This window comes from Atractosteus spatula, chromosome 19 (assembly GCF_055471065.1).
Source record: "Atractosteus spatula isolate fAtrSpa1 chromosome 19, fAtrSpa1.hap1, whole genome shotgun sequence".
Classification (NCBI taxonomy): Eukaryota; Metazoa; Chordata; class Actinopteri; order Semionotiformes; family Lepisosteidae; genus Atractosteus; species Atractosteus spatula.
The window spans coordinates 1294472-1364586 of NC_142724.1; the positions used below are offsets into that span (position 1 = coordinate 1294472).

The 70115-nt window shown below is 47.4% G+C and overlaps 3 protein-coding genes and 2 long non-coding RNA genes across 8 annotated transcripts; 2 read left to right on the forward strand and 3 right to left on the reverse strand.

The window, feature by feature from the left end:
- Positions 1 to 2553: 2553 nt before the first annotated feature.
- On the reverse strand, positions 2554 to 15026 carry ergic3 (ERGIC and golgi 3). Of its 2 annotated transcripts, XM_088937240.1 has the most exons (14): positions 14885 to 15026; positions 14610 to 14680; positions 13737 to 13824; positions 13312 to 13431; positions 12679 to 12772; positions 11836 to 12001; positions 11331 to 11388; positions 9476 to 9490; positions 8827 to 8858; positions 8621 to 8717; positions 5951 to 6015; positions 4889 to 5025; positions 4406 to 4461; positions 2554 to 4014 (listed from the first exon to the last, which is right to left on the reverse strand). In XM_088937240.1, the coding sequence occupies exons 1-14, from the start codon at positions 14973 to 14975 to the stop codon at positions 3935 to 3937; spliced, it is 1170 nt and encodes a 389-aa protein (XP_088793366.1). In that variant the 5' UTR covers positions 14976 to 15026; the 3' UTR covers positions 2554 to 3934. The 2 variants fall into 2 exon arrangements, with proteins under 2 accessions (XP_088793366.1, XP_088793368.1); XM_088937242.1 differs by lacking the exon at positions 9476 to 9490.
- Positions 6919 to 8252, forward strand: romo1 (reactive oxygen species modulator 1). The gene is made up of 3 exons (XM_088937243.1): positions 6919 to 7076; positions 7684 to 7814; positions 8038 to 8252. Exons 2-3 carry the CDS (start codon positions 7684 to 7686, stop codon positions 8144 to 8146), a joined length of 240 nt encoding a protein of 79 aa, XP_088793369.1. The 5' UTR covers positions 6919 to 7076; the 3' UTR covers positions 8147 to 8252.
- Positions 15027 to 16208: 1182 nt separating the features above from the next.
- On the reverse strand, positions 16209 to 23548 carry cyc1 (cytochrome c1). The gene is made up of 7 exons (XM_088937191.1): positions 23407 to 23548; positions 21951 to 22141; positions 20841 to 20967; positions 18622 to 18779; positions 18152 to 18312; positions 17592 to 17692; positions 16209 to 16763 (listed from the first exon to the last, which is right to left on the reverse strand). The coding sequence occupies exons 1-7, from the start codon at positions 23485 to 23487 to the stop codon at positions 16656 to 16658; spliced, it is 927 nt and encodes a 308-aa protein (XP_088793317.1). The 5' UTR covers positions 23488 to 23548; the 3' UTR covers positions 16209 to 16655.
- A 7515-nt stretch (positions 23549 to 31063) lies between these two features.
- LOC148817798 (uncharacterized) lies at positions 31064 to 45352 on the reverse strand. Of its 3 annotated transcripts, none has more exons than XR_016094492.1 (7): positions 45234 to 45352; positions 39185 to 39545; positions 37952 to 38068; positions 37130 to 37758; positions 36157 to 36363; positions 33754 to 35409; positions 31064 to 31928 (listed from the first exon to the last, which is right to left on the reverse strand). It is a non-coding gene; the product is annotated as an uncharacterized LOC148817798 (long non-coding RNA). The 3 variants fall into 3 exon arrangements; XR_016094491.1 differs by having other exon boundaries at positions 33754 to 33885; positions 34197 to 35409; positions 37130 to 38068; XR_016094490.1 differs by having other exon boundaries at positions 37130 to 38068.
- A 14186-nt stretch (positions 45353 to 59538) lies between these two features.
- Positions 59539 to 62398, forward strand: LOC148817799 (uncharacterized). The gene is made up of 2 exons (XR_016094484.1): positions 59539 to 59573; positions 61177 to 62398. It is a non-coding gene; the product is annotated as an uncharacterized LOC148817799 (long non-coding RNA).
- The last annotated feature ends 7717 nt before the right edge of the window (positions 62399 to 70115 follow it).

Here is a 70115-nt window from a genome sequence, read left to right on the forward strand (position 1 = left end):
TGCGGTGAAGCAGAAGACGTGGAGATGCTAGCGCTCCACAGCACTGGCCTGGGGACACCAAGGGGACGCTCATGGGACTGACCGCCGCGTGGATTCCACCCGGGGAGCCTCACAGGGCGCGAGGCCATGTGACTCTTTCACGAGGGATTTCTGATTGTGCTGTACGGGCAAGAGGAACAGGGGGGCGTCTGTCTGGTGTGACTCCGAGCCCCGTGACCCCCGCGTGGGCGTGACGACTGTGGCCGCCCCACACTGCAGACCGCCCTCGTCTCACACGCGATACACAGCCTCTCACAGCTCAATAAGCCATTTGTCCTACTCTGGTGTCCAGTCGAAGAACTGAATGCCATCTTTTTATGACGCAGCATTCCTTCGTTCCCTCCCCAGGGCTCGGGCGCAGTTGCAGAGGAATGTGCTCGCTGCTGTGCAGTGCCCTTCCTCTCTTCAGGAGAGCCCCCTCTGCCACGCTGCCCCGCCCACCTGGGGCTCCATCAGCTGCGCTTGCTGACGTTTCCCTTTGGCACGGGGGGGGCACTTGGCTGGCGGGAGGCGAGCTGAGACAAGGCCCAATCGCTCCGAGCCCCTCGGTCAAGAGCAACACTCAGCACAGCCATGAACAGAGGGGGAAAAAGACCCCTGGGGTCACTGCCCAGTTTAACCAAATGAAGACAATAAGGCAGCCCACCAAAAGGTGTGATGCTTCAGACCGACACTAGAATCTCTGGAGGCTCCATCCGAAGAGCTTGTACAGCTTAGCAGGACATTCTTTTAAACACACCAGATATTGCTTTTAAACGTTCTTCAGTTACAGTATGTATTCTACAGTATGCAGAATGGATCGAGTGGGTCGATGTCATTTACTGGACTCACTGTCTTGAACAGTCTCCTTTGACACTCAGCCTGGTCAATGAGGCTCACTGCAGCCCACCAGCACAGCGCTTGGGCTCTGTCTGCTCCGTAGCGCAGTCGCCTTTCCCTCCTCTGGAGCTGGGGGCGCACATACCCCTGTCTTCACACACACTGCCTGACATCTTCTTCTCCCCGAGCAGAGATCCCACCGGTCCTGCCTCCTGCGGGAGAAAACGGCAAAAAGAAAAGCAGTCATGTGAGAACACGACCACCCACTCCCAGTCGTTGAAATGAAGTCTCGTGGCCAGGACCCTGTTTCCTGCTCAGCCCGTGCACTTCCACGCTTCAGCTCAGGGAGAGAATCCTCTACTCTGACCACTAAAAATACTTTTCCCATTTCCTTAGTGTTCAAATTCCTGCACAGCTACTGTACCGCAGTATTTTTAACAAACACGTCACTCTGCTGTCTCACTGTGCTGGTATTTTAACGAGTGCCAGTTCAACAAAGAACCAAAATTGTGCCAGAATTTCTCGTTTTTTCCCCAGGATAATTGTGAGCACCTCTGAACCTCGTCTCTTTGTTTCCAGCTTGCTCTCTAGCACTGATTCAGCGGATTACACCACGTCCCGTCAGAGGAGAATTCATGATTTGGCAGATTAAGGAGATGGCCTTCATTTTGCCCAGAATTAAAAACATCCGAGAATTATTTTGGGGTGTGTGTGTGTGTGGAGTGGTTGCATCATGTCTGAAACAGGATGCAGGAGTCAGGGGTGGTTTTTCCAGCCAGAGTACAAGAAAGCAGGAAGAGAAACTGCAGCTATGTGCTCCTATTGCCTCCCAGAGGACAGAACAGCTTCTTTCCATTTTATTCAAAACACTACTTCTTACCAAAACCATGACTCTTTGTGGTCTTCTTCACTCATCCTGCAAAATGTAGAAGCACAGAGGGAAACATGCAGTAATGTCACACATGTCATAAATTAACGTTTTAAAATGTTTAATTACAAAAAAAAATATGGCACGAAAGAAACTGTTTCAAGAAAGGCTTTGTCAGTTATACCATCTCCCCCTAGTGGCAAACCCAGGGAACCTAAAATGTGTATGTTTATGATCAAATGTTTTTCTTTAAATTGACAGAGCCCGTTTTTTTACGCCAAAAAAACCCCCAACAACATTGTCCTTTCAGGCCTTTTATGAAACCTCTCATCTTTTGAAAGAGAAAATTGGACCGCTCCTGCAATCCAGTGTACAATTTTAACTGATGGGTTAGTTAGCAGTCCTGCATTTAATGTCACTCACAGCTGTTTTGCACAACATTTAAGCTCTGTGAATGAGCCTCTAAAACCAGCATGCCCCTGCTCTGATTGAGTTTATCATCGCTGCAGCTCAAGGTAACTCAGCAAGACAAAAGATGAAGGGTAATCTTGTATTTCTTTTTGAAGTCACACGATCCTGTGGGTCTTGAGTGTTGAGACTCGGAGGAAAGCGTGCTCTCGGACCCTGGGCTCTCCTCAGTTTCTGACCTGTCCTGATCCGGGCCTCTTCACCCCCACAGCGGCCCAGCCTGGCTGCAGTGTGGTTCGAACAGTGAAATACATGTTTTTAAAACAGCTCCTTGATTAATAATATGAATTGTAAAACACATCTCTAGTGAGTAGGTACTCTGTATTTCTTTGAGGACTGGAAATAAAAAAAAACACATCTTTAGATTTTTTTTTTATTTTTTGAGAAATCACATTGTTAATGGTTGAAAAAATAAATACATCTCTTGCGCGCCCTCCAGCACCCAGCCGACACAGGACCAGGCTCAGGGCTGGTGAGACAGGATCGCGGGACACAGCGTCACAGCGCCTCTCTGCTGTTTGGAGAGGGGTGTCTCCCCCCCCCCCATGCAGTGCCAGCCCTGAGCCACCTTTCCTACACCTCACTCACGGCTGAAAGCTCCTTCACTCCAGTACAGAGCTCCAGGTGCTCTTAATGTGCTTCTCCATCGTTTTCATTACCCTGGACTTTTTCGAGATGTCTCCATATCATTCTTCACTGGGCTGCTGCTTGTTAATCAATTTACTGACCCAGTTCTGTCTCCTCCCAGCTGCCCATGCCTTGAGAAACACAGCCCTACCCACCTCCAGCAGGCTCTGAGCGCCTTCACTGAAGTTCACGGCTCTACAGCCTGGGGAAAGATTACCGAGGTGTGAGACACAGGAAAACGGAAACTGGAGGAAATGACCGGAAAGCAAATAAATACAGGAGACAGCTCTGTGGAAAAATGGCACAATTGACAAATCCACCTTGTGATATTACCGCAGTAAAGTCCAGACCTGAGGTGGTGAGGTTTAAACTCTGAACACAGAGGATTCTGGGAATAAAAACCTGTAAAAGGATAGTGTTCACGGTGCACGCCCCTGGGGGGGGGGGGGGAATCATGGAGAGACGCTCCATCTCTGCACAAAAAACCCGCTGGGAATTCGAGACAATCGCCTCAGTTCCCAAACACCCGGCCAGCACACAGAGGGAAAGGCTCACATCCATCTAGGATCAGCTGGCTAACCCAGCAGCATCCCTGCTCCTTCCCACACACAGGACAGCAGCGGCTTTCTTTACATTCAAAACAGAATGAAAGCATGAAAAAAAAAAGACAGGCTTGCTCCACCCGGAGGTACTCAGCTCATTCCCCGTTACCCGAAAACCATACAGAAACAATGGCACAAACAGTCAAGTTACGAGCAAATTAAACAAAAGAAACACGTGTCGCACAGCATATTTCTCATGTCCAGGTCAGTCCGAAGAACCAACACGATCCGCCATTCTTCCTATCTTTTATCAGTTTGGACAGCTCAGACACAGACGTCAGTCTCGCCTCAAGGTTCATACAAGGGGCCGCAGGAGAGGGGTCTGCGCTGGACCTGCGGCCCTGGCTCCTGCTCTGCAGAGGGGGGCGCCAGCGAGGGAGGGCGAGAGGGGACAGTGGTAGTGGTAGGGATGAATGTGTAGTCCGTCCCCCGCGCTCAGGTGGGGTCAGGGTTGCGGGTGCGAGTGCTGTACCCCCTTTCACTCACGGCCCGCTGAACCCCGGGGGGGAAGCTAGGAGGCCTTCCCCAGCTCGACCTTCTTCTGGATGGCCCGTGCCGAGTGGTATATCAACGAGTCGATCAGCCCAGCCACTGCAACACAGACGGCACGCCCGTCAGGGCTAGCACAGCAACGGCACACCCCCACACCCCCCCCCCTCGCTGAAATCCCAAAGAAACAGAACATTACAACTCCAAATCCAGGACTTGCACACGATGTGGAGTGAGACGCATCAGCTGTGCTGTCGAGATCTAAACAGCCTGCCTTGTGGATCGCTTATCTTTCTTTGTGGTAAGAAAGCTCTCACCTTCCAGGAGCCCAGAGGAAATGATAGCGAGGAGGAGTTAAAACGTTTGCTACGTTATGTCAAATCAGGTCATCACATTTCAGTGAAAAGATATCGGCATCCATCCAATTGTTTCCGAGGCCACTGTGCTCGGAGGATAACCTGTTCTGGAGAGAAGAGGCTGATGGGACTCCTACCTGTGAAGACTCCCCCGATGATGGCACAGACCCCCGTCAGGAAGTGAGTGAAGGACCTGTGAGAGCAGAGGGAGGAGGGTGCTTCATTACACACTGTCCCCTGCCCACGCTGCATTCTCAAAAGCTATGTCCGTGTCAACACGCATACTGGCATAGTCGCACCCGGCAGCGTACAGAGCAGAAACAAGAGTAGAACGAGGGGGTACTTGGACTGTGGCTTTTTTTAAGGGAAGGCGGATCAAAGCTTCCTGTTACAAGACAGTACGGACAGTCGGGCAGAAACAGACTCGGAATCTGACCTCAGCTCTAGCAGACGCATCCTTGTGGCACCGTGCATTCGGACCTACATCCCACCGAGTCTGCACAGTGGCACAGCCTATTGGTTAGAAACTCAAAGTGCTCTAGACCAACAACCCCAGCAGCAACAGGGCTCTGCCCGCAGGTGACTGAAACAAGGCGGGGGGGGGGGGCTGTGTGGCATACCTCTGCTTCTCCGTGAACTTCACCATCATGGGCGAGAGCTCGTACAGCACGAACACGCCCGGGAGGCCCTGGTCACCGATCAGCCCGTTGGCCACCTTCTCGTGCCGCGTCACCGAGAACTGGTTCGTCTTCACCACCTGCGCGGACACACGGGCACACTCAGGGGGCGGTTCCCAGCATGCAGGGAAGGGGGCGCGGCCAGAGACCCCCTTTCCCTGGCGCCGGTGCATCAGAGGATAGGGGGAGCACCTGACTGCAAACATCCATCCACTTCCTGACTGCACTGTCCAATTCAGGGTCGCAGGGGAGCCGAAGCCTATCCCAGCATGCACCAGGCGCTAGGCAGGTCCATCACAGGGCACGCGCACAAACTCACACCAGGGCCAACTTGCCCAAAAGCCCAATAACCTACCAGTGTGTCTTTGCACTATGGAAAGAGACCGGGGTGCCCGGAGTGAACAAGGGGAGAACATGCAAACTCCATGCAAAGCGTACTCCAGGTCTGGAAATGAGCCCAGGGCCTCAGTGCTGAGAGGCAGCAATGCTAACCGCTGTGCTACTGTGCCGCCCCAGCAAAAACATGGTATCGTTTCTTTCAGTTAAAGTACGACCCGAATACAGTTTTCAGTGCGGGAAGGTGAACAATAGCTGCAACCAGTTTACGTTTGTCAGCCTCGAAAGGGGAAGAGGCCCCTCCGGGCGCAGGGGAAGCAGAAGGCAGTCAGCTCTTATCTGTCACCACGGTTGTCATTTTGATCTTCCTATGAATCAAGCCATTTGCTCAATGGGAAACTCATTTAATCACATCACTGAACTAATAACCAAACGTGCATTTGGCATTCAACAGCTTATTTAATAACCTGCAATTAAATAAAAGTCAAACTCTTCACTGGTTTGATATTCGTATTGAAATCATATATTGGCACACAGTGTACACATGGCTTGAGCAGCTGTCTACAGCCAAGCACCGTGGTGTGGACTTCAGAGTGCTCTCAGCAGTGTGCGTCTCCCCTGGGGAACACGATTCACAGTAGAGTCCTCCCACAGTGCTCTTCAACTCACCTCACCATCTCCTTTCACATAGATAGTGGGGACGATCTTCACGAAGTACTGGTACATCATAGACGCTGAAATGACATGAAGAGCATTGTTTTTCTGCAGTCAGGCCTGGGTTTTAATAATACAGCAGGACAGTTGTTCTCAGTCCTGGCCCTTGTTAATCCCGGCCCTTTCTTGTTTTTGCTGCAGTTAAATTCACAATCCCGAGCAAATCTAATCTAATTTTCTATTTGAGGCCTGTTTCTAGAGAGTTTCAGGACAGCCTGCAGAAAGGGTTGCTGGCTTGCAAACTGAAACCTAATCCACTGGTGAGAAGCAGAAGGAAAACCACTTACTCACAGTGGCCAGGTTGAACAGTTCCTAACATGTCTATTCATCAATTAATCACCCTTTAAGAGCTGCCCCGTGAGAAATAAGGGAGCAAATTCTTAATCAGCAAGTTGAGGAGAGACCACATGAAGTGTTGAAGGTGTTGTAAATAATACAGGTAAACCTGAGTATTTAGAAACCAAGGCCTGCGTACAGAAAGAAGTCTAAGCAAGCAGATGAGTTACAGGCACCAGTAAGCACTGGTGATTAACTGCAGGTAGAAGAAATCCAGCTGAAATAGGGACACTTAAGGACCACTACCTTATGCCGGATATTTTGAGTGGCGAATGTATAAAAACACAAATTATATTTTGTAAGCTGGTCCCCTAAAGAATCAAATACCCTTGACAGTATGATAGTAGGAGGCTTTAGCAGTATTCCTGAAGATCCCATAGCGCTATATAAGTGTAAGCAATTATTATTATTATTATTATTATTATCCTTCAGGTTTTCCGAGTTTAGTCACTGACTGAAAACACCAGGTTATGAGTCACTGATTGATTCCGTTCAGAATAAAGCTGTGAAACCTCCAGCCAGCCCGGAACACCACGCTAGGGGGCGCCATCACCCTTGGCGATAGGCTTTCACATCACGTGTCATCACATCATCAGGCCTCTAACTTCCTGTCGCGTCTAAGAAACATGGATTCCTGCTGATAGGCTGGTCGGAGCGAGAGAAGAAATAAGTAAAAAAAAAAAAAAGACCTGCTTTTAACACGAGCAGGGAACGCAGAGAGTTATTTGGAATTTAAGAACAAACGGTAAGGCGCTTCTATATCGGTGGAAACTATATCTAGTACTGTGATGGTATCTACGTGTGAATGTGTACGTGTGTTCAAGGCCAGGGCGAGGTGACATTGCTGGCACCGCGCTGTACAACCCGTTTGTAAAGAAATGGCCAAACCCAGCTCTGACAATAACCCGCTGTGCGTCTTCGGAAGACAACTGGCCGCCGTTTGCGCGACAGATCTCGCTTCGCTGCCGCTTAAATCTCTTTTTCGCATTACCCCAAGCTTCGTGCCCGTGTGTCTCATGGAGAGCAAGCTGGGGTCTGCGAAAAGACAAATTCCTAATGCAAGAAACCGTATATGGCCAATAAAGTGATCTTAAATGACCAAACTGCGTTTAAGTAGTAAGTGTTGGTGCGTAACGTCTAGCTGCTCCTCTGTAGTCATCTGTTACAGCCGGTATAAATCCTTCTATAAGCCAGTCTCCTAACCTCATCACCGCGTGTGACTCCTGCCTGTGTGTGACGTCTCCAGAGGAGACAGCGCCGCCGTGTTCGCGTGTGAACTCGGACACGCCACTCAGAGCTGCTGGGAGGTGCGCATCGTGATCCCAACTGTCCCATTACTGATCCCCGCCCAGATGCCGGTAGCTGTTGGACCGTACGGGCAGTCGCAGCCCAACTGCTTCGACAGGGTGAAGATGGGCTTCATGATGGGCTTCGCTGTAGGAATGGCCGCCGGCGCAATGTTCGGCACCTTCTCCTGCCTCAGGTAGGGCATCCTGGCCGAGCTCTCGGCCCCACTGCTCCAGTGGGCAGTACGAGAGCCGCGCCATGTTTTTTACAGCAGGGAGGACACCTGAAACTCAAACTCTCTCTGGCGTGAGCTCAGTGCTCCCACTGGACTCGCACCCTCTAGTAGAGACTTTTTGGCGTTGGGGTGGGGGTTAAAAAGAAAGCTGTCGACATTGACACTGTTTTCTCCCTTTCTGCAGGATAGGGATGAGAGGGAGAGAGCTCATGGGAGGAGTGGGCAAGACCATGTTACAGAGTGGAGGGACTTTCGGCACTTTCATGGCTATTGGAATGGGCATCCGCTGCTGAACCCTCCCCTCCCCGGGTACACCACTGTCTGATTTAGGAATCCCGTGTTCTCTTCTCTGTAAATAATTTTGAATAAAAAAAGGCAAATAAAAGTTCCACTAATAAACGGTGTCTGTGTGCTTTATGGAAAATGCTGCGTCACTGAAGGTCTGAAAACTAATTCTGACTTGTGTTTCTGTCACAGGGATTCATCTGAACCTTGACTGATCTTGCAACAGTGAGGAACTTGTAGTGTGTGTGTGTGTAGACACAGAATTGTCTACCTTGATGTGAAAATGAACAAAACCTAAAATAAGACCCTAACGGGGCACATTCATTTCCCCCCCCAAAAAAAAATCTGAAATGTTTTTTTTGGGTTTCATTTTCAGTGTGCAATTAACCTTTTCTTCTACAGTGCAGCCCCTCACCTAAAACATATGAATGTGAAATAAAGTTGCTGGATCTGGCGATTTAAATATCGTGACCAGAGCTAACCTTGCTGAGCTTCAACATCGGTCCCATCCAGGGGGTTCACGATGCCAGGGTAGTCCTTTCCAAAGGAGAGGTGCTTGATGTGGTGAGTCATGTTTATCTGCAGGAAAGGAGGACAGATGCAAGTTTAAATGTTTTAATTCTTCGACAGTTACAGATGAGGGGGAAAAAAAACAGTACTGGAGGGGGGGGGGGGGGGGGTTACTTACATTGTCAAGTCCGAAGCTCTGTAGGTCATGAACTGTAAAGGCAAAAGTAAGTGTTAAAGGAAAAAAAACAGACTATCTTACAGATATCTAAAAGAGGCATGCACAGTACCTCAGAATAAAAGATCTAAAGTACTAAAGATCTGGTCTTGTAAGAAGGGGGATATGTTTGTGTACGTGAAGAATGGCTTTGCGTTTCCTGGCTTTCACTACGTGCTCTGAAACAGAAGCTGCAGGCAGTGTAGTCAATACAACAGGAGTTCTGTGGACTTTAAATGAGATGCAGTCGATTTAAGTCTGTTAAGAATACTGAAGAAATCTGGCATAGAGGTGGCACTTTGACACACAAAGGTTATTTGCAAAGGAAAAATTGAAAGCAACAATTAAAAGAAAAAGCTCTGAAGAATGCCTTATTCCCAGTTAAGTAACAGGGTAAGTGCTGACCAGTGCATTGATCCGCTGGTCTGTATTCATGAGGTTTAAAAATTAGAGACTTAAATGGAGAACACCCTGGCAGTAAAGGGCGGATTATTAATCTAACTGGTATGTTTTACTTTTTTTACTTCACAGAAAAAAACTGCTTCATTGGTTTGGTCTGACCTTGTGCAGGTGCAGTGTTAAGAGAAGAAAAACAAAACAAGGATCAACTTACTTTCCACAGCGTGCACTGTAGAAAGAAGAAGAAAAAAAAAGTCACTACATGATGTGATCACCTAAGGGGCAGACAGGGGACTCCAGCTCCGCAGCAGTGGGAGCCACCCCAGGGTTTACAGTCAGCTGCAGTACAGCAGACCCTGAGGCAGAAAGAGCCCAGTAAATCCAGGAGTGGCTGCCTGTATCTGCAGGGGTGATGCTGGGGTCCCGGGCCCTATCCCTGCATCTAATGAGCAAACTATTACCCAGGTCTGCCACAGTGCTTGATTTCAGGACAGCCAAGCAGAAGCTGGAAGAGGCACGGCCCTCCCTCGCGGCTGTGACGCGCACTAGAGACCATACTGGGAAACGTGACGAGAACAGAGCTGAGCCGGCAAGCCTGCTGCTTGCGTCAAGGCAGGTGAACTCGTGTCAACATGAATTAGCCCTTACTGGGCCACCTGTCCTAGGCCTTGTCTACCATGTTACTTAATCTTGACAAGAGTTAGGAGAGACTCAAAGTGCGTTTTTGGGGGCGTATTTGCAGCACACCTGTAATGGAAAATACAATCACATAGTCTGTTCATGTCCTAAATGGATTTGCGTTTGCTGAAGGGGGTGGTAGCAGTAGCTTTTAGGTCCAGACAGCAAGGCAACTGCTGGCGGAGTTGAGCCACTTGCAGTAAAGAACAGGTTGCTGCAAACAGCAGATCTCAGCAGGGGTTAATCAGCCACTGATCAACAATAGCACTGGTACTTCTGAAGTCATTACAGCATTGCTGCTACTGTAAGCTGGTAAACATGTGTGAAGTTCAACAATATTAACTATTGGGTGCTTGTAACTTACAAACCTGACTGTCTACAAACTGCCCAAAGAACATGAGGATACAGAATGCCAATTCTGAACCAGCAGTTGTGTTATTTCTGTGCTAGAAATGAACACAGTTGGCCTCACGGATTGTTAATGACTCCCAAGTACCAATTGAGGAAAAACGTTTTATCAGATTATAAGCCAAGAACAAAAGCAATCACTGTACATCTGTGTACAGGCAGAGAGTTGGTGCCAACTGCCAAACAAGGCAGTTCCAAGAGGTGAAGTCAGGAAAACAAATAGCAAAGAAAAAGATAGCAGGCTTTTGATTAAGGTCTAGCTTTCAGAAAGAACAGAAAAACAAAGATTGCAGCAGACTGGCAACAAAGCCAGCAGGCACTTGAGGAGAAAGGTCATGCTCTGTAAAGACTGGGGGATAGCCCTCTGTCCTCGCTGCTTGGAAATGGGAAAACTTGCACTTTGAGGAACAGAGCACCAGACGCGCTCAAACACGGCATTCCCCTTGTGTTTGTGCAGGAGCAGAGTCCAGGGAGTGGGGTCATGGACTTACCAGGCCAGGCTGCGACCCAGTCAGCCCAGGCTGCATGCAGGACAGCCGGGAGCAGGCGCAAGGGTCCTGCACGCTCCCCGGATCTCGGATTCGATTCCTCTCGGATTGCAGCCGGACAATGTTATTGACCGAGTTGGGATCCGCGTCTCCACCGCGGATAGCTGTTAAGTGCTCTTCCTGCTTTCTTTCCATCTTTCAGCATAAGGTTACAAATCTGCTGCTACATTTCCCAGTTTTGACAAGCTGGGCCTCTGATGGTTACTAGAACACCTCCTGTCAAGCCTCTATACAGCACAGCACTTTAACCCACTGCAGGACGCAGTAAATCTCCCGTCCACCAGTTACTGGAAGGGATATTTATCTGCACAGGGTGCGAGTTTGCCACCTGCACTTATTGCTCGATTGCAGGGGAGGTTGGGTGGACCCCAGAATACTGCAGTAAGAAAGGGGCATTGGCAGTCCCAGCCCTGACGTGGTGCAGGCAAGTCTTACCGTGCACATGAGACTGCTGGAAACTCTTGCCAGGAGCGAAGTGAAAGTTTCCGGCCACCTGCAGAGATCGGATGACAAAAGCAGAAGATCAGGAAGGGCAAGAAACTGTTTTGGAAGCCCTCTTGTTACTTCAAAGCGCGTGAAACAGATCTGGTTTCCCAGGGGTCCTTGTATTGTTACACAATTCTGCAAGCTTCTGTTTCATTGTTAAGCAATTCTGCAAGACTACAAACAGGGGCTATCGATGATATTCACCACCCTTGGACTTTTTCACATTTTACTGTGTTACAATATGGAATTATAATGCACTGAATTTGATTTTTTTTTATTGATGCAATATACTCTATGATGTCAAAGTGAAGGGGGAGAACAGTGTTAGGCTGGAACAAGCTACCCAGCAGCAGTTAATTCAAGGGTTTAGTGAGCAGTCTCATCTCAGATACAGAGTGCCACTACTTGGTACCCACTCCTGCATATACAGTATGCACTGGCAGAGAACAGTCACCTTGTTGACTTCCAGGAAACCGTACACCTGGCAGCCCTCATTCTTCTGCTCCTGCATCTTCTGGCTGAAGCCCTCCCTCTTGCACTGCTCGATCGTGTCGGGGTTCTTAAACGCCCAGCCCCTCCTCCTGTAGGCCTCCCGCACATCATCGCAGCTGTTACAGCACCTGAACGCACCGACAGGAAGTCAGACACTGCAGGTCAGCTCCACGGGCCTGACTTGACAGAAAGGGTGTCATCTTTCGTACATGTCAGCTCGATTCAGGGTCTGACACAAGGGGAATGACTGGACATAATGACATGTCTTAACAAGAAGTGGCCTTTTGGCCTATCAAGCTTGGTTTGCTTGCTACTAGTTGAGCAATCCGAGGATCTTGTCCATCTCGGAAGATTTTGAGTACTTGAATCAAGTCCCCTTATTGTCCTCTCTATTCCAGACTAGTTCCTCTTGCCCATCAATGCAGGACATTCCTTTCAGCCTGGTTTGTTATCTGGTTGCTCTTCTATGGATTGAGATCCAGAAAAAAGCAACCGGATGCCATGATGGAGTAATCAAAATCATGTATTACATATCTAAATGAGGTTTACTGCAACTGCAGGTAGCAGTGGTAGCATGTGGTACTATTATAAGTCAACATCCCATCCAAAAGTATATTTCCCATTCAGCTGGACAACCACGTAATCCAACCTTTTCAGCACATTTTATCTTTTTTTTTTAACTCCTGTAAACCTTTTTTATGTTCTGAAGACACACTACAAGCTGAATTTCTCATTCTTTCCCTCATCTCCTGATCTTTGGCTGCAGAGCCCCCTGTTGTCCGGGTCTCTGCAGGGCAGCACTCACTTCAGATCCTCAGTCTCGGCTCCGTAACAGCTCTCGCAGCGATCGGGGTCCAGCTTGCTGGGGTCAAACGCCTCCCCCTCCTCCTTTCCGAGTTCTGGGAAATGGGAAGGCCAGAGAGGGGTCCTGAAAGCACTATAATAACTGAAGCCGGTCCTTATTAAGGACATCTCACTGCTTAACTGTGTGCTTGAATTCTTTTTAAAAGAAGGTAGAAAAAAACTGCACAAACCCACAGCCCATTTTCTCCCTCCTCAAGAGTGCTGTAAGTGGGACAGTGTCTGCACCTTAGGAAGACCAGTGATATCGGCAAAGGAGTTTCAAAAAACAGATATCAGCCCAGAACCCCCTTCCCTGCTCATCTTCCAGGCTGCTCAGCTCTCTGCCAGTTTGCCCCTTGTGAGATGCCCCTGTACTGACTGCACCCCTCCGCCTCACACATGCCCCAGTACTGACCGTGCCTCTCTGCCTCACACATGCCCCAGTACTGACCGCACCCCTCTGCCTCACACACGCCCCAGTACTGACCGCACCCCTCTGCCTCACACACGCCCCAGTACTGACCGCACCCCTCTGCCTCACACACGCCCCAGTACTGACCGCACCCCTTTGCCTCACACACGCCCCAGTACTGACCGTGCCTCTCCGCCTCTGGGGTGACTGGTCGGCCCTCCTTGTCCAGCCGCTGCTTGAACAGGTTGTGCTCCACGTCCAGCTGCTGCTCGCCCGCCACGTCCATGGCGTCGATGCTCAGGTCTGAAGGAGGAAGCACGTTCAGAAACAGCTGTGCAAGCTCATGCAACCTCAAACTCGGCAGGAGTAAGAAACCCCAGCGGCCTCTCTACTGGGCTTTGAACCAGCTCACACATCATTGCTGGCTTGGTTACCTCATGCTCAGCCCGACATCCTGCAGCCAGCGAGTCTGCAGGCTCACATCGGGCAGCTTTTTGAAAATATAAAACCGATATACTGTATTTCCTCCCGTTTCCAGCGGGTGTTTAAACTGCTGGCAGAAGGGAATCACTCAGTGCTCTGAAAAACATCTGAAGTGATTTACTAACAGGCACAGGGCATGTGGGGGAAGATCACGTCAACGTTGATTTTCAGTTTGTCTCCTCGGGTCGTGTCCACATACAACTCTGGATGCACCTGGAAAAACACACAGGTGGGATACAGCGTTAGGAGCCACCTTCACACAATACAGACCAGCAGCCAGGAGTTCCACAGGGACCTCAGGACTCGCCAATTTCACAGGGAGTTTACTGTAAGCCTCAAAAGACATCACAGAAGCTTGGGAGCTCCAAGGCTTTAGCCATTTTTAGCTGAACAGAAAACAACCTACTTACAATTTAATTCCTTAACGTTCTAGAAAAAAAAGCCTCTACAATAACAAGGTCGATATTCTAGCAATTCAGTTTCAGAAATTGGCCTTAGTTTATATATTCTTCTGAAAATGCTTAAGCAGATTGTCAATGTTTGAATAAATTAAGTAAATTTACAGACACAGCAAGTAATAAAAATGTAATCAAATCTCCACAGTCACGTGTTAGAAATGGAAACAGTGAATAATCAGGATAAAATAGGAGATTTTATTACTTCCAGCAAAGTAGTTGCTCAGTGTACGCAGGGGATGTTCACAGTATCGCAGAAAGCATTTTCACCCACAACATTTCACTATAATTGTATCTGTAACATGGCTTTCGTTTCCTGAATTGATTAAACTGATCTGGACCAGAGACCGGTCCCCAAAACCAGGCACTTTAACCCCAGTGAACATTCCCTTTCCTCCAAGCTCTCTGAGCCCCTGAAGTCCAGGTGTTATTTTACCTGCATACAGAAATACTTCTGTCAACACCAGACCAGACCACGCTAAGGTAGCAGAAGCTACAAACTCTCTGCTTAGAGCCACCGAGACAGAACTGGCACCAACCCACCTCCTTGGTCAGGTAGTACTGGAGCTCGGAGAAGAACAGGATCAACATGATCAGCCCGCTGATGATGGTAACTGCGAAGGCAAAAAGACGCAGCAAGAGGCAGCGCATTACACAACTAACAACTAACTGCTGAAGACAATTCACATTACAAAGCACGGCGGTTCTTCTCAGTGCAGGGACACTACAAACCTGCCCTAGTTTGCACGACCTCTGCGTTAACTGCTCGCTGCAGCTGTAGAGACAGAAACGGACACAACACATCTCCGGTGACTCACCTGTTGCTCCGCCGCATGTTTTAATCCTGAAATCCTCCAGGGTTTTAGGATAAGCGTCAAACTGCTTCAGTTTATGCAGCGCCTCCATCATTCAACCCTACCAACGCAACCCGGAAACATCGCAGGCTCAAAGGCACCATACTTCCGGGATGATCGTTTACGTTGCGCGTTTTGATTGGCTCAGTCACAGACCCCTCCCACGTTATTAGTGCATCCTGGGAGTTGACGTTCATTAGGCTCGTAGGGAACGTGTTCTTCCCAGAAGCGCGATACTACGGTGGCCCAGAAGGGCAAAACACAACAAAACGGAGTACGGGTCAGTACCGATGATAGGCACATACACATATTGGAGCATACTGTACATGCAAATAAGCACTAGTCGACGGGACAGAGCTTGGTTTGACAGATAATTTCTGTGGAGACGGGGCCCTGAAAGAGTTCGCCAATGACTACACTCGTGCTCACGCATTTATTTTTTTAACCGATTTTCATGTTTTTATTGAATTTTTTCCCCCCTCATCGTCTCTTTTTTTGGGGGTGGGGTCGTTCTTTCCTTCCAAATCCGAGACCACGCCGCAAAATATTGCAATATTCTTAGCACCATCAGAAGAATACTCTGTTAACAAACTGGGCAGACGCCTGTTGCTTTGTAAAGCCAGTTTGTAAAAAAAATGGATCTAGAATGATCTTTTCATAACATTAAATCGACATTGATCTTTTTCATTATTTTCTCATTCACATTTTTAGCTCTGATCAGATAAGCACTTTATGTTCGATTATATGAAAATTACATCTGCTACCCCAGAAGACGACTCCATTTTACTGAATGTTTTCCATTATAGTCATCCATACATATTAAATTCCCTAAAAGCACCAAGTAACCTGAGCATGAAACTGAGAGCCAACCCATTTACAGCAGTGCAATTTCAGTGCAATAATGGCCTAAAGGAATTTGGAAGAATAACATTAATTTCAACACAAAATACTGCCCTCCCACATCATCGCTTGGAAATAAGAGTTGCACTACATTGACAACTAAACATCGATGCCGAGCATTGATATTTTATTGGAGTTAGCAGTGCCTCTACGTCAAAGGCTGACATAGTATAGCACTGGGCTTGAAATTACTAGCCTGTGAACTGAGCATGAGGCTCCGCTACCTGTTATAGAAGACAGAAACACGTGTTCACTCATTGAAAAGGTCTCTTGCCTGTATTTAAATAGACTGTCGATAAAGCTTAGCAACAGGGTGGCTATACATTTAGATTCAGCCAATGCCAGGAAAGAGACGACTCAAATTTCTATGTAAAAAAAACTCTGCACATTTGCTTTAAGGTTAATTTATTATTCATACCAGAGCATTTAAACATTTACAGAAATGTGCCGGTAAATAACCGTGGGTGGAGGCGACAACTCAATGTTTCTAAGCCCACGAACACGAGAGTAACCAATAATGTTGCTTCCCATAATCCAGGAGCCTAAAGGCAAAGAATGCAAAAACACATAATACCAAGGATTTAAAGTTTTTCTTTTGATTATTTTATTTGATCTTTTTACAGTAAAACAATCTTTAACCAAGTGTTGAGTGTATTTGTCGAGTCCATTATAAAGAAGTTAAGGGTGTGTGGGCAGGTGAACTCCACTGACACCTGAGGCAAGGTAGCCCTAACTTCATCAGTTTTGAGGTACTGGCATACGTGACGAAGACTTAAAACAATCTTAGTCCAAACACAGCTGGAGCATCGAGGGAAGGCAGAACGATGGGCACGCTTTAATGTTTCGGGGGTCTGTAGGCGATCTTTCTGCTCTTCAGCACAGACCACTTGTGCCTCTTCAGGTAGTAGATCAGGGGAATGAGGACAGCAGAGCCCATGAGCAGCTGGAAAAGGCAAAAAAACAACATTTATTCAGAGTACGATTCCAGAGCTGAGTTGATTCAAGATCTTTAACTGAGGTTGAACATCTGCACTTCTGTGCTGGTGAAATACAGTTTTTGGTGAGCAAGGATCTGGTAGCCTCCTGCTGTTCCCAGGATCTGTACTTCTGCTTAATTAATTGGTGTGCCAAGAGAAGCCCTCTCTGGGATTCCAGGAGCTGGGCACTGAAAGGTGCCATTGAAACAAACTCCAACAGCACTGCAGATCTGAACAAAATCTGTTCTACTATGCCTCCGTGTGGCTATTAAAAATCAACAGTACATTACACATTCATTTCAGATTAGCTGTCAGGACACAGACTGGGTTACTGGACTTAAAATAATATCTTAATGCCAACCTGCTCATATTCCAACTAGGTATGTACATTTTAATTTAGGTGGGCAGCTGCATCAGCATGCGTAGGCTACAAAGGAACAAGCAATAGGTTTATTCCATGCTGAAAAGAGAAGAAAGCACAACGTTATGGCCGTGGAACCGTCTTCAGGTGTTGCACGTATGACACCTGAAGAAGGCTCCACGGCCGAAACGTGTTTTCTTTCTGCTCTTTTCAGCATGGAATAAACCTATTACTTGTTCATGTACATATTAATACACATGCAGTACATGCACATATATTCAACAATCACACGTCTCTCTGTGGGTCACTAGAGGAAAGTAAGTGTGTCACTATTGGGTCACTGGGCAGGAGGGTAAGCACCGCGCTCTTGGGCCTCTGGGGAGGTAAGCGCAGTTCCTGTGGCGCCATCTGGTGGAGGTAAGTGGCCACTCACCTTCAGACCCATGCGCTTGCGCTGGTCGTGCTCTGGCTCGGCAGCCCAGCGCAGGAAGGTGCACACATCCTTTGCGACCTGGCTCATAGTGGCTGGAGTCCCTGAGGATGCAAGAGAGGAGAATCAGTTCTTACTCACACATGTCTGTGATGCTGTGAAAGGCCATCGGGAATCATCCGTCACGCACAGCACAAGGGAAAGGGGTTTTCATGCAAATCCCTCAGGCATTTCGGAAAGCGCAGAAGACATTAGCATTCTTTAAATGTAATGATTCCCTTAGCTCTTCTATCGTTCCGTCTAACACTATAAATATAAATTTACAACTGCTGAAAAAATAAAGAAGATGAAGTAAAAGGCCCTTCTTAAAAGATAAAAATAAAAACTTGATAGAAATGAAAAAAGGTTTAGCAGAAAAATAAAAGTGGGAAAAGGTTACAGGTAAAAGGCAGCCTTTCGGTCCAACAGTGACAGGCTGCAACACCCACCACCAACAGCTGATCTCGACAAACGAAACACCAGTAATTAAGTAAGTTTAACTCCTGGGCAGCGCTGTGGCTTACCGTCATCGTATTCCAGGACCTCATTGTAGATGGGGGGAGCCATGGCGATGGCCTGGCCAGGGAAGTAGGGGTTGTAATAGAGCCCTTCTCTCAGGGTGACGCCCGCTGGGGGGTCGCAGTAACCCGTCAGCAGCGAAAACACATAGTCCTCTCCACCATGCCTGCAGGGGAGAGAGAGAGGACAGACGGGCAACAGTCAGTCCAGGGACAAAGAGAGAGAGAGGACAGACGGGCAGCAGTCAGTCCAGGGAGAGAGAGAGAAAGAGAGGACAGACAGGCAGCGGTCAGTCCAGGGAGAGAGAGAGGACAGACAGAGGTCAATGAATATTAACTGAAGAACATTTGGCTGCAGCTCTTAAACCCTCAAAGTGAAAAAACGGGAGCTCAACAGGCATCTTATTTTCATGCATGCACGGCGTCTCTACGTGAACAAGGGCTACCCACGCCACCCTTGAACCTGCAGACGGCACCTGGCATTGACGATGTAGCTGAGGTCGGGGGGCAGGGCTCCGTTGTTGGCCGCCCGGGCAGCCTCGGGGTTGGAGTAGGGCTTGGGGAAGTAATCGGACAGCTTCCCCGGACGGGTGAACATCTCACCGTTCTCGTCGGGGCCGTCCACCACCTCGATCTGCAGGGGGCACAACACATCACTCTGAGCACGTGGAGAACAAAACCTGTACCCGAGCAAAGGGGCAGCAACACAAGCACACTGGCGGTTTCTCCTCCCCGGCCCCCCCGACCCTGAGCTGGGCGAGGTGGTCAGGAAAAGAAAGGATGGTCACCTGAAAACATCCGGCAGAGAAAACCTTAGGAAACTCAAACGCTTTTCTTGTTTTAGAGACACGTGGAAATGAAAATCTGGATCAGAGATCTTCGCACCTCTGGCACAACGTTTAACGAGCACCACGTTCCCGTTAACCCCACATCCATGTTGCGCCAAATAACGTCTTGTGGATTAAGTGAGGTACAATGAATTGGGTAACTTGATTTACACTACTTGTGTGGCAGTCAGGGCTCTGGACTTGAGACTGGAAGGTTGTGGGTTCGAATCCCAGGTGAGACACTGCTGTGGTGCCCCAGTACAAGGTCCTTCACTTACTGAAACCGTTCAAAATACCCAGCTGTATAAATACACCTGTATAAATGTGTGTGAATAGAAGCTGCTTTGAAAAAAGGTGTCGGCAGAAGTCCTCTCCCACCCCACCCGCCACGTTTGCGCCATGCCAGGCAGAAATGTTTTCCCGAGGGGATGCATCTCTCCGTTACAACACACAATCTATGGGAATATTCCAGGAACCAGGAATGGATCCCCAACATCAATATGAAGACTTGCTCTACTGGATTTTTTCTCCACTCAACAAACCCAAACAGAGGCTGACTGGAAAGAGGTGCATTTAAACCTGGAGACTAGGGTTGCAGGAGTCTGGAACACGAAGCTCACAGTCTTCCAGCTGCTGACTAGTAATGGCTGGACGAGACTCTCGAATAAAGGAGTCACTAACTAACATGAGCTGAGCCTGAATGTCCTCCTGTCGTGTGCACCTGTCTGCTCTGTTCCCGCATGCTGGGATAGGCTCCGACTCCCCCACAACCCCACACTGCAAGAAGCGGTGAGGAAGCGGACGGAAGAATGTTCTTTGACTCAGCAAGCATCTGTTTTGTCTCCGTCACTGCCTGCAGCCAGGCTGTGGCGGAGAGACAGAGTCCCTGGCAGATGCATGGCTGACATCACTCCGATTACAGGCAAAAAGCAAAACTGAATTAAAGAAGTGAACTTTCCCCATTAGACAGATTAAAAGTTTGGTCCAGCCTTGAATCCAGTCACCGCAGGGAGAGGCTTTGTATTCGTGAACCTGACTATATCCACTGCCAGCTCACAACTCCACAGGCTATTGGCAGGTATCAGAAAAGATACATTTATTCAATTACCGTCTAGTAGGCTGCAAAATTACAGCAGATAAGCTCCTGCTTAATTTAACGCAGATCTGTATGTGCTTAAGGCATTAATTGTATTTTCAGATGACTGCCAAGGTTATAAAGATCAAAGCACATCCTGATGTTAAATTTAAAAAAATCTTTCCCACCAGTTTCAAAGCACAGAAGAAAAGGTTTTCAGCCCTGTTTCACTGCACACTGGCCACATTCTCCCAGGCCATGGACAGCACTGTGTCTCATCTCTTCATACAGCTGTTTCAGCTTGGACACAAACACTCAGAACTGGTTAATATATACTGAATGCCTTATTATGTTAATGAGGAGTGTTTCTACATCAACAAGTTCCTGCTATTAATGCTGACAACCCTCAGCAACAATCCACCAACAAGCAGTGTAAATCACCGCAGCTGTCCTATATACAAAAAGAAGCAAAGACTTAATAAGACAGACTAACGTAAGAACACAGATCTGGATCAGTTCATTGTGTAATTATGCGCTTGGTGGAAGAGACTTAACAGTTTTTACCAGCTTGCAAACTCCAACATGACAGGCAGAAGACAGAAAAAGCTGAATACTTCACAATCTTTACCTTACGTGCAGTATACATAGACTTACACAAGAAAACAACAAAAAAATTAAACCGAATGCATTTCATCACTTCTCAATGAATTAAAACAGAACAAAAGCTGATAAAACATATCACATTGTTTCGCAATGGTGAACAGTTTCCTTACAACAGAAACCAGCCACTCACCTCCTCAGCCAGGGTCTTGACCTCGGCCTCCGTGTGCGAGACGCCCACCAGGTTGCGGAAGGCCAGGTACTCCATGCTGTGACAGGCGGCACACACCTGCTTGTACACCTGGTAGCCACGCCGGACACTGAGGAGCAACACAGAACAGAGAGGGAGCTCAGCACTGTCGACCGATAAAGCGCTCGCAGGCACACAGGCACGGCTCTGGGGAGACAGGGACTCATATTTGGTTTACTGGAAGGAGAGGTACTCCTCGTGACCTGAGCGCTAATTAGCAGTTTGTTGTACAGTAGCTGTGCAATCAGTTCAGTATCTGAAATAAGCGAATATGCTCAATAAACAGTATTGCAGAACAAAGTTATTCTTCAATTCTTTACTGAACACGCAATTAATGTATTTTTGGCTGCTGTAACCAAATCCTAATTCTAACAAAGGCCACTTGTCATCACTGGACTCCAATGATTATGAGTAATAATAAATTATTTTATACAGCACCTTTTAAGGTAACATCTCAAAGTGTAAAAAAGTGAAACGGATAGAAAACTACAAAGTACATATAAGAAAGACAGTTGGTTAAAGGGGCAGCAGAAGTTAGAAAACAGCAGATACAGACACTAATTAGGTAAAAGCCTTTCTGAAAAAGTAACAGCCTACTCCTGCAAGCCGGAGTGGTGGAAGTGTGGAATTTACAAAGTTCTTTTTTGTCCTACCCAGACAGGGTACTCGGCTGTGCTGAGAGTCTAACACTCAAAAAAATGACGTTACAGACGATCAGGACTGGAAAATGACAAAAAAAACCAACAACAACACTAGAAGCAACTGAGCCACTCAGTCAGTAAAACTGAGATTTGTGGCTGAGAAGGTATCGCCATTCCAGATAACTAAAGTACAAGGACACCACCGAAGGTATATATTTCATCAAAGCTAGAAAAATACACCTGCATGATCCTTGCAGGTATCTCCTTGTGGTTTCTTGAATTGATGCAAAGTGCCTTGAGATTGCTCTATATGGAAAGGCACTGTATGGGAATGAAGCTGACCCATTGATTGATTGATTGATTGATTGACCGATTGACCGATTGACCGATTGACCAAGCACGTGTGCAGCACCTGGCATGGTCTAGCGAAGACAGCGGGCCGTTGTGGCTCCAGGGGTAGGAGGGAGGGTGCAGCTCCAGCTCGGACGCCTTCACCGACTGGTTCAGAGCCAGCGCCAGGCCAGCGCCTCCTGCTGTCAGAAGGCCCAGCGTCGACAGCGCCATCTTCTTCCCCCGGGAAAGGCTGGCGAACGACATGTTGGCCTGTGCGGTGGGGGGGGAGGGAAATGAGGACATGAAAACCATCGACCATAAAAGCGACAAGCCAGTGTCGCACAGAGATCCCACCGCCAACACCACTGAGCAGACCAGCCCAGCACAGAAAGGAGAGCTTGTAACTGAGGGCGACAGACAAACACCCTACCAAGAATGGTATCAAAATGTTGACTGTTTAAAAGATATTCAGTCTATTCATCCCAGCAGACATGATTTTCTGCAACACGTGGAGCCCTGTCTCCACTGCAGATTAGACACAAGACACCGGGGGAGGGGATGGGGGAGAGATGGGACATTTAACTCATCCACACAAGGTGGGAAGGGATTATTTCATACCTGCCTAAATGAATATGAATAGAAATAAAAAGCAATGCTTGTCATATTGTTTTGTGCATATAATGCTGAACTGTTTGAAACTTGGCATCGGGTTTGCATCAAAGTAATAGCACTCAAATGCTTTTACACCCTAATATTTAAGTCAATTAGAAAGATAACCAATTATTTTATTTAGTTCATAGTAAGACTTTATAGTAGATGTATGCCTTATGTCACGTAAACAATTCTTTCATGGACTGTCACAATGGGATGTTGGTTTTCACCAGAAATGTAGTTTTAACATTTGTCAGGTGGTGCAATTTTATAGCTCAGATCCTTGCTCGTTAGAAACTGCACGAACCACTACAAGTGATTTTATTTTATTCAAGGCACCTAATGAAAGCTTCAGTCCAGTTTCCAGTGATGTAACGCATGCAGCGCTGTGCAACTACAGCCCCCGGTTCACTTGTCTGCAGAAGAGGATCCAAACCAAGCTAAACGTGAAAAATCTGTTGCAATCTCTCGCGTATGACGGATATGGATCCAATTCTAGCAGATTTGTGTATGTGGAAAAAAAACGATACCAAAAACTGCACAACGCCAAGCAAGTCAACGTCTGAAGCATACCTGTGACCGCTTAACCTACGGAGCCTGTTTTACACTTTAATTCCATGATGTTGAACCAACCGCGCAACGTAGCGGACCAGTCTAATAGATATCCGGAGGCTGAGGGGGCCGAGTGAAACAGCAGCCGGTACCTGTGCGCCGAGACCCCCAGAGCGCTTCGCCAGGACAGTCTCAGCCCACATGAATGACCTTGTCTGTTCCGACACCGCCGCTTACAAGCAACCCGTATGACACGTATGACAGCAAGGCCACCCCGGACACCCCAGAAGAGGTGTGCCCTAGCTTTCCGGGGGCTGTCGACGGCTGCTTACCCGGGGAGGGTGAAGGGTCCTCGGGGCGTTCAGAAGAGCCCTCCCGGTCCCGGCCGACACCACCACTCGCAGAGCCGCCATGTTCACTCTGTGCCACAGCGGACGTCCGCCGGCTCTGCCCCCGCCTCCCCAGCGCCGCTACCAAGCCCGCTTACACAACGCCTCTGCCGCTGCTCACCGGGGGATAAAATTTTTAAACTGCTGGTGAATTCGAAAAGCATTTTAAAGCTGCCCTTTAAAAAACAAAACGAAACAAAAAAAAAAAATAATGATCTCGAATTTGTAATGTTTTCATAACGGGAGGACAAAGGGCACAACCTGCCGGATGTGCTCACAGCGCCCCCACACGTTGGGGAGGACTTAGTGTCTCGTCACCCTCCGCCGCGCCGCGGTCTTGCACTTCAGAGCCGCGACTCGACGGAGCTGTGTCAAGTCTTGACAGGCTGGGTAGAGGCTAGCGCCGCTGCCGCACAGCTGGGTTTAATTCCGGACTGGGGCACCTTCCGTGTGGCGTCTGCGCACTGCATGCTTTTTGCTTTCATCCTGGTGCTCTGGTTTCCACATGGCTTGGCTGGTTTCTAGCACATCCAAAGATGTGGACCAAAGGAACGCTCAGCGGTGTGACGACAGGCCTGTATCCTGAATCCTCGAGGCTCAAGCTGAGAAAGTTTCTCCTCTCGATGCTCGTCAGCCGGTAGCATCAGGTGGTGCAGGCCAAGGCCTGTGGATGTAAATTCAGTTTCACTTCAGAAGTGTCCTCTCACCATCAATAAGACAGAACGAGCACAAGTCCACTGGGGGACATGTAACGGATAGGCTGTATATTTGGGAGGCCCCTAAAACCCACACATGAAAAATTACAATCTCCATGGATTAACCCCTGCAGGGCCTGACATGAGCCTCCGCGATCACTGTGTCTATGTCTGTTTCTGCCTGAATGAGGACTCAGTGGTGCTGTGGCGGCCAGCACAGCTTTAGGGTCACAGCTGTCCGTATGGAGCTTGCATGTTATCCCAGTTTTTGTGTGAGGCTTCGCCAGGCACTCTAGTGTCCACTCCCACTTTCCTGGCTCCTCTGAAATGACCCAGCCCCCTCCGCCACATCACGGGCACAAGCCAGAGTCGGCTCCTGTGAAAAAGAGGGCTGGTCTCTCCATGCTGTTACCCACGCGTGAACGAAGAGCCTCTAGGCACACAGGCCAGACCTTCAGGGAGTTAGACACTACACGATGTTCCAGCACATAACCTGTAAAAATGTTGGCTTGTAAAGGAAATTGAGGGACACTTCAAGCTGTCTGCAGACTGGCACCGCTGAGCTACTGCCTCCGTCTGGCTCTGCCTTTGCCTTCTGCAGCTTTGTATGAGTGATGGCATTGTACATCACACGAGTCAAATGGCTTCATAACCGGCAATATAATATGCACACTGGATCTGCATCTAAGAGGATATAAATATAATATACAGCACAGCCCACTGGCAGCTGTGACAGGAAGACGCATAGTTATCATGAGGCTTTTGTAAAAAATGACTTTGTTGGCCAAGTACTGAGACAAGCACAATTTAAAGGGAGGCCTTTTTCACAGTTTAGTCATTAAATTATTAATTATCTTTGATCAGTAAATGTAAGTCTGGGCTAGAAACAGCCCCCAGAGCACTTAAAGTCTTTACACCTTTTAAGCTGACCTGCTTTTAAAGAAGAAAGAACTGACAGTGACCTGTAGAGCATTCTGGTGTTAAAAATCTTAAAATATGCTGTTTCCTGCCGTGTAGTCAAATTAACCAAAAGACCAATTAGTTTCAATGCATGGACTTCTTGTATCAAAACATGCAAAAAAAAACATGGATCTGTCCGGGTCTCGACAGAACAGGTCAGCTTTCTAAATGGGGATTTCAAACAGGTCCCGTGCTGGGTAGGTGGTTGCAGGGTGGATTCCAAAAAATGTCACAGGCAGATTTTCAAAATCCCACCATCCACAGACTTGTCTTATTGCTGGTCCTGTTTGGGCAGTCTAGACTGTGGGCTCAGAACCATATCCGAGATGATGGTTCAAACAAAGGTTTCGACCGCTTCATACACCCCACCTACCAGGTGCCACACTACAGATGCTGTTGGGTTTGTGGCTGCTCCATTTTATGCCTGGGGTTTTGGCTGCTCATTTAAGAGTGTCAGGACCTTTTTTTTATATGCGTTGGGATGGATGGTGTACATCCGAGCAACCCATTCAAGCATGAATCTTCAGAATGCACACAACACAGCAACACAGCATCTGCAAAAGGAGAGTTTTTTTAAAGACTGATTTATCCAGGTATTCTCATCCCAAGTTTCCTAGGGAAACCTTTTTAGTCCATCAAGTTACTTTTGCCCCTCAAAGCTGCAGCCTGTAAACATTGCAGAGGCTAAAAGCGATCTCCTTAAGAGTCCTGTCCTCCTCCACACAGACTCACAGCAGTTTGATTCACAGCATAAACAGTGGCTGGTGGAGCCACTCGAGGAGCACAGGAGTGCCAGTTTCACTGTACAATCCACCCACACACATGCAACACCACCCCTCAATCACTGACAAGCCCCATCTAGTTCAAAACAAGAACAAAATCGATAACCTCCCAGTGGAGGTAATGTACAGGGAAAATCCCTACATCAACGTGAGCTGGACCCCACAGGCCTAAGTGTATTTCAGCTAGTCAGTCCGCACTCTCGATGGCCTCCCACTAGCGAGCGGAGAGTGGTTCTGTCTATTAGCATGCACACTAGGAAATTAAACACTGTGCAGCCTCACCTGGAACTGCACTACAAAACAGAGGAGCTGAGCTGGAATCACCACTGTCTGTCCTCGTCTGTTGGAAAGTCAGCCTTTATTCTGCTCCCTGCTGTGTATTTCACGTTTCAATTTCTGCAAAGGTTTGGGTTGGCAGAGCACAGGGAAAATAAAGAAATTGAGCTACAGACCATGGTACCAAAAGCCTACAGTGGTAAGAAAATACCACCAATTTAACGCAGACAAATTAACACCACCACTCCCCCCCATTAAAGACAGCATGACTCAGTTCTGCAAGCAGACTGGTCAGAGAATGAAGGGTAATAAATTCAAGACCTGCACATAGAGCTACTGAAATACTTCAGGTCTTTAGCGTGTCAATAACACTAAAAAATGTAAAATTACTCGGGCTTTAATATGCTCTAGCAAGCAACAGATTCCAGCTTTTTAAGGGCTACAAAATGTCCTTCTGCCCTCTCTCTCACACAACCCAGCTTTGCGGGCTCCGAGTGAGATGAATCCTCCCCGACTCTAGACGGACCCAAGCCCACAGTCTCCTTGTCTGCTGACATCACTCTGTCCCGGGAGTAAGATGACACACTTTCTTGCTCCAATTTGCCCTTCAACAGCTCTGGCTGTTTTAATACATATGCTGCCCTTATCGTATCCCCCTCACTGTACTGGCAGACAGGCTCCCACAGGGCAGGTGTGTGGAGTGCAGGGCGGACGGAGCCAGCTGTGATTGTGCCGTGTCGAAACCCAGTATGGAAAAGGAGAGTGGCATTCAAATAATACCGAATATTCATTGAGAATTAAAATGATTAACTGTTCTCTTTGGACCATACTGTTTATGTTTGTGTTGTGAGGATCTTTCTGTACGCAGGTCTGTACAGGATATTTACTTAGAATAGGCGAGGGAAAAGTGTGCAGGCAGCTCTGGAATTAAACAGTTGAGACTAAGACATCTGGGCAGATTTACGAGGCTTTGCACTGAAGAAAAGCTTGCTTTACTCTTTACATTCTCAGGGGAATCGAATTCTGCTGATCTGTAAGAACAGGGCACAAACGGCTTTAAAATATTAATTACCGAGTTCTCCAAAAGGCCTGAGTTATTCAGACCCCAGAATACCGCACCAGCAGCTCTAAATTCATTTCTTTTTTTTTCTAATCAAATTGAAACAGATGGAATTTTGCTTGGTGGAGAGCTGAACGAGGGTGACTACATCTTCTATACTTATTTCTTCAGCGTCGCCCAGGGCGTGACGGCGTGGCGGCGATGGAGGCGCTGCAAACCACGGGCTCGGGACGAGGGCCGTGCCCACGGTCACTCCTTCAGCTTGTCACACAGCCCACCCGTCTTTCCCACAGCAAGGCAGTCCCGTGCGCGAATCCCTGCGCGGCGACGCCCGGAGCTTTGCAACGTCCGATCAAAACTCGACTTCTGAAAGACTTTGCTGTTGTAAATACATGTTATTTCTCCGCATAGATTATTTGTCTCGCAAAAGCCGACGCGAACTGTAAATGCCCCCTCCCCCCCACCAGTGTTCTGCAAGCTTTTACAAAAACATCGGAGGAGTAAAATCAACAGAAATGCTAACATTTCCAATATAGGGGAAGAGCACGGGAGGAAAAGAATACATTTAAAAGTACAGTTTAGTACTTTTTAAGTTGGAATGAATGCTTTGTTCGGGTTTGGAATAGATTCCAGCGCAGCTGTATTCATATGCCTTCACGAGAAAAACATTTGATTTCACAAAAACAGCTATTTATTTCCAGAACAGACCTTACCCTCTCCGCCGAAAGTTTCACACACTAGATTTCACATAAGGGAATAAGGGACCAGCCCCACTATCCACCGGCCCGTTTCAACACGATACCGAGAGTAGGAGCAGTGTAGTAACACTGCAGTGGTAGAGTAGGAATAGACATTAATTCTTTCGCGTCCATCTCGCCACAACACTGGGGAAACTGCTTTACAGTCGCGGGTTTTATAAAAAAAAAAATCACGATTTCAAGCCATCACGGGCTCTGCGATTGTGGAAAATCAGGGAAGCATCTTCTTGGAACTGACGTCATACTTTGCTTCGCGTGGAACGGCGGGTCTCTTCTGGAACGCGCGTGTTCGAGGCCTCAGGTGCACTACACCATCTACACAGCAGGTGGCAGCCTGAGCCCGGACGCACAGCTCTCCGGCTCGGAGCTGCGTTTTGATCCTGTGTGTGATATCAGACATGACCCTCCGGGGCAAGCAGGCGGGGTAAAGAGGGGAGCAACAGTGCTAATGAGCCCTGAGCCTGTTCACTGCCCCCACTCCTCACACACACGTCCTGCTGGAGAGCTGCTGATGGTCTGAGCTCACGCTCACTCGCCTCTCATGCCTGTACCTGTGTGCTTACAGCACGCAGACTGGCAGGCGCTGGGCCTGCCCGCAGGTTAAAGAGAGAGGCAAAAAGACCTGCAGAGACCCTGCTGCACTTGTTTAACGAGCTCTCCTTCCCCCAGAGAGACCAAAGTCCCGTGCAACACAGGACCTTTAGACCTTTTTCTTCACAGGCTCTGAAAGAACACAGAGCTACGACTCCAACTCCCCTATTTCTGTTCAACTGGAAACAGCTGCACACCTGCACTGTCTCTTCTGGCGATGAGCCAGCAGCCTGTTCCTCTCAGAGGTACAGTCCCAGCCAGGGGAGTCTCAGGGCTCACGTACGGACGTGGCCCGGACCCCATCCCATGTTACACTTGTACCTTTCAACTTTTCCAATCCCTTAAAAAAAACGTCAGGGCGTTTTGCCCTAGTTGGGTTGAAAACAGCTTGGTGCTGCTTTCAGCTTGATTTGAGAAGACGAGTGCCCTGCCCATTGGTCCATACAGACGAACAGTAAATGAAGTCTTGCAGATAGGATTTTTTAAATTGACATTACATTGCATTGCAGCAGATAGTACATATTTGTGTAAAAAAATGACCTTGCAGTAATAAAAATCAAAACCTGATGTTCTATCCGAGTTTACCCAATAAGACAATTGCTTACAAAACAACCTGGAACACTTGTCCAGCGCCTGGAGCAGGTGTTCCCTCTCTCTCACGTCAATAAGAGAACCGAGATTCATACATAAAAATAGTGGAACTAGATACATGAATATCAAATTAGAACAAATGCAAAGAAAAATCAGAAACAATGAAAAAAAAATCAATATTACACATCCTTGGGTTCCTAATACATTTTTTAAAATCCACCCAGCACAAACATGAGCTGTTTATTGCAGAAACGGCCTGGGTCCCCTTGGGAGCACAGTTCCTGTCTGCTGCTGCACGGAGCTGAAGTGTTCGTCTGCAAATGATGAATCTTGTTCGATAAATGTAAATAACATGAAAAATCCATTACACATTTCGTAGATAAAGGGGGAAAAAAATCCTGATTGTTTTAGCAAGAGAAACAGAAATCCTTCTAGATGGAATGTATTTACGTGAATGCCATTAAATTTTAAAGCAGACACGAGTTCTCTCATTCCCTGAAGAGCTTATTTTGCCACATCTCCTCCAGTGCTCTCACTGAACCATCCTCCATGCAGAGAACAATCTGTATCCAAGAACATAGTCTTTGCTTTACTAATCACCTTCTGTGGAATGTACTCAGAATTAAAGCATCCCTGGTGACTTGCTAAAGTCATGCATGACGTTTCAAATGTTGTCCAGGAGATACGGAGAACAGTTATTTTAAGATGAGCAGTGCTGGCGTAGAATGATACAACTGTGACAAAGCACTGAGCACAAAGTTGAGCAGGCGCAAACCCACCCAGTTACATATTTGGACGCCTGGGCTAAGGCAACATGCAGGGCCTGATGCAGACAGCCATACATAATGCATTTTTATGCATTATGAAAGAAGGTTAGGAAAACTAGGCAGCTGCACTATTTCAGTGTCTGTGGCTCTAATGGGCTGTACTGCTCTACAGAAGGGTTTATGTGGAGTGAAGGCAGCCCAGGTTTGATTGAACTCACAGGAATCAAATCACGCCTTTAATGAGACCAGATGTGGGCAGTTTGTTGAGCAGTAGGTTTGTAGAGTGTCTTTAACTGCTCTGGAAAAACACTAACTGTATATTTTTAAAAATGTCCTTAAGGACTTGTCTCTAAGCCCAGGAAGATGAACAGCAGCGCACAGTTATGAAGATTCCTTTTAACTAACTTCTAAGACGATTTACAGTTCTTCTAAAAGAGAGCTGCACCTGAGCTTAATTAAGGCTCTGTTCAGATGAAGGAGAATATTGCGTGAAAAGAGGGCTGAGAAAGAAGAAGATAATAAGGTCTGGAAAAGCAGAAAGCAGGGCCACTGTCATTGCAGTTCACTGTGACAACATTGACCTGCCCCTGCCAAACACAGCAGGAACTTTCAATTTAAATGAACATCACACCTATAATTTAAAAACCAAATGCAATAAGAAACAGATACTAAATAGCTTTTGTTTACTCATCTAAGGGAAGTCTGCCAAGGCTTGAATTATGCATGGATGTTTTTACACCCCGTCGAAATCCTTCTTAAAGGAGAAAATTATTGATTTATTTATTTCCTCTCCTTCAGCTGGGGCTCCTGCTCTCCAAAAACAGCTGAGGCTGGAATGATGGCTTCCTCTGGCCGGGACCGTCCTACAAACCAGATTGTGCAAAACCAGAATAAACCTGCATGCACGAAAACAGAGTGATGGCACTTCAGTCTACCGACAATCTCTTAGACAGGAGCAGGATGAAAGACAGATTTCATGATTTCGTTTACATTTATTTATGCATGCAGGTCTGGGTGATTTTTTTTTATTTTGAAAATGAAAGGAGTCAACTAGACTGGCCTTTGCTTTTTTGGAGTTCATCCGAAGGAAAATAAAAACAGGTACAGGAGGGAAATCGATACATTATTGATTTTAATGAATGATCATTGTATGTGAACATGAATCCTCAGAGAAGTAAAATAGACATCAGCTGTAGGGAAGATACTGCCAACAATTTGAAGCTTATATTTTTACATCAAGGTTATTCAAAATTTCTAACAAACCAGATTTAGCTTAACTTGCCTTGAGTCCTGTGCTACAAAGACAGTCTTGGGACTCTGGACTGGTAGTGTTTGCTTTCATCAAACAGCTAGGTAAAGGCAATATGAGAACATAAGAAAGGTTAAAATGAGAGGACACCATTTGGCAGCCCATTTGGTAATTAGTAGTTAATTGATACAAGAATCTCATGCAGCCATTTCTTGAAAGAAGCCAGAGTACCGGCTTCAACAACATGACTAGGTAGCTTGTTCCATACTCCCACAACCCTTTGTGTACAGAAGTGGTATTCTGCTGTCAGTTTTAAAAGCACTTCCACGTAGTTTTGGCTTCTGCTTATAGCAAAGTAATAATGAAATAAATCTGACATTCAAAGACGGACACTTTGCTTTGGATATTACAGACAAGAAATGATCCGCCCAGAAGGGAGGTGTGTCTGACTCTCAGGCTGTCTGGTCTACAGAGCCTAATCTCCCAGCTGGACACGTCAATATTAAGTGACCTGAGCAGGCCAGGGAGCAGGGGCTTTGTGTGTTGGAGGTAGACACTGTCTTATTGCTGGTACAATATTAGAAGACCTTCACAGTCCTTGACCTCTGCCTTAATAAGACCGCTGTCTTGCTGGGTCCCCCTGGAACTGCGGATTCGACTTCCAAGCGAAAAGCCCCAAGCGTTTCTGTCTGCGGCCAGCCAGCAGTCAAAACTTCGAAGGCAGCTGCACAAGGCTCTGTAAATTAGAAACAAAAGCCTTGCAAGGAAGGGGCAGCGGCAGGAGCAGGCTATTGTCATGGGAAACATGCTTCATAAACCCGCACACCGCCATCTCTGCTGCTCAGACCCACTGAATATTTCAAGAAGCTTTCGCCTGGTGTGCACAAGGCAGTTGTCCTCCTTAAGTGAGGCCAGGAAAAATGGGAAAACTGTGCTGTTGTGGGCTTTCTGAAGTGTCCTGTGAATGTGCAGCAGAGAAAGCCTTTTTTAAAAAGTCAGGGAAATCAATAAGAACCTGCAGCTCCTTCACGACTTCATCTCTTTTATATGATGACCACCTGCCCTCAGGGAGCCGGGAAAGAGATGCTGAACGTCCACTGGCTGGGTATCGATTTCCACTTCCTGTCCCCGAGATTCCCAGGCATCTGTGAGAGCACTGCTTGCTTTCAGACGGCCCGGCGTTTAATTATCTCATGGTTGGTTTGAATATAGCTGCCTATTGATCCTGAACAAATTGATGTAATAAGGTATAAATGAACCGTCACCAGGGGAGGGAGACACTCGCACAGAGATGGAAGGGAAGGGGGAAAGGGCTGATCCCTTTCTCTTGATTCTGCACACTGCTCCCTGGGGCTTGTTATCCAGCCTGGGAGGGCTGGGAGAGAGGCAGTTATATCCCTGCAGCCTAGATGGACCTGCAGAAGCCGTCCCGAGTGCTGGCTCTTATTTAGGAGACCAGCCCGTCTCTGCAGCTCAGGGCGCTGATTTATGGCCTCACCCGACTAAAGGGCAAAGCATTGATCAGAGCTCACACATGGGACAGACAGGAGGTGTGCTTGAGCCTTTTTCTGATGGATCCCGGTCTCGTGTTTCCTGCTGCTGGATAGTCACATGCCCTCCAGGTGCAACCAGTCCGGCAGATGGAACAAGCGCTGAGTCAGTGGAGTTACAGACGTGTGGCAGCCCTGGCCACTCGCCGCTACACTGCTCCTGTTCCTGACAATACGAACCCCCAGTGTCCCTTCCCGGACTCCACACACAGCCTGTATAATGCAAACACCCCACAGAACCACACAGCTGCCTCTCTGAATGGATTGAAGCCCCTGTGCCGTTTCTGTTTCTTCTGTTGGACACCCACAGTCTGCGGATGTTCCCGAAGAGTTTGGCTATGCTACATTCACGTTCTATTTTATTTGCTGTTTCACCAGGATTGGATTCAGCGTTTCTCAATCGCTTCTGCTTCATTCCTCGCTATTTGCATACATCTGCACTGACATTGAGCCCACACAAGCTTGCTTTTAGCTAACGTCTTGCATGACACCACAGCCATGCCGCCTCGCTCCCAGCAGGTGTTCATGGAGCAGGCCAAATGGCCGAGCTCTCCTTCGTCAGGATTCGTCTGTTCTTCAAAAAGTCTGTTCTGTGTATGTTAAAAGGCTCAAGGGGATGCTGCTTTTCAATGTATTTTGAAATGTAAAGCCTTTCCAGGTGACTACTCATCGAGGGCATGAAGCAGAGTTTGGGTTTTGGCACTTGGAGCTGTGTAACAGTGGTCACTGAGGCAATAACTCCAGCGGTTTCCATGGCAGCTGTGTCCACCCTTGACCACAAGGTTAATCCTTTGTGCCCACTGCCAAGGCTGGGCTCCTGGCACCACTACTAAATTCTACTAAGCTTTCCTGCTGCGTTTACAGAAACTGACCCCTCTCATCCCAATGCACACACAGTGTTGATTTTCCATCTCATTCAATATTCATTTATTTTTCCAATTGAGAACAGTGACAGCCTGGAGACCCATTGATCTCAGCTGGGTGGTGCGAAGAGCAATAACAGGGCCTCACCTGGGATAGGAACTCCCAGCCCTGCGGTGTGCAGTCCCGAGCCCTGACCACAGCTCCACTCTCCTGCCCTGCTCACTCCCTGGAGACACGGCCCCATTTCACAGCACAGCACAGCGCTTTCCAGTTCAGGCTCTGGCAAGAGGTAAGAATCATGGTGAAGACGCAGGCAGACGGGTCTGGGGACTGTAGTTTATAAAACAATGGCAGCATCAGGATCTTAATATTTTATTTAAGGTCACTTCTGAACATGCTGCCCCCTGTGACTAAACACAGAAATGTACTTGATTAGGTTGTTAGACGGCGCACCTGTGAGTTGAGTTACCAACACCAGGGACATGAGTGCTCAATAAACTCACAAACAATATCATTGTCAAGCAATTGCAGCTGAAGAAACCATTAATAAGACTGGATACATTCTAGAGTAACACCGTTGGAGATGATACCTGTGTCTACGAATATGTTCGCTGGAAATGTTTCTGTCAGGTTTCAGACATCCATACGTTCTGGAAGAGAGCTGCTGTCTGAACGAGGCTACATGCCAAATCTGAAGAAACACAACTGTCTTCCCAAATACAGCAGATTCTAATTTCCATAATGACAAGTACTTCCAAGCACCACTCAGAGATAGCAACTGCAGGGCAGGAGCCAGACTCGCAGAAAATAAGTCTATTATCCTGTGCAAATTATGTACCATAATTATACCCATAATAAAGATTCCATTAAGGAGGGATTTTGTTTCATTTCAATGCTTTTGTTTTTTTAAGATATTTTTTAACACGCAATAGGTATTGTCGACCTTCCCTGCTGCCGACACGAGGAGCGGTAGCACGCCAGACCGCGCTGGACAGGTTTATTCTCCCCCCGCTGGAGATCCTCAGATCGTGGAGGAGAGCTGCTTACTCTGAGCCTTTACTCAGGCACTGCTGCCTTAATCAAAACTGTGGAGTGTCTTTCAGACGTTGGCTCACAGTGTGTTTGAAATAGACAGACGTGTATCACAGGGGGAGATCAGATCCAGAATGCCCTGTTTTGGTCTCTTGTAAGTTGCAGAGGTTTGTAACCACAAATATCCCTTTCTTTCCAGGGACTGTGATCCTTTCGAATGGATCTATTGTAAAGCACGGGAAAGCCATGGGAAAAAGTGTGCGGATCTTGTAGACTTTGGAAAAACGCTGGATACTGTAAGAAGCGAAGCAGTCACTTGCTGGAACAAGAAGGGCTTTGACTGAAAGGCAGAAGTCAGGTTTGCTGGAGAGGTGCTGGCCGGGGTTTCTGGGTCTGTGCAGCTGGGTGCAGGAGGAGTCAGGATTCCTGGGCCTGAGGCAGCGGAGCTATCGAGGGCTTGAGCGGCCTCGTATCTCGCCAGCGCACCTGTGAGCCCGCAGCCTCGCCAGGCCAACTGTGCTGTGGGCGCGAGGACGAATGGGGCTGGATTTATTTAAACCAGCCTCAGCCTCAGCTCCGCTTTCCGCCTCCAGCCACTCTAAGGCAGCCACAGCTGCACCACCGTCTCCCGTCCACAGCGATCACCCTGCCTGGGCCAGCCGGAGATCCAGGGTGCTGGTGCTGTCCAGCTCATCCCCGTCCCTCAGACAACGCGATCAGAGAGACCGAGCGGAAGATCACTGGTTCGTCACACAGTAATTGCTTTCCACCCTCAACAAGGGAAACAAAAGCCTTGAATGAGAAATCTTCTGTATTTTTGATGCATCATTTATGAACAGCCGAGTTAGATTTCGACACTCTAAGTGAATATTAAATGTATTTCTTTTTCAGCTAATTAGCATCTCCTCACCAGCAGAGACTCTCTTATTTTCAGGATAATTGATAAATTAAAACTAAATTGCCTACGTGGGCAGGATTTTAATGAGGATTTGATCCCACTGCTGCTCGGAAGGGCTTCAACTCCACAAACCTGAGGTTAATGAATGTTGCCTTCCGAAGAACTGTGTGGCCGTCTTGCGCGCCATATGGTTTTCCATGTTGTGCAATTAATTTTAAAAAAAAAAACTTACGGAATGAAAAAAGTCCCAAACATGCACACAAAAAAAATTCTACCAAAGGTGAGGGGTGCTCATTGTGTAGCATGAAGTGGGTTATTTCATATGGCTCCTAAAGACATTTCCCATTATGTTTGTAATAGTATTCATAGGCAGATACAGTTACAGTGAGCACATTTTCTGCAAGGTTTAAACCCATTTTAATGATGTAAAGGTCAGCAGAGGGAACTTGCTTGCTGATGAGAGGTGCTGAAACACTGCATCATTCCCAGTGATTTCCCGGCGGGCTACACTGTAAAAATGGGTTTATTCTTTACAGGAAATTAGCTGCTGCACTGAAGGCCTTTGCCGCCTGAGCTCCTGCAGGGGGATTTAGGATTGAAAACTTTAGGGATTTTAATACCTTTTTTTGTAAGTTGCGGCCGGCTTGATCCAGGGGGCTCTGGCGTCACCTGCTGCCTTGCTCCGTAGGTGCGAGGCCGCTCTGGCCAGGTAAAGTCGGCGGATTAAAAAGTGAGGCGCGCTGATGACTTGCGGATGCCGGCACCGCGCGCCAGGCCAGAGATCGCTCCTCATCCATCACGGCTGACATGCAGTCAGGCTCCCATCCCTCGATACAGGACAGAGGGAGAGAAGAAAATGAAACTCTCATTCTTACACTCGCCAGCTGGGGGGGTGGGGGGTCAAGGCTTTGGATAGGGAGCTGCTCCAGATAAAGCACTCTGATAAAAACAGGCTTTGTTTTAACACAAAAAACATTTCTCTCCTGATATACGGGCAGAGGTGGTGATCGTTTTTTTTTACAAAATTCCTGGATATGCCGATTAAGTGCTCGATGGAATTGCAGCACCCGTTCACTTGGTTGGAGTCCGCGGTGCCCTGCCCACACGCCAGCCTGCAGAGCCTCCTGACACAGACGGCAGACACCTGGGCTCCACAGCAGGAGAATCCAAGGGGAAGCAATCCCTCCCGCCCTGTGGAGCGTCCCTCCTGCTGCGATGATGCCACCCGCCCGGTGATTCAGTGTGGTTGATTCATCCCACCTGCGTGCTTGTGTGAGGTCACTGCTGACTGCAGGCTGGCCCCGAGCCCCATCTGACGAACCCCGCGCTCCCTCTCCACACGCTCCCCTGTGGCTGCAATGACAGACCCCTCGCCCGGCCCAGACCCGTGCGCTGCTCTTAAATCCACGCCTCGGCCTGGCGTCCCGTGGTGCCGAACCGAGGCCATGTGCTGGGTGGGAGGCTGCACCTGCCCCTGCCTGTGTCCTCAGTGGGTACAGCTATGCTGCAGGCGAGGCAGCGGGGGACAGCCAGCGAGCTGAGGGTACAGTTCTGGATGTGTTTTATTTCTTTTAAGCTGCTGGCGCTGATTACCTGTTGCTGTTGCAGATCATTGCTGTCTGCGGCTGTGCGTTGGCAGCACTGTAATGGAGCCCTGTGCGTGGAGCTGATTGGGTCAGCAGAGGCTGGGCAGGACTGGCTCGTCACACCGCTGCCCAGTCCATACATCTTCCCTCCCTCAGCTCTGTGGCTCTGTCCCACAGGGACTGACGGACAGGGTAGGGATGGAGGGAGTGAGAGGGAGGGTGGGAGGCAGAGAGAAGGGAGGAGTGGGAAACTGAGGGAGGAAGAGAGAGAGTGGACGAGGGCGAGGTGAGAGCTCGCCTGTCTGTTGAATCTGACTCTGTCCGCCAGCCCTTGCGCTGTGCTTGCTGGTAATTTCAATCCCAGCACTGTGTGTGAGAGAGAGCGTGAGAGACACACACAGGGACTCTGAGGGAATGAGGAGGAACAGGAGGAACGTTTGGATGAAAAGGCCACGAGAACAATAGGGCTCAAATGACGGCCGATCACACAGCGTACAACGAAGGCGTGGGAGCAGAGCCAAGACGCAGAGACACTCTTCCTCGCCCGGGTCTCTCCTCTGCCTCCCTGCGGCACCTCTGTTCCTCTCCTGCCCTGGAGCTCTGGGGAGGAGGCAGGGGTAGCGGTGGTGGCATTCGCTGGGGGGTTAGCATAGAACAAGAATAAAAACACATTTCCTCATTGACTGGTTCCCCCTGGATTCTCCTCGTTTTCATATCGTGACACACTAATGGAGAACAAGTGAAGAGGAAAGGGGGGGAGGGGACACTGGATTCCACTCACAGGGATTTGTTTTACAGTTGAAAAAGAATAGAATAGAAAAATAAATACCATGTTCGGTCCTCCCCGCAACAGGACACCGGCTGCTAACCCTAACCCTAACCCAACAGTGCCACCCCTGTGGGCTTCCACCTCGGAGATCAGTTCTGAGGTCAGGCTGTCTCCACCCTAAAAAAGCAGGAGAGGAGGAAAGAAAGGTTCTCGGCGATTCTAGCAAGGCAAAATGGCTAAATAATTTAGAGCAGCCTCACTAATTCAGAGCCTCCCGAGCTGGAGTCTGAGTGCAGGGCGATGAGCAGCAGACACCCAGAGGAGAAACCGGCAGCCTTTTCACAGCCACACGTCTGAGGAGGGGGGACGGCGAAGCCCCCTTTCAACTGCTGCAGATCCGCGGCAGACGCTGACTAGTCGGCACCACGTCCTGGCCGGGCGGTTAACGAGCCTCCCGAGTTGGAGACGCGCTCTCTCCCGCACCCGTCAGAAAAATTGGCCAAGAAAATAACAGGCCTTTTTTTTTTTAAAGCCATAACTGGATTCTGTGGCTTTCATTGAATTCACCCACCTCCGCCCTCCTAACCTCACCCCGGGCTTTCATTTTCTACAGTCCCCCGAATGCGGGTGTCCGTGCTCCCGCTGCCTCACGCGTCCCGGAGAGCCCCCTCCCGCTCTGCTCCGAGGAGGAGCTCGGCGGATTTGCATCCAGCTGAGGGTTTGAAAACTAGGAGCGTTCTGCACGCCGCCCAGGGCTACATTCCGCTCATTTTCGCAGACGCTTCTGAGCGCCAGAAATGAAATATTTGTTGAAATGACTGATTCAGCTCCACATCCAATACCGCGGGCTGGAGCCGCCGCCTTCTCAGTTACCCCGTCTGAGGGCAGCGCCTGCTGCCGCCGGTGGTCTTATTCTCTCACATTGTTTTCCGTCACAAATCTGGAATATAGGATTTACTATCATCTCCCTCTGAGACACCTATAATGCGATAAGAACCCACATTGAGATGAATTTTTATCTCATAATAAGACAGCATTATGCAGCAAAAAATGTGCAAAGCCTTGAAGTAATTTTATTCTGTGGTCTGCAGAATGTACCTGAAGCTGAAGGTCTTTTTGAAATCCCGGGGTAAAAAAAAATGTCATTTGCACACACTGTGCATCTTATCTGATTAATAAATAAATTCCATCTAAGCCCTCATTCTTCTCTGTTCGGAGTGTAGTGGCTTGTTATCACTGTTTCTGAGGTTCATTTTACTAATGCACATTCCGAGGAATGAATTGTGTACATACCCATGGCAGAGAAGCTGGGAATCTGGGCCAAGCAAACTGTTCCTTCATTTCACGAAATCCGAAGATCCTAACTGTGCCCCACGCTTGTAGAGGGACTGGGTTACTTTCCAGAAGGGCTGCAGAAATGACTCGCTCACTATGGCAGGGAAATTGAGAAGCCGATCACTCTCGGGGGACGTGGTGCAACAGTTTCATCGAGAAAAACGAGTCCTGATCTCTCTATAGGATGTATCCCCCAGGCTGTGAAGCAGGTCTTTGGGCATACTGGGGTTGGATCCTACAGTCTGGGCTGTGCAGTCTGCGCAGCTGCAGGTCTGCCTCAGACTAGCTGGGACTCAAGGTCTTCATGCATAAACGCAACCTGTTTTTGAAACATAAAATATAAAGAAAATAGAAAAAAGTCATCAGCTGGAGGAAACTGTTTATTGCATTGAATGAACCCATGGAGCCTGAATAAAAAAATCATTGATCTTTACATCTCAAAATCTATTTTAACAAGGGCTGAGGTAGATAATTGAAATTCTTGAGTCAGAACACTTTTAGGATATAAAATATGCACTCTTAATTAAATTCCCTTCACAAAAAATTAAATGCTCACGCTTGCATTTTCTATGATGCTGTACTTAGACGCTTTTGGTGTTCTGAATTGAAAGATTTACTAGCCTTGGAAATTCTTTTCAAGTTTTAGTGATATAAAAGAATATAAATTCTTACTGACTGGATCAATAGGTTTTATCTAAAAAGAAAAAACAAGATATCTGACTTCCATATAAGAGCAGGAGGAAGATCTCTGAGGTTTTGAGTCAATTGCATGTAAAATTGAGGCATGCTGTAACCAAGGTTGCCTGCTAATGAAAGGACCTCAGTAATTAAGTATTTATGAAGAGTTTTTGAGGCTCCAAGAGAGCAAATAGTTAGAGAAAAGCAGATCTAGATTTTTTTCCTTTCTGAGGGATTAGATTAGAAACATTGTGAAACAATGCAAATATTTTCCATATGCTTCTTAATTGGATGCAGCAACGCCTCCATTATATTCTGATTATATTATATTCTGCTTTCGTCACATGTCGGGAGCCAAGCAAGGCTGGGCCTGGTCAGTATTGGGACAGGAGACCTCTGAGGAAAAACCAGATCACTGCTGCAAGTGGTGTTGGCTGACCAGGAGGTGGCGGTTTTCTGTCTGTACGAGGATTTCCAAACCAGAAAAGTGTAGGTGTGTTAACCCTGGCGTCCTGGTTAAATTCCACTCTCGCCTTGCACGATCTGGTCACTTCAATTCACCCGGCGAAGCAGGGGGGTGCTGAGCATCAGCCGGTGGGGGTGGGGGGGCTATGCTTCAGAGGTGTGTATTGTAGTTGTAATTGTTTTCGTCTCCTTTCATCACCTCCCAATAAGAATGTGCTGTGAAATCAGAAATGCACGGGGCTGCTGTGCAATGGGATTCTTCCAAATAAAGTCCATCCTTTATAACCAGAATCGCACATGTCTGAATTCCAGTCATTTGCCCTCCCCAGCTGAAGGGCGGTGCAGAGAGAGGCACTATCTCACAAGGCCTGGCTGTGCCTATTACAGACCAGTAAGTGAACTGGAACCATTTAAAAGAGCCCATGGCTCTAGGATCTGCTCACTGGCCAGAGAGCTCTGAGTCCTTGCCTGGACGCTCCATTCAAAACACTTCTCTCACGGATCAGAAAGTGCTGCTAGCACAACGGAGGTGTAGCCACAGTGTGCACGCACCTCACCTGTGTTACCGGAGCCCCACTTTATTCATCCGTCTATGTTCCAACCGCTTCGTCCAATTCAGAGTCACGGGGGAGCCGGAGCCTATCCCAGCATGCAACAGGCGCAAGGCAGGGTACGTCCTGGACAGGACGCCAGTCCATCGCAGGGCACACACAATTGGCTAATGGCCAATTAGCCTGCCAGCGTGTCTTTGGACTGCAAGAGGAAACCAGAGCACCTGGAGGAAACTCACGCGAACACGGGGAGAACACCCCAGGTCTGGGATTGACCAAGCCTTCCTGCATCAGTCTATGAATTCCATAATAATTCAGACAGGCTATGAGTTAAACAGGTTATAGGTGTACTGTAAGTAAACTCTTCATACTGCTTAAGCTATTTCAGGAGCTAATGCTTCCTTGCTCTGTATACTGAGACATGCAGTTTTTATGGGATCCCTTTATTTTATTTTTTCTATATTGGATTTTAGATAGACTCATCTCTCGTCTTAAAACCTGTAGATATGTCATGTCATCAATTTTTGAATGACCCGCTCCAAGCGCTTTGAAACTGCTTCCCATCAATTATTTAGAGACACTCTGAACAGCACTGCTTCCTCCACAGAACAGGAAATATCCTGCTTAGGAGAACAGGTGTCTGCAGGAGCTAGATAATACGATATTAATACTGTCCTGGAAACAATGCCCAAACCTCAAATGCAACAGTTTGCAGTTGAAGTGATTATCTCTGCCCATGAATTCTTCCTGGCACAAAATCTGAAAAAAAATGAACCAATCCTTTTCACTTGCTCTTTTGTGAAAGACAGCTAATGGATTGTACGCTATTTTCTTCAGGTATCTATCGACAGATCTCTAAGGCACTCTTCTTAACAGACCGTGACCAGTAAGTTCATTAGACAATTTAAACAAACTTTCAAGTTAACGTAGACTGATACTTGCCAAGCTGGAAGCTATTAGTTCTCACACCTCTAATGTGGAAGTGCCCAGTTTTTACAGAATTAGGAGAACACACTGATGCCTAAAGGTAGTGTCTGTGGCTTTTACAAGTTGCAACTGAGCGCTTGTTAACATCGCTGATGCTGCAGGAGGAGTTCGTGCCGTGCTGCCCCTAGGGACACTCAGGCCTAGACACTTGCCACACAAGTTCGGATTCATTTCTAAGAGTTTAACTGCCTGGAGCTCTAAATTTTGAACATCAAAATGCTGTCTCATTGTCTTGTTGTATCGGCTTATGTCTTGGTATACTCCCCTTCTCTTCAAGATTTCTTTTTGATTCATTTCTTCTTTATTGCAGTATTTGTGGTGTGAAATAATGAGAATGAAGCTTTGTTACGCACTAAAAATGAAGAATAAGTTCTATACAGAGTAAGCATTCTTCTCCATGGCTGGGTCTGTCTTGCAGTATCTCTACATGTGGCCTAAGGATTCGTTCTGAATCCTTTCATTCATTTTTTATGAGCATCTGCTTTTGTGGTGAATCGCTCCGTCCCACCTGCGGTGCTAGAAGACAAGGATGAGCTCAGTCCTACAGCTCTTGGAAGATGTGAAGATGTCAGGGGGTCAAAAGGGGGTCAGGTTCTTTTCTTCTGACACAAGGGTCAAGTTCAATTATTTTCCTCGCTGACCCCACAGCACTATTCACAAAGCAGCTTCACAAGGTAAAGGTGTATTCCACGCTGCAAGGAAAAGGGAAGAGACACAAAGCTTTGGCTATGGAGCCACCTGTTTACCTGTTTCACTGTTATACTCTGATGAGCGTCACAAATACATCATATGTGCACGGCCAACACACATGAACTTCGATACTTCACATTTCTAGAACAGCCACTAGATAGCGTACGATTATTGGTTTGGAGCACCTAGAGTCGATCGCAAGCGTGTTGTTTCAGCTCGTTTTTCGTTACTCACTAGTGATTCCCTCCTTCGCAGGCCCTTGGCACTGTGCCTAATGGGAAATCCGTCACTGCCCGGAGCACGTTCCAGCTAGTGCCTTTCTTTAGAAAAGTTTTAGGAGTTATTGAGATTATTTCATGCCGCTCCGGCCTCTCTTTACTTGTGCTCTGCTGACAGGTTCATCGAGGTTTTTGCTCTGGAATGTGGTTATCCCCAATTTATTTCTTTTTGGTGTGAATAGGAAATGAGGCCCTTTTATGTTCTAAAACTAGCAACTTTCATCCCTGCCTTTGAAGTTTTTAAATTAGCATTATATTCCACTAAGATGCATTTTTTGCCTCCTGTTCGCAAGATTTCAGAAAGAGCAGGCACAGGCAGCGCATCAGTAAGAAAGAGCAAATGAACAAGAACACTTTTTTCCTCTTTCATGGATTCTGTCTTTATGCATATAAAGTAAAGCAGAACGGAAAGACATTCACTCATTAATCAGCTTGTTATGAATAAGAAATGAACAAACAGCGAGGACTGTTTCAAAGCTCACGAGCATCAGCTGGGCTGACTTGATGTTACTTCGGTGGCGGTGACTGTAGCTGCTAAGGAGCTGTGATTAGTGAAGACCCCAAGTTTCACCAGAAAGCAGCTTTCAGACCCTCTGCTTAATGATCACTAGATCATGCCCACTCATCCTCCTCATTAGAATCCGAGAACAGTACAGCGAAGTCAGGTTTCTAGAGTCTGGTCAAGCACAATTCACATCGCCCTTGATTTACAGGACAGGAGCTGGGTGATGGCACAAGCAGACCTCAGATTATATCGATGCGGAGGATTTCACACCTCTTAATCAATCAACGTCTCGGCAGCATTGCTGTGTGGCTTAAAAACGTAAAGTGAATACAATGACAGCGTGCTACAGCCCATCCATAGGATTTCAAAGGACTGATATAGAAACCTAATGATTCCTTCAGCCCCTCTGGCACTTCCTCATTATCCAGAACCACCCGCTTGTGAGTGAGCAGCGTGGAGGACGGGCGAGGGCTCGGGGTCAAAACTAGAAGGTTGCAGGTTAAGACACTGCTCTTAGTGAACAAGGACTTGGCTCAGACCCCTCCAGTAAATGATCCAGCAGGATAAATGGAAATGAATGTAAACCGGTCTGGACAAAAACAGCCAAATTGCTTGATAATGAACAAGTTAAATGAAAGGGGAAAAGCTGTAGATGAGTTATACAGCCTGTGTATATGTCTGAAGAGCATCAACAGAGTATCCTTAACCCACTTGTAACTGGATGGTCAACTGCATGTATGATTATTAATATAAAGGTTGGTTTTACATGCACAGATTTTATAAACAAGACGAAAAGCTCACGAGCCCTGCATTGTGCATTTTTAAGTGTCAGTTATAACCCTGTGAACTGAAGTGTTACCATTCAGAATCCAGGAAGAAAATATGAACAGTTTTTAAAGAACAACACAATCTAGAATTGGGGCAGGCAGTGGTGCTAGGAAGGGAGACACTGTGTATGGAGACCAGGTCTGCATGCATCAGTGGTCTGCGAGTAAATTCCAGGGCTATGCTGGAGAACATTGTCCTCCTCCTAATTTATTTCATTAGGGATAATAAAAGAACAATCAGACAGATCACACAGAAGTCCCAAGACACAGCTGCCTGCTACCAGAACAAGACAAAGGAGAGATTCACTGGGGCTGCTGTGTATTGGCAAGAAACACAGACATTTTTTTAAATATAAAAAAAATACTGCTTAACAAAAGCTATCATTCTTTTGACATAAAAGAGAAATTGCCTCTTTTCTCCAATTCGCTCCTCGGCTGCTTTTCTTCAAGGCATTGTTAACAATGAAAGGGTAATATATTCAAGGGAGAAGTCATAAAGACCTCAAAAACATTATTTTGCACATAAAAGGTTCTTTGTTGTACCCTTCTGGTGTCGACTGTTTGCTACGTCTTTCAACTTGTGCTTCGTGTCAAGAAGCGAGCTTTTGAGCAGTCAGTACAACTTTGTTAAACTTCATGAAAACGAATGCCTGAATGCCTCAACACGCAGATGACACTTTTCCCAGATTTGTTCTCCTGCTCAAAGGAAACTGCAAGATGAGGGAAGCGGTTCGGGTCTTGTGGCTTCGCTCACACGCAACAACGCCCGAGCCGCGACGCACCGAGATCACGTTTGTCTTCCAGCTCTCTGCTGTGAAAACAGCGATCCTCTTAGTTTTATGTGTCTATAAATAAAAAACCAAGAAGAAATAAACAATGAAAATAATGAAATCTTAGCCCTTTCAAGAAAAACAAAACAAAACAAGTAGCGCTTCCTCGTGTTCCAACCTGACTGCTTTTCCTAGCCCAGAGGTTTGTCTTCGCTACACAGACCGGCGAAACCACTTTCATAAAAACGTTATTTACCTCTAGAGACGTGTCGTTTCAGGCAGCGCAAGCGAGAAAAGGTGTTTCGTCATAATGAACCAAATCACTCAAAAGCATAAATAAGTGCCCACGTAAACGGAGCCAGATGGGCGGTCCGCTCCCTCTCAGCACGGGGTAAAGGTCATTTGTAAGGTCTGCGCACAGCGCTCCGGATATCCCCCGTGGCTAGCGAGCTTTCTCCCGGGAGGAGACAGTCTGTCCTGCGGTGACAGCTGAGGACATCGCCGCCAATAGCACTGCAGCGCCTCGGAACTGAAGGGCAATGCGCGCACACCGAGTGACACTCCGGTGTCCTCCGGGGGTGTTAGAGTTTCCTCGACAGCCATTAGGAGAAAAATGAGGTATTGGAAGCCTGAGGCTGAAGGGCCCGCAATTCAGTCCGTCGAAACCCGACAGTATCTGAGAGCACCAGTCCGTTCCGGGACAACTCCAACAGCACCCAAACTCCCAGTCACTCAGCTCTCCTACTTACCCGATCAGTGGCACAGGTGCAACGTTTCCTAATTCATATTAAAGGGTGTTAAAAGAGCGTAGCGGTTTCGATCAAGTCAAGCATCTGGAAACGCCCACTGCGGCAGCCCTGGGCAAACTCAGAAACGCGTGGGAATGAGCGTGTGATGAGATTGCTCTGGGGCAGGTTCTGGCCACGAAATTGCAGGGACTGGTACGGCTACGAAGGCCCCAAGCAGCACCTGAGAATAAAAGACAGGACTCGTGAATTAAACTTCTGTGTTCGCTGACTCAGATAGGGAGCGCCTCTCCCGAATACGAGTGACTCAGCGCTTCAGCGGAACACTGGCACAGGAATAACGAATTGTTCATTAGATACACGCAATTTCTCCAAGAAAAAACAAACTTTGCAATAACCAAACAAAAATGCCTACGTTATGACTTTCAAACTGTTTTCATTAACTGAGTCCTTTTCCTCTCTTTGTTAGTGCCAAAAGCACACCTCCTTATTTTTATTACTGCATGTGTGCAAAAAGAACGGCATGCGATGATTACTACCTGCTCTCTTCATCTGTGTGTTTTTAGCTTGCTCAGATTTATTTACTTTTTTTTTTTGCTCTGAAGAGAAAAGTCTTGGAGATGCAAGGTGTTATCTGAGAACTTTTAAACACGACGGAGGAGGAACCTGAAGAAACCAGGCGTGACGGACCAAGACCGACACTTGCAATCGGCGGTGGGTGATCGCGCTACCGCGTCGTTCAGCGCCTCTCGCTGCGGAGCGCGGCCGTGAGACCGCAGGGTGCACGCCGCGCCGCCAGCGCACCAGCAAGAGCAGTGATTAAGACACCTCCAGAGTCAATTTCATCCGGCCCGCAGGGTCAGGCCGCCAGGGGGACTGGCAATGTATCGCCCAGTCTAATGAGGGTCTATAATCTTGCGGCTCACCTGGGGGGAAAGGAGAGCTGTCAGGCACGGGGAACTCGCACAAGGCCCGATAGCTCCCGCGTTTGCTTTGCAATGGAAAGACGCACTTTAGCTCCCAAAACGTCTGAAAGCCATTAAAGTTTCCTGTTGATCTGCCTGCACAAAGGGCAATGTCCAACACTTCTGGGCTGATCCCTGCCAAGCGCCCATTCAAACCGCGCCTGTGTGCGCCTGCTCACTGCCGCCGTGACGTGGGGCAGCCCCGGGGTCTGGGGCTCGTCACAGCTTTCGGTCTTATTTTCGTGTTTTTGTATCTTTTGGGTTTGATGCCGGATGACAAGGCAACTAACAGCGAAAGCGATGTTTGGGAAGTTATCCTCCTTTGGGATATAAGACAAGAGTCTCTTCATATTACTTCAAAATGCCTCTAGTGCGCATTTCCTTTAAAATTGTGCATCCTTTTTTTCTCGAACATTTACAGAACAGACTACTGCATTTTCTTCTAAAGCCCCTATTATTTTTATGTTTTAAACGCTTCCCTCTTTCATAGCGTTTATTTCTGAGCATGAATAAAACATGGCCTTTGCCTACAGGTAGAATTCACAACGTTACTGAACTGTAGCTGTTTATAAATAGATGGATTTAAGTGGAGCAGCACCGCGGATCCGACAGGTGTTCCTGACTGTGAAAGAAACTGGCTTCTTCCAACCTTTGATTTCCCTTCACTAAACAGTCTAATATCTGTTACCGCAGAACTGCGGGCTCTCTCTTCTCTCCCTTTGAGCTAATCAGCACCGCTCTTAATGAATTCACCTTCGCTGGAGATGCCGTCATCAGGTTCACACACAGATGCAAAAGAAAAGCACAGTGGCCAGTGCTGCTTCCCTTACGTTTCTGTAAGTGGCTCTGAGGTCATGCCAGCAGCCACATCACCCTGCAGCTCCCAGCCAGCAGCCTGGCCAGTACCTGGAGGGGAGACCTCCTGGGAAAAGCTCTGGTTGCTGCTGGAAGACTTGTTAGTGGGGCAAGTAGGGGGCGCTCACTCTGCAGTCTGTGTGGGTCCTAATGCCCCAGTATAGTGACGGGGACACCATACTGTAGAAAAGATGCCGTCCTTTAGCTGAGATGTAAAACTGAGGTCCAGACACCTTGTGGTTATTAAAAATCCCAGGGTGTTTCTTGAAAATAGTAGGGGTGTTACCCTGGCACCCTGGCCTTTACAAATAATGGCCTCTTAATAATCCCCATCTCTGCACCGGCTCCATCACTCTGCTCTCCTCCCCACTGGTGTGTGGGGAGCGTACTGGTGCACTCTGCCATCACATCATCCAGGTGGGGCTGCACACTGGTGGTGGTGGAGGGGATCCCCATTACCTCTGAAGCGCTTTGAGTGTCCAGAAAGTTATATTCTCTATAACTGTAAGAAATTATTATTATTATAAGGTCAGTGTATGAAAGTGTAATAATTAATAATAATAACTCCTTGCATTTATATAGCAGTTGTCTTTCACAGGTTTCCAGAGGCCACATGGGTGACACACAGCAGCCATTCTGCACCAGCAGCCCCACTGCACAGCTTCATCAGGCTGGGAAACTGAAAGCGACTATTGTAGGGAGGCCAGGTTTCTCAAGCCTGCAGTGGGGTTTAGCCAAGACGCTGGGGCTAACACCTTTACTCTTATGAACTCCGCCATTTCAGGGATCTGTAATTGGTGTGTAGTCAAGATCTTAGTGCAGCATCTCAATTTAGGGATGGCTGCGCCTACAGCAGTGTTTCCACTCAATATTGGGACAATCTGGGGGCTTCAAAAATCAAAATATTGCAAAACAAATTAAATACATTTTTTTTTAATTCTAAATTTTGAAGAAGAAAGAGTGCTACCTACTGGTCCACCAACACCATTCGCAGCAGCAACCTGGTCTTCCTTTGGGGTCTCCCATCACAGTACAGATCCAGCCTCGCGCTGGTTCTGATGGGATCAGGCCACAGTACGGTAACAAACACTACCTTAGAAACACTGGTGTCACCAGACAGTGAAAAGTTAGCTAATAATCCCAGTTACAAAGTTGCGTTATCCATACTCATCTTCTTCAAGGCCGTATTTAAGTGCTCAAGAGAATTATAATCCAGTACACCAGCTAGTACCTGCCTGGTACAGGGACAGGGTGAGCAGAGTGTCCCAGACTCCATAACTTTCTGAGTGATGAAGTGGGATGTGAAGACTGAGTAAATAAACTGAATTTTCTTGGTGTGTTTCTGCTGATAAACACCATAAACAGACCTTCCAGTCTCAGCTGCAAAGTCTCTTCCTCTTTGTTTGCACTTGTGAATTCCTAATAATCAGAACGTACCGCTCAGCGTGGGACAGACTGTAAGCTGCCCTATGATCGAATGCCCTGTACATCATACACAGTAGCGAACAGCTCACAGTGGCTCTCAGCTGGGGCTGGGTCATCACTGCACCTGATGTCAGACCGTGCTGCACACCGACCCAGAGCTACAGTGACACAGGAACGGAAAGGAGTGGTTTACTCTGTTTAACCTCGCAGATGTAAATGTTTAACACAGTGCCGCAGGGGCTCACAAGGACAAGTAATAAATTGAGTGCTGAGAAGGAGAAAGAAGTACAATCACCCTCTGCTGATTTCTGTCAAATTAAAAAGTAGGACTAGGTGCTGTGAACAGATGTCCAATGAGGCTGCTGGGACTGGGAGGAGGAAAAAAATGCAATAATCTCATTTCCTGGGTGACGCTTCATGAATGACCTGAAACTCAGCTGCGTCTGACCTCCTCTCTTTCCTCCCCGCTTGAGCTGTCTGGTGCCGGAGCTCCTGGAGGAACAGGGCTGCCCTGACCCACACAGGCGTGTGGCTCGTTTGCTGTTTTTCTTTTCTAATCTTCTCCAAGCAGATAGGTATATATCACCAGCGCTGGCTTGGGATTGCCGAGGTCATTCCGCCCAGAGAGGCTTTGCCTTTTGAAATGGGCATCGTTAATTCTCCTGGCATGTCGAACACGTCGTCCTGCAGGCTTCTGCGGAGCAGTCACTCAGGGAAACACGCTCAGCCTGCGGCTGGACGCTAATTGTTTCTTGAACGATCCCGGGGCTCAGGGTGAAGCTCCATTCAGTGGTTGTTCCATGTGTGAGGAGCAAGGTCACTAAATCCAGTGGAGAACAGGGGACGCTTCTGTCCGAATATCCTAATGGTCGTGTCAGCAGAGAGGGGTTTCTAATTAGCACCCTAGATATTTATTTTTCCATACGTAATGAAAAAGCATTTTTGACAGGAGAGTCAGGGAAATGCACAAATAACATTTTATTTTTAACGAGGAGAAGATCATTAGCCCCAAGGAGGTGATCTCATCCCATGCAATTACAGACTTCGTTAAGCGATGCAGAATAGGATTGAGCTGCTAAAATCATAGTAAACAATGGTAAGATTTCCTATCATGGGTCTCATTTAAACCTAGAGAAAGAAAGTAAACATCATCTTTTTTGGCTATTTTGTCACTCCTAAGGTATTAATGAGCATTCTCTAATCCCATCGGCTGTGATAACAGACAAATTCATATGTCTGCTGCCCTGTGCCTGATCTGAAGGCCCTGGGGTTGAGGTTCAGAAGCAGGGAGGGGATGAGGACGAGGCGGGTGGGGAGGTGACAGCTGTCTTTAGAAATCACTTTCTCTTTCCCTGGTTGCTCCAGTGTTGTTCCGAATGTCTCCTCTTTTATCAGGATGAGTTTTCCTGACTCAGTGTGCTGTGCTCTCCTCTCACTACATACAGGATATCATGTTAAGAAGTAGTTATAGGTAGAAACATATTACTTTATCATCACAGCTAATAGAAACTTGATCGTATATTTATTATTTAACAAATAAAGGTGGATAATGTGCTTAACAGCAGAGGAAATGTAAACTATAGCAAGCACCTGTGACCTACTCGTCTGTCCCTTCTGGTAGGTGTTGGAGTCCAACACTTTTGCACGATGTGGATGTGAGCTCTTCAGAACCAGGACTCCAGCAACAGCCCAGTCCAAAGATGCAAAAACTGGAAGAGCCAGGAATGAGAAGAACAGCTGACAAATGACAGATTTCCCTTTCTGAGGCTGTGACGCTGTCTGTGGTCTAAGGAACGTTGTAGCCAAGTTCTCCTAAGCTGCTCGGCGAATGAGAGGATTAATGATGATCCAGCAGGTTATTGGGGTGCTGAAATCCGGGGATGGGGGATTCTCAGGAGGTTTCCCAGAGCTTTGTGTGTTCAAGTCTCAGAGGCAGAAGAGCTTGGAGTGGATTAACGACTGGCAGGCCGTTACTGTCCCTTGCGAACAGGGGTTTTAAAAGTTTTTTGGGGTTCTATTTGCTGTATTATGTATTTTTTTTTATCATGTTCCTACATGATGCAATCCTATTCAACGACACAGTTCCTACATTCTGCTAAAAATGATAATTGTACTCTGTGATGTACAGACTGAGGACCTTACCTGCTGCCACCAGCAGAGGGCGAGATTGGCAAACAGCCAGCTGGGCAGGCCGAGTTATTATCTCAGACAGGTAAACAAAACAATCTATAAACTATTATGCAAGGCTCATAAAGCGGAAAAAAAAGGCAGTGCGTCAGCTGATATGCAAGCAAAATGAATGGCTTGTTAATGGAAGCAATTCATTTCATTTGAAAAAAATAAATGAAGCCCAACGTAATGACAGGGTGCTGACATGAGTGACATGAAAATAGACTCATTAGGTGGGTTGTGGAGGTCAGCTGATGTGTCAGGGCGTGCACTGCTACACTGCAGCCGGACTGCTGGGGAGTCAACGGAGGCACGACCGTCGCATCAGCAATTCCACCCCGCTGCTGCTCAGAGACGACAGATCGGCAGGGTTCCATTAGGTGGAAGTGACAGGCCATCAGCGGGGAACGAGGTTATTAATTTGTGAGTGCCATGAAAGTCAAAGACCAGGCTTCATGTGAACAATGGTGCCGGTCTCGGCACAGGTGTCAAAACCCAACGACACCCTGACTTCTTTTGAGAAACAACTGGGTGAGTCCCCCAGATCTCTTACCAGCAGCCTGATGAAGAGCACGGATCAGATGGCGCACTCCTGTTTGTAACCTTGCTGTTCTTACATCAGGGTTGGTCTGAGGGAGAGGGCTGGCTCTGTGGAGTTCTGGAGCCTCGAACCATGAGCCAGCCAGTGTCACCAGAGGCCCAGTGCCTTGGCCTCCCCAGCCCTGGGGTCACGAGCTCGCAGTGACTAAGAAGATCAGCGAGGTCCTTCTGCTGTGATTGCAGGCTGGGGCTGACCAGGGCTGGAGTGGGACAGCTGCTGTACTGGGGAGAGGAGGAAATCCGAGTAAAAGAAGGATCAGTGTGTATCTGGAGATCTCGCAAGATTTCACGGCTCATCAGAGGCCCGAGGATGAGACAACCTCTCAGTCTAATTGTGGGTTATTGATATATGGCAAGCGGCTTATTATATCTTCCTAATTCTGAGTTTAATTTGTTTGCAAATGCTGCAGCTTGACTGCAAATGCCACAGGAGGGCAATAAACTGGTAGCTAATACAGCAAATAATGAACTTCTCTTTAGAGCGCAGGAGAAATACATCCAGTTTAGTTTCCAAGGAGTTCATTTTTTTAATTATTATTATCCGAGAAACAGATTTGGGGAGATTAACCAAATGGCATGCCTGTTGTGTTCCCTCACTGATGCAGGCAGGCTTGAAACATCTTTCTGGGTCAACGTACACATTGGCAGACCATAGCCATGTACCACTCATCAAGCACTGGCACGACAAGGGCGCACACATCGCTTCGCCCGCAGTGCCCAGACCCAGTGCGCGGCGCACACACTGTGCCCGCAGTGCCCAGGCCAAGATCAATCCCTCTGCCCCTCACGCTCCTGAAGAAGTGTGGCAATGACTGCAGCGCTCTAACGCACATTCCTGAAGCTGCGCTCTGTGGGTTGCAGGGTTCCTGCATGCGGTTTCTTCAGGCAGGGCACCACACGTCTCCCCTCATCTGTAAAGGAAATAAAATTGTCAGCAAACCCACTCCTGGTAAACTAACAATCAGTCTCATCACTTCCGGTGGAAGACCAATGTTCCCTGCATTTCATAAATCCAATCAAGGCACAAATTAGGAATTGATTAGCACTTCTGTTCTGAGCCAATTCCAAATTCCTAATGAGTCCCCAATGGGGCTGAAATGGAGGTATCCATCTCCTGGCTCTGACAGGCAACACATTATTAGAAATCCCCTTCAATAGGAGCTTGCGTGACAGAGCGCAGGGGAGATCCATTTTTAAACATTCATCGATTCAAATGAGAGAAACAACAACAGCAGAGAGCGATCATTCATCTCCCAGTTGCTATTTTTATACTTTCATCACAAAATTAGTTTCACCAAAGTTATTGCGCTGACTCAATGGCCTCAATAAATCAACAACAGAGGAGGGTCTTCGCCGTGTCCCCCGGAGGAACGGGAGGAGGGTCTTCGCCGTGTCCCAGGGGGAACGGGAGGAGGGTCTTCGCCGTGTCCCAGGGGGAACGGGAGGAGGGTCTTCGCCGTGTCCCGGGGGAACGGGAGGAGGGTCTTCGCCGTGTCCCAGGGGGAACGGGAGGAGGGTCTTCGCCGTGTCCCAGGGGGAACGGGAGGAGGGTCTTCGCCGTGTCCCAGGGGGAACGGGAGGAGGGTCTTCGCCGTGTCCCAGGAGGAACGGGAGGAGGGTCTTCGCCGTGTCCCAGGGGGAACGGGAGGAGGGTCATCGCCGTGTCCCAGGGGGAACAGGAGGAGGGTCTTCGCCGTGTCCCAGGGGGAACGGGAGGAGGGTCTTCGCCGTGTCCCAGGGGGAACGGGAGGAGGGTCTTCGCCGTGTCCCAGGGGGAACGGGAGGAGGGTCTTCGCCGTGTCCCAGGGGGAACAGGAGGAGGGTCTTCGCCGTGTCCCAGGGGGAACGGGAGGAGGGTCTTCGCCGTGTCCCAGGGGGAACGGGAGGAGGGTCTTCGCCGTGTCCCAGGGGGAACAGGAGGAGGGTCTTCGCCGTGTCCCAGGGGGAACGGGAGGAGGGTCTTCGCCGTGTCCCAGGGGGAACGGGAGGAGGGTCTTCGCCGTGTCCCAGGGGGAACAGGAGGAGGGTCTTCGCCGTGTCCCAGGGGGAACAGGAGGAGGGTCAAGCTCAGAATCGATGTGTTGTGTTCATGTGTCAACATGCTGACAGAGGAAGCAGGAAGGAATCAGTTAAATTCTCATTGGATTGTCATGAAGAATTTGATTTCTTAAGTTTAAAAGGCCCAAAGTCATCAGAATACTTTTCAAATGACTTTAAAACACACATGTATGATACATTACAGAAAGTAATGTTTACTGTTTCTCAGCCTTCATTCTTACTGATGTAGTTTTATATGTCATGCCTGCCTCTGTTCATTTCTTTATAGACAGCCACCCAAACCCTCTTCATGGTTCTCCTTACTCATGCTGCACAGGTTAAACGTATTTGACGGAGCTCAGATTTCTTTTCCCTGATCAGGTAGGATCAGAGAGAAGACAGATGCCTCAGCCAGCTGTCAGTGACCTCTCCCCGGGACGGCTGGTGTTCAGAGTGACCAGAGGTCAGTGAGTTCTAGGTCACCGCTATGAGGCACTACTCTATAAAGCCATCGAAAGCCAAACTGCCACCAAGAGGATTTAGGCAGGTAAGTCCTTTTTACTGCATTGTGAAAACAGATCTTTAGTGGTCGTCTGATTTCCTTGCTGTGTGGCAGCTCCTGTCCTGCCTCAGCTCAGCTCAGCTCAGCCCTCAACCCCAGCCCATGGGCTCAGCCCTCCTCCACCCGCACTCACTGAGAAAGAAGCAAGTGTGACTGCATAAGCATGAGCTCCTCCTTTAGGAACAGGCATGTGTGACTGGATTTCTTGAAGCGTGTTTCCATGACCAAAAACGGTGCAGAGTTTCTAAAAACAAGCTGCTAATGAGCTGCTTTCCCCTGAATGGATTTCTCTCCCATTCGGAGAACTGTACAGTAAGGACATGCACTAAATGTAAGGCACTCAGAGTGCAGTAGTTAATGCACCTTTCTTTTGAAGTGTGTACAAGAGTAACATCAAGTGCCAACATCACATCAGTGTGTTGCAATAAATTGTGGAAAATGTAACACATAATGTACATTGCTGCGTTGCTCATAATCCATTTGTGCTGTTGTTGTTAGAACATAAAAAATGTAACAAATGAGAGGAGGCTGCCCTTGCACTCCAGTTGTTAGAAGGCTTTATAAAAGGCTGCTGTTCAGGCCTGTAATGGTTTGTAATAGCCCCACTGTGTGCTGTATGGGGGCGATTACCGTCACAGTTCTCCTTGTACAATTTTCCTGTTGGGTGCAATAAGAGGACACTCTTAAAAAGCAACAAAATAAGAACAACACAGTAATTCTTTCTGCTCTTACTGACACAAATATGCTGTTTGGAAGATGAGATCATCCTTCAATATTCTAGTTCCTAACACTAATTTATGGAAGTATGACAAAATTAAATCAAGGCATGCATTCCTGCACGCTAGCATTCCTGTTTTGAATAAGTGATTATTTTGAAATACCTGTGTTGTGCTCATGCAACGTAAACACTCCAGCAAACAACCTGATTGCTGCTGTGATGTCAATTAAAAGACGGCGACTCTGTGAGTGAAAGTGCGGGAGGAGAGCCGTTGAAAGGAACGGATCAGGGACGAGCCCTGCTCCTGGATTACAGGGGAGAGTCTTTCCTGGGGGTCAGGGAGGTCCTCCACCTGCAGCCTGTCCGTGCAGGAGGAGGGGTGGGGACTCCATTTCCTTGTGTCCTCAAAATCAGAGTAACACCCGTCGCTGCTCCTGCGAAAAATCTCTGCTCCTCTCCACCGATGTCCCAGTCGCTGCCCCGCACACCACCTGTGCCTCATGCTCCCCACCACCCAGTTCCAGGAGCCGGAAAGGTCGGGGGTCATGGCTGTGACCTTTCTTTTCACGGACCCCTCACCAACCCCAGTCCTGCTCACCTGCTCCCTCTGTGTCCCTGAGTCTCCTTGAGTCTCCTCCCTCCTTCCTCTCCCTGGTAGACGTTTCCTCCGCAGCTTCAGAAGAGGCGATCTGGACAGATGACCACTGACCACGCTGTGCACCTCCTGGGGAGGCTCTGGCATCAGACCTCAGCGGGAGCCCTTCACAGCTCAGCCCAAGCCACCGTTTGGGTTTGGAAGTTAGGAGAAGAGTCCCTGTTACTAGAGCTTCCAGACATAAATCAATCACCCCTTCTCCAGAGCTTTTATTTTTTGCGGTCATAATTTATCCAAGGAGAGCAGCAGCCACATTAAACTTTGAGACACAGATGCACATTTGAATTATACTTTTAAAGTCTGTCAAACACGAGCAAATGAATGTTGTCACGGGGAAGGAACGAGCTGCGATGGCTTGTGACAAGTGGATGGAGATCCAGATTAATTGAGTACTCCTGCGTGCGCTGAGCTATTCCTGTGCGCCTGCGCTCTCTGTCGCAAGCTGTGACCTGTGAGACACTGAGTAGTCACGGTTAACAAACTAGCTCTCCTCTGAAGTGAGTGTCAGAATCCTTCATCTCGACAGAAGAGGCGACAGCGTGCTCTTCCCACAGGCCCCAGATACTGACAGATAGCAGTGAGCTGACTGCAAGTCAGGTAACCTCTGACAAAGACTCCGCATCTTCCTGATTTTGGGAGGAATCTGCTCAAACAACCTCTGACCTCCATATATTCACCACTTTTCTCCAAAGTGCTGACAGAAATCACAACATAAAGCTGGACAGGCAGTAAGCTGGCAGGCAACCAGATTCTTTCATACCTGAAAGCTGAATATATTACGCACAGTGGTTGCAGGACACCAGTGCTCTGAGTATTGACTTCACTGAACAAACAGCTTTCCTGCAAACCAAACCTGTCCCAGTAGCAAGATGACCCGGCTCAGAGCAGGAGGGACATGCGCACCCTGGTCTTTTGTAATTCAGTTTTATTACTGAGGTGCAGTGCCAGCGAGGAGCCATTGAAATCTCTACCCTGCACCCTGATGGCAAATTAATGACCTGGGAGCTGCGTTTATCACAGCAAGAAGCTCTTTCCATCTTGGTGCCTCCTCCTTTGCAGAAACATAATTAAAGCCAGCTCATTAGGTGCGCATTCACGTGCACTACTGCACTGGAAGGAAAAAAAACTGTGGATAATTCGGCTGATTAAAAGATGATTTATAATACCAATGATAAGAGTAAAAATGTATGCTTTTTTAAAGAAACAATTGCTTAGCACTGAGAACAGGCTGAAGAAACACATTCAGAAATGCAGGTGGACACTGGGGTTATTCTGCTCCTGTCCAGTATAAAGATGATACAAGAAACTAAAAAAGCCATAAATAAAAAAATAAACAGGGTGCGAACAGCACACTTCTACACTTAAACCTTCAGCCACTCAGGAAGTGAAGAAATGCCAGTGGCTACTGGGGGCCGTGCAAGTCTGGTGAACTGAAATCTCACCCCCCAGAGACAACAGGCGGACACTGAGGCACACGCAGGACTTGCCACCGGGTGGCACTGTCCAGCAGCATCCGTGGAAATGACACAGGTAGAGCGAGGCGGGTGGCCAGGGTGCTGGAGTGACCCCTTGCTCTTCCCTGTGGGAGGGCAGCAGACTTCACTGGAGTAGCAGCAGCGGGAGGCAGCTCCTCTCCTGTCCGGTCAAGTGAGAGTGCGGCCCTGCCTCTCGCGATAAAGCTGGGGCTCGGGGGGTACCCCACGCCTTTCTGGAGGCTGTTCTTATGCACACCTGCACCCCGATACTGCTCACCCCCCCACTGCCTCGGCCACAGAGGCGCAGGCCCAGGCAGGACAGCCACTCCAGCAGCGTCCTTCGGCAGAGACTCTCATCTTTTTTGCTGTTACAGAGCCCAGACCCGGCTCCTCAGAAGTGATGATTCTTTTTCACGAGTTGTTCTTCACCGTCCTCGTATGTGACTTGGAAACAGATGTTGGCCAAGCGGGCCGCACTTTCACACGAAACCAGCGGTCTTCCCCGGCTGCAGAGGACAGAATTATTATACATCCGCTGTTAAAAGATACTGAATCAGAGCTTTAAAATGAGTGGATTGACATTCTGTGTTTCAATACCCACTATTTGTGTGGGAAGGGGCACATCGGAAGGATCTGCTTCTTTACCCAAAGGGTGGTGGGAGTGTGGAACAAGTTAGCCCAGCCATGGTGTTGAAGCCGATCCCCTGTCTGCCTTCAGGAAACGGCTGGATGAGATCCTGGGATCAATTAATAATTATTATTTGCATATTTTTTTTCAAAGAACTCCTCTACATGATACCTGACTGAATTAAAACTGGTACCATCTGAGGAGCTGTAGAGGTGTATATATAGTTTAAAAAAACGTAACACAGTTGTTAACATCACAAATGGCCTCTTGGCTTTGCTGTACTTAGAGAGGCTCTGAAGGATATGTGTGTCAGGTGATTGAGGACCGTGATTTGTTTCAGTGAAGACAACTGCACTTTCCTCATGATCCGACTTTTTCAAATCTCCTACGGGCTGCGTCTCGTGCATCGAGGATTAACTTCATAATCAATCGGTCTCCTCTAAAACCCCCCGTGAGATGCTCTCGAGCACAAACTTTGTCGTTTTCAATCACGGCGCTCCAAGGAAAGCTGCAAGCACTCCAGAGCACAGGCGCCCTTTCCCCTTCCTCGAGCTTCACAAGGCCCCTCATTCTCGCAAGAGGGGCTAAAACAAATTCCAGACTCCCAGTCTGCTGTTTGAAATCTTTTTTTTAATCTCTCCCCGAATGCATCTGCTGGTCAGCTGTAAATTTAGCTGGTTTTCTTTTAAAGCCAGCTGAAGCCTGACAGTCTATTAAGTGCTTTTGGGACACAGGAAATGAAGTCTTTGGAATTAGTTTTCCAGCTTCAGGCCACTGCAGCACAGAGCCATGGTCCCACACCGCGTCCAGTGAGCTGCCGATCGTGTCTACATGACCTCTGTGACCTTCACGCCGGCTGAGATACTGGAGCAGGAAAGGGGAGCTCACTGCAGTCCATCCCTGCCATTCCGGATCTCTAGCGGAGTTATATACAGGCCAGGAGGGGCTTGCATGCTCACAAACACTGCTCACCACTGGCTCAGTGCTTCCCACTACAGCACTGGCGGGTAAGGGCTCCAAGTTCTTCAGCCCAAGAGGACAGAAACGTACCGAGGAAAGAGGAGCGATCACTGTGGAAGGGAGGTTAAAGAAGGTCCGAGAGAGAGGGTAGCCCTTCTGTTCTCAACCACATCCCACGTTCAGATGATCTGACTTTGAGTTTGTACCTGAGATCCCAAATCAGCACCTTACGATCTGGAAAAGAAGTGTGCCGGAGTTAGTTAAGTGACAGTTCAAACACATATTTAGTTTTATTAAGCATACATATCCGTACACTTATATGGATATACAACATCTATACCTATATGGATATTCAATATCTATACCTACAGTATGTGGATATACGATCTGCCTCCAGCTGTTGCAGACGCAGACCAGTAATTGCTGTGCCAGGCCAGCTGGCCACAAGGGGACGTCGCTCTAAGTGACCTGGAATTTCAGCTTGACTGGGGCCCCGTCTTCTCCTCCTTCACTTTCGAATCCCTGCTCTGTTCTTCCGCTTCCTCTCTGAGCGCGTCTCCTTGTCACCCGTCAGAGGGCACTTTCGGGCTGGAGGGCTCCGCGACAGCACTCAATTTTAACCAGCCCGTCCGCGTTCGCCGCCGCCTCGCTTTAGTTTCTGCACTGTGAAGTTGCTCCGTCAGACTGTACTCCACAACCGGTCCTCCATAAGCATTCCAGTCACTCGGCTCGGCTTCTGAGCAAACCGCCCGCACGGAACTAATGTGGAATATATTGGGCTCCGCGTCGCCTTCTGGAAAGGTGCGCCGCAGTTCTCCTTCATCGCTCACGGAAGCTTCAATTCCCGAAACACGGGGTTTGATCACCGCAGATCTCGACAATGTCCTGTGCGTCCTAGCAATGCAGTTTATTCGAGTTTAAGGTAGACATTTGACGGGGAGACGAAGTGAGAAACGGGCAGAATCAAGTTTGCATGCTGGGAAAAACAATCACCTGGCTATTTCACAGCAGGCGCCCGGACTAGGAGTGGGGTCATCCTGAGCTCAGCTCTGCGGCACAAAAATAGCACTGAGCACGAAACCAACACAGGCTCTCTGCACAGCGCAAGTTGTTAAGCAATGGGTTCCTAAGACAGCTGGTGCAATTAATATTTAAATCAAATCCTACTGCTTTTGGTCCAGTAACTGTGCATCTGTTGGCATGGTGCCGATCACGCACACAAGGAATACTGTATGTATCCCGGACACGTATCAATATCCCAGAGAGTGAAGAGATAAATTCACTTCTGCTGTTGTGCTGGTTAGTTAGAACACAGTGCTCAGGCCAGGAGTCGTGGATTCCACTATGCACCTTGTCTTGCTCTTCTCTAAGTTAATAAAGCTGACTAATCATTCACCTACCCGATCACCGTTGATGTTAACCTGGTGATGGACACCAGACACCTACAGTATAAAACCTGCAACATCCCGTTTTCCATCAAGCCCTCTTAAAGGCTGGTGATGCCTTGAAGGACCAGATTGTGCAGCCCGGCAGCTTCTGCCTTATTCTGTGCGAGTGGTGTGGCACCACACCAGTCTGACACTGCACACGCTGTATGGTATGTTATCAGTTCTTGTCTGAGACAGACCTATGGTGTTCAATTCTCTGTTCTGCGTCGTTTTCTACAAGCGCAGTGCATGCAACGGGGCTGATTTCCACAGAATATAACACTGAGGAGGTTAAAATGGGTCCTACACCAGCAGGACGAGTGCCAACAACTGTTGGTTTGATATATACAGTATGTATACATCAGACAGGGCAAAACACAACAAAATGAGAAGAAAAACACCACTCATTATTTTCACCTTTCCATTTTCTATATTGCTGTTGGTTTGCTATTAACTTGCTGTTTTTCCAGTCGGTGTTTTGACACAGAAAATCTAAACCCTTTGGGTAGTAATTACACTAGAGGAGCTGGGGTATTGGTCTTACAGACGCAAAGCCTGTGGGAGGGATTGTAGAGTCGTGATAAAGAGTTCCTACAGCTTATTAATTTTTAACACCAAGTGACGAGTTTCTGCAACCCCGATGCTGGACTCTTCCGTTGAAACTCCTGTAATTGTGGTTCACGGAAGTTTAACGTTGCCTAACTTTTCCATTAATCACTTCTAACTGTTCCCTGACAAAATTACAATTAGCATAAACATCAGGCAACCGAGCTTGTTAATATTTGTCTTAAAAACATCAAAGACAACATGAATTAAAAAAAAGTAAGGGTAAATTGCCGCATTAATTATGCTTTAATGGAGAGGCTCTTGTGTGCCTCTGGCCCTCTGTGTTTATTACTGACAAAGTTAACCTTGTAAATTTTCTCCAGCGATTTTCTAGAGAGAAATGTACATCTCTGCGCCCTGTTTTGTTCCAGCTGTTGGCAGCCCATGCATCCTTCCTCCTGACACGCTGCCTGGGTTCCTGAGCTGCTGGGTGCACGCGTGTCGCGAGCTGTTTGAGACGATCACACAGGTGCTCCAGCGAATTCTCTCGCAGCGTGGCTGTACGGCAGCCGCCCGTGTCTTCTGATCAATCATTAGTTCATTAGTTTAGCAGTGACGGTCTGCATGTGGTGGAACAGACTGTAAAAATCAAGTGATGGACAAAAGAAAAGGAAGAGGCTGACCCTACATGTGACAGACATGTGTCTACTGTAACAGTACTTTGCCAGCGTGTGGCATTGGCGTCAGCTCGATCTGGACTCTGCAGGCCTGACGGGCCCGGCTCCTGCCCCAGCTTGGAGTGGCAGCCGATCCCGATCCCAGCGCAGGACGCAATCGGCACCCCCTCCTCTCCTCTCGCAAGCCGGCGAAGGCGTTCCCCCTGCGCATCATTTCACAGCCCCAGCCCGGTCTGCACGCCTGGCACGTCTCCCGGGATGACGGGTAGCGGCTGGGCGTTCTGCCTGGTGTTTAATTAACGTGACGCGTTCAGCTTCGCGTGGGATGTGTTCGTTTCAGACATGAAAAGCAGAGAGATAAACGCTTGATTTACAGCGACAATCCTGGTTATGAAGAAGAACGAGTCCCTCTCCTCTTCCTGTGTCAATCTACTGGATACGTTTTGTGCTGTACGACAGTTAGACTGGGGCTCCATGCACTAGCACTGCGTGTGTTAATGACAGGAGGCTGAGTCACTGCCATGTAGGCTATATGAATGAGAAAGAATGGGTATGTCTAATGCATTTTCTATCAACAACTACTGTGAAGCTCAGCGAGCAAAGAAGTCATTAATATCATGTCTGGTAATTCAAACAACATCTGAAGTCTTCAGTGACTCATGATTGATAGCAAGTGCTCATCTTGCAGTGATCATCACTGGACATTTGTGCAGTTAACAGGTTTTCTTTATTCTACAGAAAATTCATACTTGAATGTTATATAGCTTTAAGTGATGATTTTGTAATGCAACAAGATCCTATATCCCTGTTGTTTTTATGTTACTTTACAACTGGAAAAGCACTGTAACAGTAGTCTTACATTTTATCTGTACTTCCTAAAACAAACCCTTTGGTGTCTAAATGCAGCTATTGACCACGTGTCTCAGACATTCTCGAAGTGAGAGTGACTGAAAGAATAAAATAAATAAATACCCCACATTTATTCTCTCATTTTAAGTGTTGGCTGATATCCAATCTTAAAGGGAGCAAGCTGCAAGAGAATTCAGAGGGAAGAGGAAAGAAAAACATACCAGTTTCTGTCTGCTCATTATCTGGTGTGCCCTCAAATAAATCAACATAATTAATCGTGATGGTGCATGCACATCGCTTAAATCCCATAATGAGCATCGAGCTTCAGTTCTGTTATCAACCACAGAAGAGTGACATTGTAACACACTGGGAAAAGCAATGAGAAAAACCATCGGAGGGGCTATGAGTTAGAGAAGGCCATGTGTCACGCAGGTAGACAATGGTGCTCCCTTGCGTTTCACCCTCTGCAAACTCTACAGGAATGACATTGTCACATGCAAAGCAAAACAGGCTTGAACCGCAACCCTAATGTGTTAGCGCTGGGGTACCATGGTAGAAGAGGAGGAAAGTCCCAAAAAGACATTCTGCAGCAGAGATTCAACAGCACCTCATGCTGTAAAAGGCTGATGTTAAAGCACCAGACTCACAGTGTAAAAGACAGAGAGTACTGTAGTACTCTCCCATGACCTGCTTTTCTTTTTCTTTGTTGGCAATTTTAGCTCCAGAGTGTTGGAGGCCAGGAGTTCAGGGAGGGCACATTCTCCTGCCTTTCGCTCTCCTAAAGTACAAACTCCACACCTCCAGCCTGTCCTTTCTGCATGAGCCTGTCTGTTGAGGAGATTACAGGTGTTGCCCTGTCTAGTCTAGAGTTAACCAATTTCCAGCAAAACGCATCCCCAATCTGCCGTCTTCAATCACAGCGCACTTTCAGATAGAGGGCAAAGAGGCAATCTGCACAGTGCAATTTTCATAAGAATCACAGCTTTTACAGGAGAATTGCTATGTTGAGTGCTTGTCAAACAGCTATAGGCATCTTCCTCACTTGCTTTCAGGTAGTTGTTTCCTGTTTTGTAAAATATCAGGGAGCCACTCCTCCCAGCTGAATGAAGTGTCTTCTAGCTGTTACTGTATAATATTATTCTATTTCTCACCTTCTGGGGTGTTGGCTGGGACACAGCAGGGAGAGCTGTATAGCTTCATGCCCCTGATGTATCCAATAAACACTACTTCTGCTTTTTTCACAACACTGTTCTCTGAGGCTTTTAAGAAAGATAGAAGACCAGGAAAACATTAATTGACTTTTTAATTAAATAAGGGACTTGAAGATAGTAACACTTGGGTTTAAACTATAGACATTGAAAAGAACCCAGGAACAAAAAAATTGTAGGCAATATTGCTTATACTTACCCACAATATGACAGCAAGAATCATACCAGTAATGCATTATTGAAAAATCTGAAGCAATTTGTTTTACAAATCCACCCTATTCACTGTCAAGCTCAAGTGAAGGCTCTTCTTGGGGGAAATACTAAAGTACATTCATAAATATAATAACATTTTAAAGTATGCTAACAGAAGACAAACTGTGTTCATTTTCTTGCGCTTACAGGAAATACTCAGATTGTAATACTCCCCCGTAGATAATGGATTTCAGTGAGCTTAATAAACAGGCGTTTGGAAGCTTTTCTGCAGTGATAATAGTCTCGTACACCCATGTTTGCAGTTTCCCGCCTTCAGTGGTCTCAGTGGATACACACGACGTGTTGCTGTCGAATGTGTGAAAGGATCTATCAAAGCCAGGATTCACACTTTGCTTCTAAACTGTCAATCTGTGTTTCACGACATTCCCTCAGGGTAGCTCAGTGCCAACACACACTCACCCTTTATTTCACCCTACAGCTGTGCTGCATTCAAATCCCTTTTCATGACAGCAGAAGCCCTTTCCTTTCCTGCTCATGGCTGCACTGTGCACGCGCCCTGCAGAAGTTACAGGGAGGTGCCGCCTGGCCAGTGGGCATCGTCTGGTGTGCCCTGGGCTCTTCACCAGGCTCCTCTGATCACCAGCTTCCGTGTTGGACGGCCAGCTGCAATAAAGATCCAAGTGCACCATTTAAACAGAGAGCTTATCTGGGCGGAGCTGGAAGACACAATTAGTCTGATTTAGGACAGCAAGAGCCTCAGACAAAAAATAACAAATGTGCGCACAAACTCTGAATGAAGCAACCTACAGTAGGCAGTGCGTCAACAGGGAACAGGCAGTTGGGTCCTTCTGGAGCTCAAACTCTGATGCCCCTTCCTCATTGACAGACAACCAATTTTAAAGGCCCAGGCACCAAAACACCCACACCAAGAAATCAGAGACTGCATATATAAACATGGACTGATATTCATTCAAACATTTTCTAATGTTTTTTCCTAAAGGATTCATCCAATACAGGGTTGCATATCCCGGCAAGGATATATATATATATATTTATTTTTAGCATTACTAACATAGGATGCCTGTTTTTTACTTACTGTATGGAAAAGAGTATGGATATCACACTGGTGTGAATAAGTGTGGGGAGATCAGCTTCTCTCCTAACTGCCAGATGACTCCCTGATTGAAAGTGTTTAAGGAACCAAACCTTAGAGGAAAGCATGGATGCCCTACTGTATGTACTGTAAGAAGAGCCAACAATGACTGTTGCAATGACTCTTAAGAAAACTCTGCTCATTTAATGTGTGTAGCACAGTGATGACTTTATTCTATAGAAAGTTGAATCTGTCCTGACATTCACTGCAGTAGCCTGGTTTGGTGGTCTTAATACACACAGTTAAAACACTGTGCAGGACAGCCGTCAAAATTACTGTGTACAACCGATACAGCTGCCAGACATCTATGTCAATCAAATAGCCCAGAAGGCCAGTATAATCACTGGCTGTCATGACCACCCCTTGCACAGGGAAGCTGAGCTCCTTCTGTCTGTGCTGTGATTTAGACAACCCAGATTCAAATGCAATAGAACTGAATTACATTTTATTTCCATGGCTATTATTCTGCTTAATTAGAACAATCGGTTGTATATTTTACTTTATTGATATGTTTATTTATTTTTCTTTCTCATCATACATTATGTCTCTTATTTGTGAATGGGCTCATGTTGTGTAAGATGTACAGTGTGTATAGTGTACTGTGTTATGTCTGTTACCCGCCTGCAAAGCAGATTTCCCACATGGGACAATAAAAGGAGTTAAGTAAGTAAACAGAGTGACCTGCTACTGTTCCTTTAACTTTAAAAATCACCTCTGACCTTAGCCCTAACCCTAAGTTTCCTGTTCTTCCTACATGAAACGAAACCCACATACAAACACAGTAACAGACATCTTCACAAACTTGCACAAGTCTTTCCCCTTGCTACTGGCTGTTCCTCTCTATCCGTATGGGGAGGGGTTGGTGTTTGAAGAGAGCTCAGAGTCCGCTGCAGTCTCATGGCTAAGCCTGTATGAGCAGTGGAGCTGACAATGAGCCCTGTGTGTGATCTCACATGCTCTCGTGCTCCATACGGGACGCTGCCCGAGCAGTGTGTTCCTCGCGCCTCTCAGAGTTGCGTTGGGATGGATTTTAAACATGCCTGTGCTGTGTTTTTGTTTGCGGGGGAACGCTGGGACTGCTACTGAGGGGCGTGTTTTCAGGGCAAATGCTGTTGGCCTGGAGCACTCCAGCACGCTGGGGGGAATGGAGAGCAAATCGAGGGCTGGAGAGCACACACAGAGCAGCCGAGAGGAGCTACCTCGGAAATCAATACCCGCGTTAGTCGTTCCGACAGCCAGCCGGGCCCCTCCAGCCAGGATCAGACTCTCCACATGGCCTGTATTTTTAAACGCTGCTCCAAGGCCATCACGATTAGACACATCACAGAGAAAGCAGCTCATGAAAGTATTTCTGAAAAAAAACAAATCTCAGAACTTCAATCATGGGGTTCAAGATTGTAAACAGCTTCAGGCCAGTAAAATGTGTTCATCAAGCCCTGTGTGTGGCACAAAATAAACTTTGAAGGGTGGTACAGTACCAATGTTAATGGCTCAGAAAAACAGAAACAAGGCATTAATATAGTAGGGATGGAAACAAGGCTATATTGCTTAGAGGTCATAATCATTGCAGATTTATGAGCTGCAGTCTCTTGTCTTGTACTCATTAAGCAGAAAAGTGAAGATTGTCTTTGCCCTTCATATTATTTTAACAGCACGTCTGTCTATGCGGATGAACTCATAATGAGAGGAGAATCCTGAGCCAGCAGGCAGGTGTAGGAGGCACTACGAGTCCCGAGACCTGGCAACGCTGTCAAAGGGAGTTATTCCCTCTGCCTGGTCTTGTGGTTTGAGGTGGGAGTGGAGGAAATATTACAAACATTTACTGGCAACATCCTGCGTTGGGAAGTCACAGAAGCCTATGGAGGAGGATTGGAGGTAAATGTGTACAATAAGGGCCCAGGCCCATCTATCGCCCGTTGCTGCTGGGATTAGCTCCAGTTCCCTTGCGACCCTGTATTGGATAGAACAGTTAGGAAATAACAGGATGGCTGGATAATGGCCCATGTTCCACGATGAGGGTGTTAAAATTTCCGGAGCCAGGGAGGATCCAGCTGTCATGGTGAGGATCGCAGAAAAAATGACAGTTTTGTCATCCAGTGAAAAGATGGGGTTTGGTTTTGTGAGGCTCTTGTGGTCCGTCTGGAACAACTGGCAGCTGTACAACCAGAACAAGCTGCACCTGAGTAGAGTGTATTTAAACTGAAGACCTGGGGGCCAGGAGCTCAGGGAATTCCAGGACAGCCAAATTACCCCACAGAACCAAATTAAAACACAACACATCTGTTCTGAACTGCCTCCAACAATGGCATACGGAATTAAATTCTAGGACTATGACTGCTACTAACAACTATTTTAGAATATGCACCACAGAAATAACTGAAATATGGCTCGGATGGAAACCAATATTAAAATTAACGATACACAGAAAGGACAGGCAGGGAGAACGGGGGGGGGGGGGCAAATACATTTTTCAAATTAGAAAAACGGAAGCAAGAGGCTATTAGCAGTGTGGGATCTGTAGGGGTTAACCTGGAGAAAATAAATTCTAGGGGCAACAGGTGTGGCTAATGTGCTGTAATCAGCCTATTGTATGATGAGATCAGGAAGGCATGTAACAAAGGTGACATGACATTACTAGGAGATTTCAATTTCCTACATATAGAGCATACAGAAATTGAAATTGACAAGGTTGAAATGATTGCTTCTTAACCCAATTTGTTAAGGCATTTACTAGGGCAGATGGTTTTATTGACCTAGTCTTTTCAAACAGACAGAATATAATTAAGGGGGTAGATGTGAGAGGACCACAGTGACACTGTGCCCGTAATATGGTACCTGTTAATGTGCACTTTAAATCTCTAAGGCTTGAGTGTAAAATTAGGATTTATAAGTTTAGAGAATTTAGTGAAGGAATGAGACAAGCTGACAAGTTGCAAACATGGGGTTGGAGTGAATAGGGTGCCTTTTCTTCAGAAACAATGCAGGATCAAAATAAATTCACAGCTAAAGCAAGCAAGTCCAAGTCTGAGAAAACACACCTACAGGTAACAGTTTGGTGGAGAAATGAAGTATGAAATCAGGGAAGAAGGGAGCGCTCTACAAGAGGAGGGCACAGCTACAGACACAGCTGTAAGAGAACTGCCAAGAGAGACAGTAGAGAATATTGCAACAGAGGCAGCAAATAATGCAAAGCACTGTTTTCTGCACAACAGCAGGAAAAGAACTGAGAAGGCAGTACTGAACAGCTGTAGGGCAATAATATTATATAACCCCCCATTAATAATAGAAGGTGAAAAAGAAATAGAAACATGCTAAATACATATTTGACATGGATTTGTACGAAAGACACCAATAACGTGCCTCATTTTATTGAAGGAGCACAGTGGACTGCCAGGCTCAACAGGGGCTTGGGGGACTTCAGGCCGATAAATCACCAGAGCTGGTGGAATTTCTCACGGATAAAGCTTCTCTAGTCGTGCTCGTGGCTTCTTTCTCAAAAACAGCTGAGTGAGACCAATTAGCTACTAGCTACCAAGCAGGACAGGTGATCCTGAATCACCTTCTCTCATGCTGAACTGTTCTGACTTTCCAAGGAAACCTCTAGCCAGGATATCACAACTCTCACTCAGGACTGGAAATGTATCACCAGTTGATAGTAAAAGCATGTGGCATGATGTACGGTTATGTGGATTTATAAGAAGCTTTTGATGTGGTTTTATAGGTTCTCAAATTAAAAGACAGAAACTTAGGGTAACGTCTGCACATGGTTTGAGAGCTGGTTTGCGCACAAGAAACATTAACATGAAGGGCACAGAGTGTAACTGGGCAGATGTTAGGAGTGGTGTGCTGCAGGGGTTTGTTCTAGGTCCTTTGCTCTTCCTAATGTATATTAATATTCTATTCCAGTGTGGTTAACAAGCTACTTAAATGAGCAGACTATGAAAACATAGTGATAGTAGGAAACATGGAAACAGAAGCAGGGGAATTGCAAAAATGAACTGAATGTAAGGAGCATACAGTAAATGCAAAGTGATCCAGAGGGGTAGGCTGCACGTGCCAGAGAGGTGAAAGCAATGTTCCCTCTGATCTGTGTGCGTGCACTTGCAGGGGCATTCCTGCACCATGGCCCCAAAACCACCACCAGAAGCCAGCCTTCTTCTCAGGGGCTTAATGGATTCTAGCAGTTTGAATAACCTTGCCTGTATGCTTAGCAGAGCAAATATTGTGTGAATTATGAATAAAAACCAATCATCCAGGCCAACGTCTTAGGTCTGCCCTTATTACAGCTTCCCTGTCTTGGTTACTCAGCACAGCTCGTCAGCCATTTAAATTCTGCAGGCACACTCTGATGTGCCACCTGATTGCTTCTTCTCTACCTGCTTTGAAAATTTAATAACTGGCCTGTCTGCATGTATTATTTCTGACACATTCACATGGATCCTCATCAACTCCACCAGCTCCTCACTCGCTGTCACCAGTCGTATAGAATCTCCACCCATCACTTTCTCTTATGCAATGGGTCTGCCAGGATGAAGAAACGAATCATATATACTGTACATTCTTTCTTTCCAGATGCAGGTGACATGCAAAATAAAAATACGGATGTATGTGAATTAATGAGATACATGCGCTCCAGTATTGTTGGATTATCTTTAAGGTATGTCTTGCATATGATGATTTTTTCAGATTTGTATGCTGCTTTCCGAGATGTTCACAGCAACAGGTGTCATACCGGCCCTGACCCCTGAACCCACCTGTGTGCTGCCACATGATGTCCCCCTGACCACACCCACACTGTACATCACACACAGTCCACAGGTCGAGATGCCAACCATCTCCTGCAGGGTGAAATGTTCCCAAAACAAGTGTCTTTCCATAAAATAAAGCAGGAATGATGTGCAATCAGTTTTCTGTAAATATTATCACCATCACCACCAACGTCATGATAGCTGGGCTCAACCTTTCTTGATTTCGAGCAGGATGAAGACCTGTCCATGTTTCTTCCCTAAACGCTTGCAAGGGTGTCTGAATGATTCCCTGGGGGACTTGTGGGTTTATTTAGGGTTTGTTCCAAGGTAAATTTAGGAACTGGAGACTGGTAAAGAGAATGGCGCTCACTTGCTGATATTACCATTTAAATATTGGACGTGAGGATATGGGACATTCTGGATGTTACTGTGGTTTTATCATCTGCATTTGTTTGTGCCCACAGACCTCTCACCTCTCTGCCTCTGCAGTCAGGCGGCGCTGGTCTGTCCGAAATGAAATGA

Excerpts from the sequence above, each read along its gene's own strand:
- romo1 (XM_088937243.1), top strand. The coding sequence starts at position 7,684 with ATGCCGGTAGCTGTTGGACCGTACGGGCAGTCGCAGCCCAACTGCTTC. Across the intron at positions 7,815-8,037 it reads GGCACCTTCTCCTGCCTCAG|GATAGGGATGAGAGGGAGAG; the intron begins GTAGGGCATCCT and ends CCCTTTCTGCAG.
- ergic3 (XM_088937240.1), bottom strand. The coding sequence starts at position 14,975 with ATGATGGAGGCGCTGCATAAACTGAAGCAGTTTGACGCTTATCCTAAA. Across the intron at positions 13,825-14,609 it reads AGTACTACCTGACCAAGGAG|GTGCATCCAGAGTTGTATGT; the intron begins GTGGGTTGGTGC and ends GTGTTTTTCCAG. Across the intron at positions 12,002-12,678 it reads GCCGAGACTGAGGATCTGAA|GTGCTGTAACAGCTGCGATG; the intron begins GTGAGTGCTGCC and ends CGGTGCGTTCAG.
- cyc1 (XM_088937191.1), bottom strand. The coding sequence starts at position 23,487 with ATGGCGGCTCTGCGAGTGGTGGTGTCGGCCGGGACCGGGAGGGCTCTT. Across the intron at positions 17,693-18,151 it reads GGTCCTGGAATACGATGACG|GGACTCCAGCCACTATGAGC; the intron begins GTAAGCCACAGC and ends TTGCATCCTCAG. Across the intron at positions 16,764-17,591 it reads GCAAGCGCATGGGTCTGAAG|CTGCTCATGGGCTCTGCTGT; the intron begins GTGAGTGGCCAC and ends TGCCTTTTCCAG.